Source organism: Eptatretus burgeri, chromosome 6 (genome assembly GCF_056783735.1).
Source record: "Eptatretus burgeri isolate ZD-2024b chromosome 6, Ebu_testis_v1, whole genome shotgun sequence".
NCBI classification, from domain to species: Eukaryota; Metazoa; Chordata; class Myxini; order Myxiniformes; family Myxinidae; genus Eptatretus; species Eptatretus burgeri.
This window is the reverse complement of record NC_140966.1, coordinates 63,546,445-63,618,533: the sequence shown is the minus strand read 5'-3', so window position 1 is coordinate 63,618,533 and position 72,089 is coordinate 63,546,445. Positions and strand designations below refer to the sequence as shown.

Below are 72,089 nucleotides of genomic sequence, written 5' to 3'. Positions count from 1 at the left end.
ACTCTTCACTCCCACTCATTGGCCATATATAAGGTATTTATTGCTGCTTGTTGTTTATTTCTTCCCCTCACATGTAAAAGTTTAAAATGAAAGAATCAACATGCGCAGTCCTTGTAACTTACCACATTCCACCCTTCCCCTCAACTCAGCAACTCACTGTCTTTCTTCTGGCTTCTTCTCAACCACCTTGTACTCTCTCAAGTGTTTAACATATTTGACTGTGCTTGTGAAATCAAATATCATGCAAACTACTTTTCACAAAGATATTTCATCAAACATGTGCCAGCTCAGGGCACAAGCAACTAATTGTGCGATGACATTTAAAGGTCTCTTTTCAGTGATGATTTCAAAAGTTTTGCAAAAAACAAACAGATATGGTTCATGATGTTTATTTATTTTAGCCTGACGTATGCATAAAAAAATGTATAACAAGGACACAGGCAAGGTCTACAAGCAGCAAATTTGATTGATGTAAAATGCCGTAAAAATGTAAAATGCCATCCAAGTAATGCTAAAAGGAAGGTTTTTGAAAGTGCCAAAAAGGCGATTTGTGTTTCAGTGTTCAAGTGTATAATTTCATTGAAATAAAGAAGATTTTAAAGGTCGGAGAAAAAAAAAACATTTGAACGTTTACTGCCCATTGATGCAGTCTTTTACACCACGCCATCTATCACATTACACTATTTATTCGTGCCTGATGTTTGTGTCCTTGATAATGTCCTTAAAAAAAAAGTTTCCTGTTTGGAATTATTTCAATTTTGTATGACTGCCAAGCAGGTGGAATAAAAAAAGATTAAAATAAATAAAGAATCACTCCTGTGTCTGAAGGAACCAGTTCAGTTTGGCATTTTTAATATGAAATATGCAAAGCCACGAAAACAAACGAAACCCATTAGAAAGGTTCTTATTCTTCATATTTTGAGGGATGGATGGATGGAAGGACATACCAAATATTGAAGTGGCTTCACCACTTAAAAACTAGCTCCTCTGTGAATATGTGCAATATTCAGAACCAAAGTACTGCTAAAAACTACAACTTTGTTTTCCGATTTGTGTTCAAAATACAACTTTCAATTGAGGTTAAGTTGTTCCTCGATCATAAACTAACATTTGTAGAAATACAGACAAACAGACAAATGAGCCAGATGTGAACCAATTGCTTAACCCCGCTTTTTGCTTCGCGTGCATGGGATAATTAGCAAAATTTGCAGGAAGTCAGGCAAGTCGAAGAATTCGTGCACGTTAAGTATGGGAGATTCAGAAAGTTTAACCCTCTGAAAAGCAATTAAGATAGTTATCAATTTCAGTGATTTTTATTTTAATGTTGGGCATCTGCAAGGAGAACACCCACAATAATTTATATGTCATTAGTTCTTGCGATGGTTATGTAATTAAAGAAAACAGTGCGTTACATATGGAACCACAAGAAAAACGATTTTTCAAAGACATATTGTTGCGGGCTGGGTATCGGCGACGAGCACGACCGCAAGATGGAGCCGAAGAGTCGACTCCGCCAATCACCCGGGATTTAGATTGTACTTCTTCGGAAAACTCCGAAGAGTACGGGTCCCTTATCGGACCGTGAAGCGTCAATATTTCTACCACGTGGTACGGGGTTATTTGCCAATTTTCAAAATACCTAGATATCCACGTGGCGATTTACCGAGTCTCCACACCCTCGACAGCACCTGTACGGAACGAGCCACTAGCGTACTCGAACCGTGTGTGACCAGAGCGGATGGTCACCGCCGAGATCCGTCGGTTCAAAGGTCCCCTTACGGTGGCACAACGACCTTGCTAAGTTTCCAACACGCAGCACGCTAAGCCAATGGAGGAAAGGACATGAACGAGTTGATACATTTCACAAATGGGGGTATTTATTAAACAATAGGGAAATGAGGGGAGAACGTAAGGGCAGAGTTATCCGACTATAAGAAATGCAGTCAATGTACAAGCAAAAAGCACTTAACAGTTGCTACTTATAAACGGGCACACACACACACACACACACACACACACACACACACACACACACACACACACACACACACACACACACACACACACACACACACACACACACACACACACACACACACACACACACACACACACACACACACACCCCATTGGTCTTTATTGAAGTCTTCCAGCTCGAGGAAAGGGAGCTGGAGACCAGAGCCTGCGCTTGGACCTGTCCACCTCGACGGGACTCGAACCCACAACACGATGCTACTCCAAGCACCAGGGACGGAGGAAAAGCGTCGGACGCCAGGTGGATGAGACGAGAGACGACCCGAGCACTGCCAAGCCGACCAGACCAGACGAGTCAATCTCCGGCACCTCAAACCCAATCGCTGCCAAGCCGACCAGACCAGACGAGTCGATCTCCGGCACCTCAAACCCAATCGCTGCCAAGCTGACCAGACCAGACGAGTCGATCTCCGGCACCTCAAACCCAATCGCTGCCAAGCCGACCAGACGAGACGATCTCCGGCACCTCAAACCCGATCGCTGCTAAGCCGACCAGACCAGACGAGTCGATCTCCGGCACCTCAAACCCGATCGCCCAACCCTGACGCTCTTTCCAAGGCCCTAGCGTTTCTTCGATTGCATTTCTCCTGCGGGCTGGGGTGTCGTGGGAAGGATCGCCGTCTGAGATGTCTCGTCTCTCATTGGTCGAGAGGCTGTGGGAAAGTTCGCCGTCTGAGATGTCTCGCCTCCCATTGGTCCGGGGTTCGTGGGAAAGTCGATGTCTGAGACGTCTCGCCTCTCATTGGTCGCGGGGAACATTCCATCTCTCTGGGGCGGAGTCGGAGCTCTGGTGGCCGAGGAAACTCCGCCCACGTACGTGATCGAAAGCACGTAGACAATGGCGTCGGTGTGAGGAAGCGAGGTGAAGGCATGTTGTTGTAAACGAATCTCCACAGCGCACACATAATTTCCGTTAGACACAGGTAGGGGGCCCTAACTATAAACACACACTTACCGATATAACTGTTCTATAGGGACCCTGGCTGTTGTGTCAATGGGTTCCAGATTCGTCACAATATGTTCAAATTCAAAGTTCTCTGAAAGTATTTTATCATTCAACAGAATTTTCAGTGTGGAGAAAGTTGAAACACTTGTGTAACTCATCACAAATTCTCTTACAGAAAAAAATATACACAGTAATCAAGAGAGATTAATTAGTGTTAACAAAGGACACGTTATGTATGGGACAAAATTATTCATCGGCTTCACATGCAATGATATACATTGTTGGTGTAAATTGCCTTTCATAACACAATCAACAGGCTCGAGCATATTTTAACACAAAGATCCAACATTTAATGATAAGAAACTCAGCAGTTCATGTAGTAGGATATGAAACAAAGTGATCATCTGATTATTAAGTGTTATAAATGCAGAATGATTATAAATTAGAATCATTAACCAGGGTTTGCAAGTACTTCTGAAGAAAATTAAATGCACAACTTTATTGTGCACATACACAAAAATATACTTTAGAGCATGATTAAACATGCACAGGACACAGGACAGATCTGTGTTAGTGTGTGTACAAAGAATGAAAATAAACAAAATACTTTGCATTGAGTAATTTGTTGGTAATTAATTTGTTTATAAATGGTCATATCGATTTTTGTTTTGATTCGTCTCAGGACCTCAGGGCTTTTGTACATTCAATGGAAGTAATTATATGTCGATGTAAACATTTATCAACTAGACTGAAAATATCAAATCTAGCAACGTAGTTATAATATGGATAACTTGCACTTGCCCAAGGGAATAGCAGACGGTATTAATTTTGTGTAAAAGGGAAATACATATTCCAGTATGTTTCATAGAAAAACCAGAAACTTAGAGGTGCCTGAAATAATGATAAACAAAAACTCATCCCTTCTTCAAAAGGAGGTTACACCCTCCTTAAAATAGAATGATCCCATACTGTTTAGTATGCCTTAAACTGGGCCATGTGTGGAGGACAGATCTCATGAGAATACATGAATGACCAAAATATCTACCGGCCAAAGTAGTGGTCAAATGTTGGCGATGTTGAAGTAGTCTTTCCCACAGTACTGGTCAAAGTAGTGGTCAAATGTTGATACTGTTGAAGGAGTCTTTCCCACAGCCTTTGTGAGGAACGTCCCATACGTAACCATATTGTCCCATACGTAACTTAAAAAATTACTCGTGAAGTAATTATCTACTTATATTTTAATCGAGAAATACAGGATATATGACCAATACATGATGGATTAGAACTTCTGAAAATGGCATCAAAACATTTTTGGAGTGTTTAGTGTAATCTTAAAAAATCTGTGTAAAATCGTTACGTAATAGGACATCGCTTATGAAGAACAGGCCTAATTTGCATAATTAATGAAGTGAACAATTTTTTTTTGTGTATAAAAAGGGCATGGTGGAATATTCATGTCCATTTTAAAAAATGGTAAAGCTTGGTTTAATTTACGACATCACGATTTCAAATTGTCCCATACGTAACATAATTTGCATATATGTAAATTAGTTTAGTGATTTCACACCTTCAACCCATGCCTTTGCCATTTTCTTTCAAAGATTAATAAAATTTCACATTCAGACAAGAAAATCTCATTGAAATTAGAGCTGTGGCATGAATATGAAATGCTTCTATCTGAAGGGACCTTCGCTTGGATTTGCCCACGACACAAGCCAGGTCAAACTGATTTAAGTGAAAGTTTGAAGAAGAAAATAAAAAGCAAAATGTTCACGCTGTGCAGGTATCTGACCTTACATTTATATAATCAGAAATAAGCCAGAATCCTTCTGAGAACATCCAGGATCCCAGAGCATATAGGGACCTGGGCAGTCCTTGGCCCATTGGTGAAAGACTTACGATGCTTCGCAACGTCTATTTTTACAAATAAAGACTACTCAAAATTCCTGGATCTAACCCCAACCCACAATCTTTGTTTCTCAGAATCCTTCAAGCAACAAAACCCTTTGTGTTTATTTACAAATGTGATGACGTTTTCATTCCAGTGCTTCATGCCCGATTACCTATTGACACGTGTGGTGCACATGTGCATTGGATTCATCTCTGTACGATGATAATACAGGTACACTGGTCGTCGTCTTCCACGGATCCTCGCACTGATGGACAGCTGAATGAGTTGTCAGGGCATTGGAACGATGGACCGACCATTTTTCCAATTATTTTCTTCCTCAACCAGTGGACAACATCGTTTAGCATGATCAGTTCTTGCCTTAACGCTCACACATCTTACCTTCTCTTGTATCATTCACCCCATGCATCCTCCCTTTCCCCTCATTGTTCCTCACATTCTTCATTCTCTCCATTTTGTCTCTAATCGCTGCTGTTAGTGCGTTTACCCCCCTCGTTCTACTGTCCCTTTTGTTCTGCCAAGTCCGATCAGTTCTATAATCGAGACTAAAGGCCCAGTCACACCTTGACGTTTTAGCCAGCAATGGCAACGTATCAAAATGTATGTAAAACGCTGGCTTACGCTGAACTTTTTTTCTTTTTTTTTGTAAAGATTCGGACGTATTCATAACGAGTTGGTCGTATGCATAACATATTAGTAACGGACACAGAACGTTTTGTTGTCTTATAGACAACTTATACCAACGAATGCTTAGCCTGTTGTCGGCATTCACAACCTATGCCCAACGATAGTCTAACTTATGCATAGCGCGCTGCACGTATCGCCGACGATCACGTGGCGTAGCCTATTAAAAGGCTGCCGCACAATGATTCAAATCATAACTGCCAGAGAAATGGAAGTGTCAACATCGCAGTCACACCTTGGCAATCTTGCCAGCGTATGCCGACCTCTGAAAAATGCGTCTAAAATGCTGGCGCACGTCGAATACGGTATGAGTAAGTTTGGTATACGAGAATAGAATGCAAAGTACGCTATCATACGTCGTAGTAAGTGGAGTACGTCTTGAAATTTTAAATGTGTGAAACATTTTATGATGTACTTGCCGTATGCCTCACACGTTCCGCATGCGTTGGGAACAAGTTGTACGCATGATATGCGATCGTTGGCACACGTCGACAAAAGTTACTTGTAAGTTACTCATAAGTCGAAACACGTCGAGGTAATGGTTCGCGTCAGTGTTCCAGACGCCCTGGTTTTTTTTTCTTCAGTATGACGGTGATGTTGACACTTCGATTTCTAGTGCGGTTATAATATAATATAATTAATAGGCTGCCGCTCAACGATTTAAATCATAACCACAATAGAAATCGAAGTGTCAACATCACAGTCATACCGAAGAAACAAACAACAACAACAACAAAAAAACGCTAACCATTACATTGACGTGTTTCGACTTATGAGTAACTTACAAGTAACGTGTGTGGACGTGTCAACGATCGCGTAACGTGCCTACAACACGTTATCCATAGGTTAGAAATAAGTTTCGGGTACGCTAAACATTACCTCGACGTGTTTCGACTTATGATTAACTTACAAGTCTCGTGTGTCGACGTGTGTCAACGATCGCATAACGTGCCGACAACTTATGCCCAGCGTAGCGGAACTTGTGAGTCATACGCTGGGATAAGTCGTAAAATTTCAAGCATGCTAAAATTTGAGGACAACCGCAAAGTAAAACGATGAAAGTCAGCGTACTACGACGTATGGCAGTGTTTTTCAACGTGCTCTCAATGTTTCCAAAACTTACCTATAACGTATTCAACGTGTGCCAGCGTTTTAGACAAATTTTTCAAAAATCGGCATAAGCTGGCTAAAACGTCAAGGTGTGACTGGGCCTATAGCACCTCCACAATCCTCGACTTTTTATATAAAAATAAATAAAAGTGAAGTGGGTATATGTAAAGTTAGTGATGTGGGAGTGAGAAGATATTTTATCGTAATAGCAATAAATGTAACATTTTATGAAACGTTTTGAAATAGTATTTTGTTTTGAAATAAACGTATTATATCGAAATCATAACATAACTGTTATATTGAAATAAAATCAAAACAATGAAAACTAGAAGGGCACTCGGTGGAGCGTAATGTAATGCCTGATCACGTAATAATGTAATGCCACGTAATGCCTGATCCACAAGAACATATCGGGCCCAATAGATTTTTGAAATGTTCTGTACAGTACTATATAGTTTTTCGCCCTGATCTCTCAATGGTGAAGAATCACTTTAGAAATCAAATAATTCTCGTATCCAGATCCGGATTCGGATCTTCACCAAAATCGAATCAATTCGTCATGGTCACACACCAAACCCGTCCACCAAGTTTCATCCGAATCCGTCCCCAACTTTTTTGAGATATCGTGCTCTACATCCTTTTTGGCCCGATCCCCCAATGGTGAAGAATCACTTTTTAAAATTCCAGTAGTCGGATCTGGATCCGGATCTTCAACAAAATCTAATCAGTTCGTCCTTGTCACTCACACACACTCACACACACACACACACACACACACACACACACACACACACACACACACACACACACACACACACACACACACACACACACACACACACACACACACACACACACACACAACGTGTCCAAAAAAATTTCATCCAGATTCGTGCGCAACTTTTTTCAGTGGCGGAGGTAACAACTTCAGATGCTTTCGGTTGACCAACTCACCAAGGCATCTTCTGCCTCACACTTGATGTACTTGCGCACAAACTGGATGATCCCCTGCACGGTCTTGTGCGGATCCACAGACCACTTCTTCTGCTTCATAATGGGTGCGTCACCCACAGCCTTCAGCAAAATATCCACTGAAAAGGTGCAAGAGGGGGGAACGTTGGATCATCCTCGATGTGGCACCTCCAAGGCTCTTAGCCCCCACTACACTGGATAACAACCTCAAATGGGGAAGGGTCGAAACCTACAACGAATGTCCAGCAACACCTTTCACAAAACAATGCACATTGTCCACTCACCCTTCTTACGTGGAACATTCGGTCCGCCGTGCTTTCTATCGTCTGCACCGACAACAGGGAGGAAAACTGCAGAATCGTCTTCTACTTTCCCGCCAACTTGTCCCACTGCTCCTCCGTTTCCCTTCCCCTTTTCCGCCAGACCGCCTCCTCTTCCTCCTCCTGATGCTTCTTCTTCTTCTTCTTCTTCACCCGTCCCCTTGACTCTAGATTCGCTTACTCCACCTCCAGCAGCTTCTTCTTCTTCTTCTTCTTCTCCTTTGACATCTCCCTCTCCGACTTCTTTTTCTTTCTTGTCATCTCCTGCATTCTCTTCGTCGGTACCTCCGTTCTCAACATCTCCTCCACCCTCCTTTAGACCCTGCTCACACTTGTTTTCTCCAACACAACCTTCCTCGTTCGGAATGGCGTCCTTTTCACGTTTTTCAGGAAACACCTCACCAGCAAGAACCCGATCAACTTCTGACGCCGAATGGTCTGCCATCGTGACGGGCCGCATGCACTTCCGCTTCCGCTTATAGGTTTTGTCTTTTTTCGCATCACACGGAATCAAACACAAAGTAGGGAATGTTCGTCATTGCGGAAAAAATGTTTGAGGAAAAAAAAATGAGAAAAACGGTCGCGGACAGAATCGTTTAAAAAAAAAAAAAATTAATAAATAAACAAACAAATAAATAAGGTGAAGGGTCACGTGGTACATTTTTCGATGACAATCATTGGATTCGGTACGATTAATTTATTCATAATTTTTATTCTCACAGCCTATCTGTTTTATTTTACATAAAAAACTTACACAATGTTAATTCTTGAAAATCGAACAAACTTTGGCAGCACCGTTAATATAAAATAAAATTAAAAAAAAATTACATTTAAAATAGTTCGTGTGAAGCAGACAAATACCAACGGAAACCGCCAGTTTATCAGCGAGCTGGAAGAACAACGGTGAATTAAATCCCCACACTAGAGAACATTGTACTTTACGGTAATTCTACATATCGACGGTTCCCTGTGCCAGTGCGCATGCGCAGCCTGACCCGGAGCCAGGGATGTTGTGGGTGTTTCAACCTGTTCAATACTTGTTTGATTATTGTCGTTCCACGCTAATAAAGTGGTCGAACAAATTGAACTCTGTTCTTATTTATAATCAAACAACTTGATGCAGTCGAGTAAAGATCGTCGGTGCTGAGGAGGACGCGACTGGGTGAAAACGGACCACGAGAACGTCGACAGTGAGTTTGGATTTCTCGGGTTCTGTACCCAATCTTCGCCCCCAGGACACTGTACACACGTGTGCATCACCGAACATAGAACGTTTACTCCAGAATAACTGTTCCTATGGCGCCGGTGGAAGCAGAGTGCCCGATCGAGGGTTGTGACTATATGGCTACACACGCAGAGGCGGCAGTGGTGGCCGCCATGTTGAGTATACACGCCACTGTGCGCACGTCGCCGCCCCAGGGCGGCGAGTTTGAATGCCAAGATGGAGAAACTCAAGCGTCCCTCCATAGCACTGGCCGGAACGGGCGAGGCCTGGTCGTACTTCATAACCCGCTGGGGCGAATACAAAACAGGTACTAAGCTTGTCGGACCCGACATAGTCGCGCAGCTACTGGAGTGCTGTGAGGAGGAGCTGAGAAAGGACCTCACTCGCGCGGCGGGTAGGAGCCTCGTGGGCAGCGATGAAGAAGACGTCCTCGCCGCCATGAAGGCGCTCGCCGTCCGGACGGAGAACACGATGGTAGCTCGAGTGGCCCTGTCTAACATGCGGCAGGGACACGAGGAGCCCGTCCGGTCGTTCCACGCCCGCATCAAGGGGCAGGCGGACACGTGCAAGTATGAAATGAAGTGCACCAAGGCGGGGTGCGATCAGGTCAACGACTTCACGGAAGAGATATTGCGCAACGTGGTTGCCCGTGGCATCGCGGACCAAGCAATACAACTTGACCTACTCGGTGAGAAGAACCAGGACATGCCATTAAAGGACATGATAGAGTATATCGAGGCCAAAGAGTCTGGAAAACGCCGGCATCGCGCCTGCTTGACACTCAGAGCACGGACGCGATCAGTAGTTCGTATCGGCGGGGGAAAGCGACAGGACGTCCACGCCAGAGTAGGAGCCAGGCCGGAAAAACGGAAGGCCAAGCCCGAAGGAGTATGCATCTACTGCGGCGAGGTGGGCCACGGCAAAACGCCTCAATGGCGCGCCAGACGCGCCGAGTGCCCCGGATACGGTAAAAAGTGCCGGAAGTGTGACCGCCAGAATCACCTCGACAAGGCGTGCCTGGGCGGCCGATCGGCAAGACCCCCATCTAAGGAGACCGACGGGATGTACGACGAGCAGACGGCAGCCTTCGTCGAGCTATGCACGGTCACCATGGCCAGCACAGAGGACGAAATGCGCACGCTCCCCCTCGCTCACCACCTGTACGATGATATGTGCGATAAGTGGATGAAACGCATATCCGACCCGCAGCCATACGTCAACCTCACTCTCACCAACAAGCGCGAGGATTACAAAGCGCTGGGTTTTAACCTCCTGAAACACACCCGCGCGGTAACCCTACCCGCTATGGCAGACACGGGTGCCAGAGCTGCCTGATCGGCATTAAAGTCGTCCAACAAATGGGCCTGAGTACCGAGGACCTCATACCTGTATCCATGACCATGAAGGCCGCAAACAACAGAGGAATTCGTATCCTCGGAGCCGTGGTAGTCAGATTCGCCGGTAACAGTGACGACGCTCGGAGATTGGAGACGCGCCAAATCGCGTATGTGACGGACTCTTCAGACCGCATATTCCTCTCCCGCGCGGCCTGCATGGACCTGGGAATGATCTCGGACAGATTCCCGACACTCGGAGAGGTGAATCTGACGACCTCGGAATTGTGCGACTGCCCGCGACGCGCGGGAGCCGCCGACCAAGCCGACCGCACTCCCCATGCCAGCGACCGAGGCCAACAGAGAGGCACTACAGTCACATTTACTCAGGATGTATGCTCAGAGCACATTCAACACGTGCCCACACCAGCCACTACCGAGAATGACCGGCCCGCCACTACGTCTTATGCTCAGTGAGAACGCGACACCGGTTGCCCATCACACTCCCCATCTCCGTGGCCATACATTGGCAAGATGAGGTAAAAGCAGGCCTCGACCAGGACGTTCGGCTCGGCGTGTTGGAGGAAGTACCCGTCGGCACGCCGGTGACATGGTGTCACCGCATGGTAATTTGCGCGAAAAAGAATGGCAAGCCGCGACGCACCGTCGACTTTCAGGCCTTGAACAAGCATGCGTTCCGCGAGCCCCACCACACCCAATCCCCGTTCCACCCAGGCGAGACGCGTACCTAACGGGAAGCGCAAGACAGTATTCGACGCATGGAACGGTTACCATAGCGTCCGCCTACACGAGGACGACCGCCACAAGACGACCTTCATCACTCCATGGGGGCGCTACCGGTACCTATCTGCCCCACAAGGGTATATGGCATCGGGGGACGGTTACTCACGACAATACGATGAGATCGTCGCGGACATTGGTAACAAGACCAAGTGCGTAGATGACACGCTCCTATGGTCAGACACGATTGAGGGGAGCTACTTCCAGGCGGTCCAATGGCTGGATATATGCGGCCGGAATGGAATCATCCTCAACCCGGAGAAGTTTGTCTTCAGCGCACCCACGGTGGACTTCGCGGGCTTCACCATCACCATGACCGACGTGCGACGTGCAGCCGCTACCTGGAAGCAATCCACTTCCATTTCCCACAACCGCGTAACATCACCGGCGTCAGATCGTGGTTCGGGCTTGTCAACCAGGTGGCATACGCCTTTAGTATGGCCGAACGAATGCAGCCATTCGGAAGCTCCTGAAAAGTGGAGAACGCTTCCAGTGGTCCATGGAGTTAGAGGACATATTCCGCGAGTCGAAAGACGTGATCGTACAAGAAATCGAACACGGTGTCCGCATATTTGACAAAACTAAGCCAACATGCATCGCCACGGACTGGTCGAAGGAGGGAATCGGATTCTGGTTGCTTCAAAAGCACTGCCGATGCGTGCCAGTTAGACCATTCTGCTGCACTGATGGATGGAAAATAACCCTGGTCGGCAGCAGATTTACACACGCGGCAGAATCCAGATACGCGCCCATAGAGGGCGAGGCTCTCGCAGTCGCGGACGCCTTGGACAAAGCGCGCTACTGTGACTGGGCTGCGAGAACCTGATCGCGGTAGACCACAAACCACTGCTGAAACTCCTTTCGGACAGAGCACTTGACGACATACCCAACCCCCCGCCTCAGGAACCTCAAGGAGAAGACCCTGCGTTATCGCTTCCGCATCATACATATCCCGGGAATGAAGAACAAGGCGGCAGATGCCATGTCGCGCAGGCCAGTTGGCACCACGCGACCTCCACTCATGAACCTTCCAGATGACAATGCCACCATAGCGACCCACCTCCAACCAAGCACGCACACCGACGTCCTGTCCCTCCTACGCCAAACTGAGCCGGAGTATGACGACGACGTCGAGGACAACCTGGCATGGTGTGCCGCGGGCCTCGAATCATTGCGATCAGTAACATGGGATCACACAGGGAAGCCAGCAGCAGCGATGGCGATATGCACACATTGGAGGGAATGACAATGAACGGCATCCCCGACTCACAAATCGAGATGCCAGAGACAATTCGCGACTATCACCAGTACCGCGAGAACATTACATCGACAGATGGAGTGATCCCATACAAGGACCGAGTAGTCATACCACCCTCACTCCGCGGCGATGTGCTGAGCGCCCTACACGCTGCCCACCAGGGCGTATCAATGATGACCGCCCGCGCAGAATCCTCTGTATTCTGGCCAGGCATGTCGGCCGACATCAGCGCCACTCGGAAAAACTGCGAACACTGCCACCGGATGGCACCATCACAGCCTGGAGCGCCACCAACTCCACCTATTCCGGTCGTTTACCCCTTTCAGGCAGTGTGCTCGGACTTCTTTGTACACAGGGGTGCACACTACCTTGTGACAGTGGACAGATACTCGAACTGGCCGATCATCTCAAAGTCGACGGGTGGCGCCGCCGGACTCATAAACCACTTACGTCGCGCCTTCGTGACGTACGGGACACCAGAAGAGCTCGCGTCGGATGGGGGACCGGAGTTCACCTCCACCGAGACCAGGTCATTCCTGCACAGATGGGGCGTACACCACCGCTTGTCATCGGTGGCCTTCCCTCACAGCAACTGTCGCGCGGAGATTGGAGTTAAGACAATGAAACGACTTATCACGGACAACACCAGCCCGCAGGGAGAACTTGACACTGACGCTGTGCAGAGAGCGATACTACAATATCGTAACACGCCTGACCCTGACACGAAGATCTCCCCGGCAATGTGTGTCTTCGGCCGCCCGATACGCGATTTCATCCCAATTATCCCCGGGAAGTACAGACCGCACGACACTTGGCATGAGACCCTGAAAGCGAGGGAGGAGGCCCTCCGCAAACGTCATATCCGCACAGCCGACACCTGGGCAGAACACACCAAACGCCTTCTGCCACTTGCTGTAGGGGACCAAGTCCGCGTACAGAATCAGACAGGATTCCACCCAAAAAAAATGGGACAAGACAGGCAGTATCGTGGAGGTACGCCAACACGACCAATACGTGATCAAGATCGATGGCTCGGGCAGAGTCACACTTCGGAACAGGAAATTCCTGCGCAAGTTTAGCCCAGTTCGCAATGACCAGCTGCCACCCCGGTCTATCTATGATGATCTAGCAACCCGAATCACTGTACCTGCACCCGTTGTAACACCGCAACTGCCTGACCTCGACAGCGAACCCGTGACATCTGCGACGCCAACGGGGCCCACGCCGGCACTGACGTCAGTATGCACACCCCGGCGCAAGACGACACCCGTTTTAGACACGCCAGCAGCACCAGGACGAGGCACACCGAGGCGCGCGATCCTTCAGACGCCACCATCGGCCCCTGAAACCCCGAGAGCCCCATCCCCACTGGGGCCCGATGTGACACCACCAGCACCAGCGATAGGTCAACGCCGATCCACCAGAGCGACCAGCGTGCCTGCCTGGCACAAGGACTACTCCATGGAATAGTCACACGATGGGCGATATAAACTTTTGTTCATTCATTAAACTTAATATTTTCTCAGCCTTTATCTATTAACATAATAAAGACTCGGAGGGAGATAGAGAACATTGTACTTTACGGTAATTCTACATATCGACGGTTCCCTGTGCCAGTGCGCATGCGCAGCCTGACCCGGAGCCAGGGATGTTGTGGGTGTTTCAACCTGTTCAATACTTGTTTGATTATTGTCGTTCCACGCTAATAAAGTGGTCGAACAAATTGAACTCTGTTCTTATTTACACACGACCCTGAGGAGGCTAAAACGTGAAACCTCATTGAGGTGGCGAGTGGTAACTCGAGCGGCGTCATCGTAACTCACACATAACAATTTAAATTGAATATAAAGTTCTGCATTATGTAATACAACCAACGCACGGAGAACTCAATTTAAATCCATCATGTTTTTATTATCAATTTTAACGGTCTTGGTTTTCTTTTAATCGAATACGGAGTGATGAACCTGACAAACGACCAACAACAACAACAACAACAACAACAACAACAACAACAACAACAACAACAACAACAACAACAACAACAACAACAACAACAACAACAACAACACAAATGAAAAATAACACAAGAAAACAAAAGAACAACAATAAAAAATATCAACTTAAAGCAGCAGCTGCCAGTAGGGATCGTCGGAGAGAAGGAGGAGAAGGTGGTGGAGGAGGAGGAGGAGGAGGAGGAGGAGGAGGAGGAGGAGGAGGAGGAGGAGGAGGAGGAGGAGGAGGAGTAAGAGGATAAGGATAAGGATCTCAGCACTCCAACGAATAATGTTAGTTATTAATCTCGTGACATGCAAAAGGTTCAGCTGCCCATCAGTTTGAGTTTGTTAAGTTTATCAGTAATCTTACAACAATATAATCTGCATACAAGAAACCTGGGATAAATGTCACACTCAATTTAAGATCCCTGGTTATACGTAGAGACAGAGCAAGTGTGAATGGAGATGGATGTGGGGTGTTTGTCAAGCTTGGTGTTCCTTTAATGGAACTCTGAATTTAACTTGCTTAACTAAAATGAACAGACATTCTATCAAAATCTCTTGCCAAGGAAAACTGTAAAACAAGGAAATCTAATGGAGGTGGAGGCCATTCAGCCCATCATGACTGCACAAAAACCATCATAATTTATCGACACAAGATATAAAGAAGAAAATGCAATTTAAATGTTGTTTTTTTTAAACCTATATATTTTAAGTTTTTGTAGTTTTTGTATTTTTTTCTTTTCTTCTTTCGCTCAGGGGAGGGGGCATGTGCTTGGTTAAAAACACACACATCAACCACACAACACCCCTTGACGAGACCCCCACCAACAGCACTCCGTGCACATGCACACAGTCACCCATCAATGTTCAAACTACCGAAAAGTCTTATCAACATCCCCATACCCCTCTATTTCCATAACTTCCAGGTACCTCTCTAATTGTAGTTTAAAATTATCTCATGTTTCTGCTGCCATGACCTTTCCAGGGAGGCCATTCCATGCATGAACTACTCTCTGAGTAAAAGTCCCCTGCCTAATGACCGTCTTAACTCTCCTCTTCTTAACTTTCAGACAATGGTCCCTGATCCCATCACTGTCTACTCTGTTGAATAATTCATCTTCACTTATTTTATCTATACCTTTCATTATCTTAAACATCTCTATCATATCTCCTCGTAACCGCCTCCTTTCTAGTGTACTGTATAATGCCTTGTCTCCTTCAGCCACTCCTCATAGCTGAGTTGGAATCGATCGAGAAGCCCTAAGCTGAACCCTTTCGATGGTATCTATGTCCTTCCAGAACTGTGGTGACCAAAACTGTACGCAATATTCTAGATGTGGCCTCACTAAATTCCTGTACAATGTAAACACCACCTCTTTTGATTTATAATTGACCCCCTTCCTGATACAACCTAAAACCCCATTTGCTTTACCTATAGCTGCCTGACACTGTGCTGCCTGCTTACCTCCCATATCTATTACCAGCCCCAAATCCTTCTCCTGTGTGACACACTCCAAAATTACCCCTTGCATCCTGTAATCTCTATTTTCATTGTTCTTTCCCATTCCCAACACCTTACACTTGCTCAGGTTAAATTCCATCTGCCAATCTTTTTCCCAATCTATGCAAGTATCAATACTTTAATGAATGTGATCACCACCCCCTCTGCTCTCCACCTTACCTCCAAGCTTTGTGTCATCTGCAAGTTTGGAAAGTTTACTCTTTTACCCCATTATCTAAATCATTGATGTAAATAATGAATAGTAATGGTCCGAGGACTGATCTCTGAAGTACTCTGCTACTTGCATCCTTCCAGCAAGACATCCTCCCACTCACAGCCACTCTTTGCTTCCTATCACTAAGCCAGTTTGTAATCTAATTGGCTACCTGACCAGCCACTCCACAAGCCCTCACTTTGGCTAACAACCTCCGATGTGGTACCTTATCAAATGCCTTCTTAAAGTCTAGATATACTATGTTCACTGCCTTTCCCTCATCCACCCAATCGGACACTGCTTCACAGAACTCTAAAAGATTTATTAAACATGAACCATCTTTAATTAGTTCGTATTTGTTTAAATGGTTTCGCATCTGGTCCTTAATTAATGTCTCCAACACCTTCCCCACAACTGAAGTCAAACTAACAGGTCTATAGTTTCCCAATTCGTCTCTGGATCCTTTCTTTAATAATGGTGTTACATTTGCTGCCCTCCAATCCTCTGGTACCTGTCCTGACTCCAATGAACTATTGAAAATACCCGTTAACATCTCGCTTACCTGCTCAGCCCTCTCCATCAATACTCTCCAGTGCATAGTATCTGGACCCGGAGCCTTATCTACTCTTAGATTACCAAGCTGTTCCTTTACTTCCTCCACTCCAACCTAGATCTTCTGTAAAAGCCCTTCCTCACCTCCTCGATAGATACTCTCAGCTATTGGCAATTCTCCTGACTGTTCTTCTGTAAAAGTTGAATAAAAATACCTGTTTAATAAGCCTGCCATCTCACTTTGATCACGAATCACTCTCCAGGTGCTGTTCCTCAATGGGCCCACATTGGTTCTAACCTGTTCTTTTCCCCTGATATACTAAAAGAAAGCCTTGCTATTCTATTTAATATTCTTAGCCAGGTCCTTCTCATACTCTCTTTTGGCTTGCCGAGTTATTTTCTTCACTTGCCTCTGTTTACTCCAATAGTGATATAAATCTAACTCCAGTCCTGTTATTTTAAACCTAATAAATGCCTTTTGCTTCTCCTTAATGGCGTTCCTTATCTCATTTCTCAACCACCCTGGTCTCTTTCTGCTTCTAGTTTTACACCTCATTGGAATGTACTTACTCTGCACTCGACACATTTGGTCCTTGAAGGTTTTCCATTTTTTTGACACTGATTGACCTGTTGTTAGAGTCTCCCAATCTCCATCACCCAATTCTCTCCTCATACCCTCAAAGTTTGCCTTCCTGAAATCTAATAGCCTTACCCTACTATCCTGAACTCCAACCCTCAACAGAATCTTTGCACACACAATGTTATGGTCACTTGCTCGGAAATGCTCCTCGACGTCCACCTCTTCCACCATATTGGGATCGTTACTTCAATCTATCCCTGGCAAGTTAAAATCCCCCATAATCAATACTCTTCCCTCACCACATGTCCTTTTGAATTCTTCAGGTACTCCTCCTTCCTCCTCTTCTTTCACACCAGGAGCCCGATAAAAGCATCCTACCAGTATCTCACTGTTTTTACAATCTCTAATCTCTACCCACACGAAATCCTCAACATTTATTCCTTCTTTAATGCCACCCCTTTCTCTTGATGCAATGCTGTCCTTCACCCAGATTGCTACTCCTCCTCCTATTCTCTCCTTGCCATCACACCGAAACACCTTGTAGCCTTCTAATCCTGTCCTCCAGTTACTCTCCTCCTCCTTAAACCATGTCTCACTCACTGCAACGATATCGCACTCCTCGCGATCTGCTTTGCCTTCAAGCTCTTCCATCTTATTATTTAAACTCCTAGCATTGATATGGAATATGTTTATATTTTCCCTTCCTGAAATTCTATTTTCCTGCCTGGCTTTACTCATCACAATTACTTCATTTGTTCCTTCCTTTATAGCTTCCCCACCCTCCACTGACCTAAAAAAAAAGCCTCAATTCCTTCCTCAATTCCCACTGCAAATCTTGCTACCCCCTTTCTATTTAACAAATGGCCATTATTCTGGAAACACTTCCTTCGTCCCCTAAATGATTCCCACTGCTCCTTAAATGTAAAACCTTCCTCCCTACACCATTCTTCCAGCCATTGGTTGATGTCTATTGCTGTGCTCATAATTTCTCTATTGTTTCCTAATCTTTGAAGAATCCCAGAAAACATGACCTCACAACCCTTTGCTTTCAGCTGATTACCCAATATCCTGTATCTATTTTTCAAAACCTCTGAGTAAACTTTCCCTACATCATTCGCTCATAGGTGTACCACAACCAACTTCTTCTTTCCATGACCCGATACAACATCGTTTACCCTTCCTTCAAAGTCCCTAACTCCTGCTCCTTCAAAACTACACAGAATTCTATGTCAACAATCCTTCCTACAGAATGAAGAATCCACATATTTAATTGTCTCATCACCCACAAAAACTATCTCCCAAACCTCATTTCTACCAATTTATATTGCTGCATTGAAACCACTGCCTCCACCCAATACACCTCCACCACTTCCTGCATCCGCTGCACCTCCACAACTGCTTGCACCTGCTGCACCATCACCATGGCCTGCCTCCACTGCACCGTCACCACCACATTCTCCCGCTGCACCTCTACCACCTCCTGCCCTCGCTGTACTGTCACCTCCTCCTGCTCCCGCTGCACTGTCACCACCACCTGCCCCCACTGCACCATCACCACTGCCTGCCCCCGCTGCACCTCCACCACCTCCTGCTCCCGCTGCACCGTCACCACCTCCTGCCCCCACTGCACCATCACCATGGCCTGCCCCCACTGCACCTCCACCACTGCCTGCCCCTGCTGCACCATCACCACGGCCTGCCCCCACTGCACCGTCACCACTGCCTGCCCCCGCTGCACCGTCACCACTTCCCATATCCTCAGAAACCTCACTCCACAACCGTAACCAACTATTATCTCCACATTTCTCACATTCTGGTACTTGCTGCAAATTATCGATGCGTTCCTTCAACCTTGTAATAACCATCCTCAAGTGGGCAATTCCTCACATTTCCGACAACAATAAAAACCCTCTGCTTCCCCTATTGTTGACTTGGCCCACATTGAGCAACTATTACATTTTACGAACTCCTCTTCCTTTCTCCTTCAGTCTCTATTTATAACCTTTTTTATCCCCATACTCCCAAGGCCCCAACTGACTTCACGCTAAACTGCTTCTTTCAATAAACTAACTCAAATACCCGCTAAAACTCTTATGAACACTAACAAAATATGTACAGTTCCACAGGCCCTGACACAAATCACAATAACAAAATATGCAAAAAGCTTTAGGAGGACTGGAAACTTCGCTTTCGGAAGACTGGAAGGAGAGCTCGCCACCCAGCCGTCCTCGTGCGCCGATCCCCAAACACAAACGCTGTTACCATCATAAATTTATATAATCCAAGCCAATGTTGATATACAACATGCTCTAAGAGGTCATAAGCAAGTGAGATGGGGGTGATTATTTGGTGTGGTGACTTCAGCAGCCACAATATTTTATGGAGCTCCAAACTAACTGATAAAAATGGTGAAAGCATCAAAAATATAATTGACTAATTTGACTTGGTGATTTTAAATGATGGTGATGGGACCTTTATCAATCCATCTCCTGAACAGTCTTCCCCACTCAACCTCACCTTTGTCTCCTCATCTTTAGCAGTGATGTGTGGATGGAGGGTTTACAACAACAGTTTGGGTAGTGACCACTTCCCTGTGATCAGGAATCTCAAATTGGAAAGCACCTCGACAACTTAGTCACATTCCCCTCTTGGAATCTTTCCAATGCAAATTGAGCCAGCTTTTCTCGCCACTGCTCCGAGGAATTGAGGGAGGAACTTGCGAACGGAAACGTTGACGATTGTATTAGTAATATCGTCAAAACTATATGTTTCAGTTTCCAGGACTCAATCCCTATTTGTAAAAGCTCAGTTGATCGGAAAACCAAAGTTCCTTGGTGGAGCGGAGAGTGCAAGCAGGCTATCCAGGCAAGGAGAGCTGCTCTCAAAAGAGGACGGAAATCTCTTTTGATCCAAGACACCATATTGAATATAAATGGCAAAGAGCTCAAGCTAAGCGAGTAATCAAACGAACGAAGACTGCTTCTGGTGCTCATTTTGTTCATCGATCAACCCAGACATCTCTCTTCAAGGCATCTGGAGAAGAGTGAAATATATTAATGGAAGCAAAGATAGAGGGAGAAACATCACCATGCTCGTCTGCCATAAAGAAACCCTGTCTGAAAAAAGGAAAAGGCTTCAACTCTGGGAAAACATTTTTCTAACCTTGTTCAAGATGTCAAAAATGACTCGGAGTTCATATTGCAAATGACCTTCAATTTGCCAACCAACACAAAGCCATCATCAATGACTCCTGTCCTGTAAGCTCCACGCTCAAGCTGAAGTTCTCACTTGGGGAAGTCAAGCAAGCTATTCTGAAGTCCAAGAATAGTGCTCCTGGTATAGACTATTTAACCTACTCAGTGTTCAATCATATGGATTATCGGGTGTTGGAAGTGTTCCTTGAACTATTCAACAAGGTCTGGTCTTCAGGAATTTTTCCATGTGGCTGGAAACACTTCATTGTCATTCCTATTCCTAAAGTTGGCAAAGATCCCTCAAACCCATCCTCCTATCCGCTGATTGCTCTCATTTCTGTTGTTACACTAAAACAATGGAAAAGATGGTTAATGAACGTCTGGTTTTCTTCCTGGAAAAGAATAACCCGCTGTACAAATACCACAGTTGGTTTAGAAAGGGACGTTCTGCCATTGGCCATATTGCCTCACTTGCTAATGACATCAGGAAATCCTTAAACAGGAGCGTCACTATTCAGAATTTTTCTCGATATCCACAAAGCCGAATGACATAGTCTGGGAAGAAGGCCTTCATTATTTGATAATGTACATCAATTAGGAATCAATGGCAGAATGTTCTGCTGGATCCAAAACTGTTTGTCCAAGAGATCCTTTCAGGTGAGAGTTGGCCAAGTCCTGTCCCCCATATTCCACATGGATAATGGTATCCCTCAGGGTAGCTGTCTAAATCGATTTAATATTATGATTAATGATGCAGCCTCTCTCCTCTCTCTCTCTCTCTCTCTCTCTCTCTCTCTCTCTCTCTCTCTCTCTCTCTCTCTCTCTCTCTCTCTCTCTCTCTCTCTCTCTCTCTCTCTCTCTCTCTCTCTCTCTCTCTCTCTCCTCGTCTCACACTAAGATATATCTGTTTGCGAACAACATTGCGATGTGGACCCAGAGTAGAAACCGACATTTTAAGGCCCAAAAACTTCAGGCTGATGTTAGTGGGATCGACCAATGGGCCCCCAAAATGGGGATTTACGATTTCTGGCCCCAAGTCCAAATTCATTATTTTCACCTGCAAAAGGAAGGTCAAGGACATACCATTAATATTTAACGGCACTTCGCTCAAAGCTTCGTCGGATGTGTCCTTTTTAAGAATTACCTTTGATATAAGGGCCTAATTTGAAACTCCAGTACTTTGGCTCCGAATTTGTCCTGATCGTAAATGTGCAGAGAGCAGTGAGATAAAAAAATTTTTTTTAACTATGTCTGCTTGTCTGGCAGTGAAGCAAAATTGAAAATCATTCAACACAGAAAACTTACTGTTTTTAAGAACGTCATAAAGGACATAATAAGCACGAAGAACTAATGTACGAGTAATGTGCTAGACAAGGTGGTGGGAAAGACTCTGCACCAACGGCAGTAAATTTTCAGAATTATTTCTCGACAACATTAAAGAATTATATTTTATTATGGAATGTCCCTTCTTTTCTTTGGTTTGCCACATGGCACATACCATATAAAGAGGCTTTTTCTATGAACCCTGGCATTTCCCCGAGAATGGAACAATTTCTCTATATTATATACGACACTCCATGTTTCAGCCAGTTGTCTTCTAGAATGAGAGCACCTGAAAAACCGATAATTTTTCCAAAGTCCACTTTTACGGTGTCCCAAATTTTTTTCTATGTCCCTAATTATGCGGCTGCATGTAACTTTGAAGTCTCAACAAGTTTCTCTCTCTTCATCTTCTATCTATAATTCCAGCAATCTCTCTCTCTCTCTCTCTCTCTCTCTCTCTCTCTCTCTCTCTCTCTCTCTCTCTCTCTCTCTCTCTCTCTCTCTCTCTCTCTCTCTCTCTCTCTCTCTCTCTCTGTCTCTCTCTGTCTGTCTCTCTCTGTCTCTCTGTCTCTCTCACACTCTCTCTCTCTCTCTCTCTCTCTCTCTCTCTCTCTCTCTCTCTCTCTCTCTCTCTCTCTCTCTCTCTCTCTCTCTCTCTCTCCCTGTGTGTGTGTGTGTGTGTGTCTTCGACCGCTGTTTCTGGGCAACTAGTCCAATCTCATTGAAACTTGCCAGGTATATTTCTGGGGACCTGAGGATGTGCCTTTTCAAGGTTTGATATTAATCGGACAAGTGGTTCCCAAGTTATGGCCATTTATTTACCAACCAATGACAGGACACGGTGCTATGACGTCACGATTGACGTCACAATTCGTCTTCTTTATTTTTTTATTTTTTTATTTTGCACATACGGCCACGCACGTACAGGCATGCACGTACGGGCCCACACGTACGAGCCCGCACTAGTATTCAAAGTTTCACGAAGTTTCATTCAAGAGTTCATAAGTTATGAGCCCTCGCGTTTGACTATTTTATGACCGGAGTCAAAATTTTTGTACCTCCAGGGGTTTGGGGTTTGTCCCTATGAGCGAAAATAGAGGCAATACCCCTGGGTGCTCACCTTGTAGAATAATGTTACTGAGAAGGAAGTCAATGTGGTATGGAATCAGCAAAATGTACCAACAAACCAATGTTACAGCAAATACCTATTTTTAGGGGGCAAGCCGGCAAGCCCTCCCCCCCCCAGTCCCCAATCCGATATTTTAAATCGCGTAAGCAAATTTTGGGAGATCATGGGTGATGAAGGTTGTGGTGAAGTTTCATCAAAATTGTGTGGCAGTTTCGGAGAACAAAGAAAATTTCTATTTTGGTGGGCAACCACTCCTCCCCCCATAAACCCTCCAGACCCTGACTTTTTAAAACAGCATGCACAAATACTGGAACGATGAAGGTTGTGGTGAAGTTTCATTGAAATTGTATGCGTAGTTTCTGTTGAAAGCAAATACCACTTTTTGGGGGAAACCAAAAATTATGTCAAAATTCGAAATTTTCTAAGTTCATGACCTTGTGACCTTGACCTTGTGACCTTGACCTTGTGACCTTGACCTTGGGACTAAAATGAAAAATCGAGCTCTGTGGGGCTATGCAGGTGCCATTGGGCTAACCAAATACCGAAACCCCTGCCAGATTTGACAAACCCCTTAGGAGAAGATGGATTTTTATGTCAAAATCACAATTTTCTAAGTTCGTGACCTTGTGACCTTGACCTTGGGATGAAAATGAAAAATCGAGTTCCGTGGGGCTATGCAGGTGCCATTGGGCTAACCAAATACCGAAACCCCTGTCAGACTCGACAACCCCCTGAGGAGAAGATGCATATTGAAACCGGCTACCCCCTAAAAACACGTTTTTTGGGCGTGGCTTCACCCACAATGGGCGCACCACGCCCATTTTCAGGAAAACACAACTAGATCATAATATAAATCTCCCACCAAAATTTCATCAGGATCGGATCAAAACCCACGGAGCTATGCTCGGGACAGACAGACAGACAGACAGACAGACAGACAGACAGACAGACAGACAGACAGACAGACATACAGATAGACATACAGACAGACAGACAACAATAACGAATATAGTGGTCACTTATATTTTTCGTGAAAATATTTTTTCGTGAACCAAAAAGAAACGGGTCAACTGCCGGAAGTTGTTGGTTTCCTTCCGAAGTGTTCAGTTTGGTGGCATATCTAGAGCCTCACGTCTCTGAAAACGTCATTGAAACTCGAGGACACATAACAAGAAGAAGAAAAAGAAGAAAATGAGGAAGAGGAATAAGAGCTTGGTGGCATATCTAGAGCCTCACGTCCCTGAAAACGTCATTGAAACTCGAGGCCACAAGAAGAAGAAGAAGAAGAAGAGGAAGAAGAAGAAGAATACCGAGGAATAAAAAGAAGAGGAGGAAGAGGAAGTACAGGAGGAAGGGATATTCAGTGCAATCCACGGAATGATAAAATAGTGTTCGGGTGCGCCATAAATAATTATTACACATTCGATTCGCCCGATAGTTGTGAGGGAAGACGTGGGTGCCGCGGTCATCGTCTGGCAGTGCGTGACTCGTGATGCTGATAAGGATTTGTTTACCTTTGATATCGCTCTGTGTGTGTTTTACAATTCCCTGTGACGTTCATTCTCCCGAGGGAGTAAAGGTTTGAATGTTTCATTAACTATCAATTTGAATGTAACGGTTCCGTTCATGGTCGGTAATCTTTTTTTTTTATGAGATCGTTCTTGTCGCTGATTTATTTATTTATTTTAATTAAAAAAAATTTTTTTTAAATAAAATTATTTAAAGTTATATCATTGAATGTTATTATTATTATTATTATTATTATTATTATTATTATTATTATTATTATTATTATTATTTAACCATTTTTACCTTGTGTGCCGGCTTATTGTGATTAATAATACGGTTCCAATTACCCTCACCTTCTTGAAGGGTCCGCCACAGGAGATTGGACTGCCATAAGTCTTTCACGAATCGGCTGGCCAGGCTTTCCGTTCGATTGGGCTGGAGTTTGGAATTTGCTCGAGGGTGCCGGGAAGAACTCGCTCGCTCTTCGTGAAAGACGCCATGAGATCTTTGACGTCCACCTGCAAATGCCAGTCGATGAGACGTCCGGCTTAACATCATTCGGAGAGACGGCACGGTTTGTGATGCGACGCCCTGCTCGCGAATCGACAATCCGGCAGATCGGAGTTGGGTTGAGAATCTACTAGTAACTCGACAGCTCGGCTCGGAGGTAAGAGCACAACCCTGTCGGATCAACACAAACCTCACAAACACAGCAATTGTTCCACACAAAAATCCCAGAGAATAGCACAACAACAATTGTGAAACTATGGACTACTCCAAGTGATGACGGGTAAATGAAGATTAATCAGTTCTCAACATTACAATAACTTTATCTTGGGTGCAATCTATATATATATATATATATATATATATATATATATATATATATATATATATATATATATATATATATATATATATATGTGTCATCGTGGATATTGTGTGACATAAAACTCATCACAACGCGCGGCGCACGTATTGTTGCAGAAATGGCTCCTCGGGGTTAATAATGCTTGGAATAGAGCAGATATTTCCTTGAATGAATGTACCGTATAGCATAAGCGAAAAGTAATTCGTTGTGATATTAGTTATGCGTCGCCTTTTTATGTCCATTTCCACAACAGTACGTGTGTGTGTACGTATTTATCATCAATTTGGTTCCAGACCAGGTCACTCTACCCTGGATATGCTGCTTCTGCTCTCCCAACAATGGATGGAGGAACTCGATGCGGGACATTAAATCAGAGCCGTATCCCTCGACATCTTGTGTGCCTTTGACACGGTCTGGCACCCTGCCCTGCTCACCAAACTCTCTTCTTATCGTATCCAAGGCCATCTCCACTTATGGCTTGCAGATATTCTCTCCTGAAGCAGCCAACGTGTGGCCCTAAATGGAGTTCTCTCATCCCCTCTTCCTGTCAAGGCTGGAGTTCCTCATGTCAATGTTCTGGGTCCTGTTATTTTTCTGGTTTTCATCAATGATCTCTCTGGAGAATCCTATATATCTCTTTGCTGATGACTCCACCCTCTGCCGTACCATGTGTCATCTTTCAGACCGGCAAGCAGCAGCTTCTTAGCTCTCTGCAGATCTGGGTACAATCACAAAAAAACTGGTCCAACACGTGGAACATGTCTTTCAATCCTGACAAATCTCACACTCTCACTATGTCTTTCTGAAAGGACCATTTGGAACCCCCCCCCCCCCAATCTACTTTCTCAACAACTCCCAGGAAAAAGTCCTTTCATTCAAGCTTCTGGGTCTCACTATCTGCTATGATCTTTCCTGGGAAAGCCAGATTTCCAACCTGGCCTCCAAAGCCAGTCGCCGAATGGGAATCCTCCATCGTGCAAAGTCCTTCCTCAGCCCACCTGAGCTCCTGCCCACTTACAAAGCTTTCGTCTCAGCCTGATGGAATACTGCTCTCCCTTCTGGGCTGGTGCTCCTGCATCGCACCTTTCTCGGCTTCACGCTGTGGAAACCAAGGCATTTAGGATCATTGGTATCTCCCACGGTGAGGCTGAGTCTTTGGGACTCTCAATCTCTCACCACAGGCAGGTCGGTGGTCTTTCTGTCTTCTACCATCTCCTCTCCGGTCTTGCCTCCCCTGATCTGTCTGCGATACGTACACCCCCCTCCCCCCCCCCCATATTTCCACAGGGCGCACAAGGTCCGCCAGAAACCCTCTTGTGGTAAAACGACCAAAATCATGAATCACTGCTCACCTTCACTCTTTCAATCCTCTTTTTTTTTTTTTCCCCACCTTTGGAAAAAAACTCCCACACTCTCTTCAATTCCATTCTTCCTTCCAGGCCTTTAAAACAGCTGTTCACCACCACCTCTTATCTTCTCCCATCAAAAACCACAATCTTTTCTCCCCCTGTTAATTCACCCCAAACCCACCTCCTTCAAATTCCATGCCTTCCTTCCTGAAAGTCCCTGTAATGTCCATCTTGTATACCCCGTGTTCCTCGCTCCATCCCTCTCCCTTCCACAGATCTCCAAATGTCTCTGTTCCCCACTGTTTTGTCCTTCCCTCTCCCACCACTCTGGTCTCCTGCCCCCCTTGTTATGAGTTTTGTGTTTTCTCTCATACAAGCCTCGACAAGGTATACAAAAAACAAACAAACAAAAAGTTAAATGGCGTATACCTTTCCCAATTTCTTTGTTTAAAATTACCAAACTCAATCTCCACTCGTGTCTCATGCACTTCCTCTCCTGTCGCAGCCAACGTGTGGCCCTCAATGGACTTCTCTCATCACCTCTTCCTGTCCAAGCTGGAGTTCCTCAAGGCAGTGTTCTAGGCCCTGTGCTTTTTCTGGTTTTCATCAGTGGTCTCTCTGACTCTGGAAAATCCTTTTATCCCTTCACTCATGACTCCACCCTCTGCCGTTCCATCTCTCATCCCTCTGATTGGCAGGCATCAGCCTCTTCATTCTCTGCAGACCTGGATAAAATCACAAGATGGTCAAACACTTGGAAGATGTCTTTCAATCCGCATTATATCTCTCTCTGAAAGGACCGTCTAGAACGCCCTCCCCCCATCTACTTTCTCAACAATCCTCTTGAATAAGTCCTTGCATTCAAGCTTTTGGGCCTCACTGTTTGCCACAATCTTTCCTGGGAAAGCCACATCTCCAAGCTGGCTACAAAGCCTGTTGCTGACTGCACATCCTACCTTTGCAAAGTCCTTCCTTGGCACACCTGAGCTTCTAACCATTCATAAAGCTTTCATCCACAGCGTGTTGAAGTGCTGCTCTCCCCTTTAGAGTGGTGCTTCTGCCTCACACTTAACTCAGCTTCATGTTTTGGAAACCAAGGCTTTTAGGATCATTGGTATCTCCCGTGATGAAGCTGAGTCTTTTGGTCTCTCACTCTCTCACTGCAGGCAGGTCAGTGGTCTTTCTGTCTTCTACCATCTCCTCTCTAGCCTTGCCCTCTCACCTCCCCCCCCCCCCATCTGTGCTCTCTCCCCCCTATATTTCCACAGGATGTTCAAGGTCTGCCAAAAATCTCCTCTAGTGAAACTGCAAAAATCAAGAATCACTGCTCACCTTCACCCTTTCATTCCTCTTTTTTTTTTTTCCCCCACCTCTGGAACAAACTCTCACAGTCTCTTCAATCCCATTCTTCCCCCCAGTTCTTCAAAACAGCTGTTCACCACCATGTCTTATCTTCCCCTATCCAAAATCTTGACCTTTTCTACCCCCATTAATCAGGTTAAATTCCATCTGCTAATCTTTTGCCCAATCCATACAAGTATCAATACTTTCCTGAATCTGATCACCACCCCCTCTGCTATCTGCCTTACCTCCAAGCTTAGTGTCATCTGCAAATTTGGAAGGCTTGCTCTTCACCCCATGATCCAAATCGTTGATGTAAATATTGAATAGTAATGGTCCGAGTACTGATCCCTGAGGTACCCCACTACTTACATCCTCCCAGCAAGACATCCTCCCATTCACAGCCACCGTTTGCTCCCTACCACTCAGCCAGTTTGCAATCCAATTGGCGACCTGACCAGCCACTCCACAAGCCCTCACTTTGGCTAACAACCTCCGATGTGGTACCTTATCAAATGCCTTCTTAAAGTCTAGATATACTATGTCCACTGCGTTTCCCTCATCCACCCAATCGGACACTGCTTCATACAACAACAAACGATTTGTTAAACAGGAACTACCTTTGGTGAACCCATCCTGACTACATTTTAATTAGTTCGTATTTATTTAAATGGCTCCTCATCCGGTCCTTCGTTAATGTCTCCAACACCTTCCCCACAATTGAAGTCAAACTAACGGGTCGATAGTTTCCCAATTCTTCTCTGGATCCTTTCATAAATAATGGTGTTACATTTCCTACACCCAATCCTCCGGTACCTGTCCTGACTCCAGTGAACTATTGAAAATATCCGTTAACATCTCGCTTACCTGCTCAGCCGCCTCCATCAATATTCGCGGGTGCATATTATCTGGAAACCACTCATAAAGCTTTACCTATAGCTGCCTGGCATTAAGACTGAAGCCACCCCTCTGTCTCTCTCCATCGGCATGAGAGATCGCCCAGCCTCCTGCTGGGCTGCATGGCACCTAATTGTTCTACCAGGCTTTGCATGGTTTACCCAAACTCTCTATTGTCCTGTCATTCCTGCTTTGTGTTTCTATCGTGGGGTGTCTGAAACCTAAAGAAAATACTTATTTAAGGATTTCCCATTCGTTCATTCGGAATTGTGGATGCATATCTCTTCGCGGGTAAAAAGAGGGTTTCATTATTTTATTATTACATTCATGCTTTGCTTCGTTCTGTTGCTCTCACCATGACCCATGATCTTGCATTATTAAATATACCTTGTCTCGGAGGTGAATTCTGACTGTGGTGGCCACTTTATTTGGTGGTTATAAAAGACCTGTTGAGGGATTAATTAGTGGCCGTTCTCCATACCGAATAGAAGACAGTGTCACATGTCTTAGGTTGCTTGGCCTAATTAGATCCAGACACGTGGCACCTATTTGCGTAATGCTCACCCGATTCGGACTCTATCTGCACAGTAGCGCCTTATTAGGGCGTAATGCTCACCTGATTGGGACTCTCCAATCTGCACAGTAGTGCCTTATCACAGTAGAGATCTGGCCGGGGGTGGGGAGTTGTCTAAACGGTTGACCATTGTGGTCGCTTTGATGCAACTCGTCAGGCTCGGACCAGGCAACTGGGACACGTACACAAATCTATAATCTAAAATCACCAAAATGTGGAATACACAAACAAGAGCTTACTCTGTAAGTTTAACAAGCTTCTTTTTCTATCTTTGCCATCAAGGTTGAAGGAGGTTGTGTTTTCACCCCTTTCTGTCTGTTTGTCTGTGTGCAGGATGTCTCAAAAAGTTGTGGATCGGTTGGGTGTGAGACCATGACGAATTGATTTGATTTTGGTGAAGATCTGGATCCAGATCTGGATCTGATAATTTTTTAATTGATTCTTCACCATTGAGAGATCGGGCCAAAAATGATATAGAGCACGATATCTCAAAGTTGTGGACAGATTTGGATGAAACTTGGTGGACAGGTTGGGGTGTGGCAAGGAAGAATTGATTTGATTTTGGTGAAGATCCGAATCCGGATCTGGATCTGGATATGAGATTTATTTAATTTTTAAAGTGATTCTTCACCATTGAGAGATAGGGCTTAAAAACAAGACAATAAACTGGATAGCATGATATTTGAAAAATGTATTGGGCCCGATATGTTCTCGTGGATCAGGAGTTGCGCGGCGGAGGTATGTACGCTCTACCGAGTGCCCTTCTAGTTTAATACTGTTTTGAATCTTTGTGAAACTGAATGACTCAATCCATACTTGTTTTCATCCCCAGTCAATCAGCGATTGTCTGCCATGGAGGATGAACTGCTGGGTGACTTTGCTCGGTTTGTTAACTGGAATCTCATGCCTCATGGCATTTCTCGGCCTTCACCGGAAAACGTTTCTCACCTCACCACGGAGATCCGACAACTAAAGCAGCAAGCCAGGTATGACTGCATTTTTGTCTGTCAATATGACTCAAAACAATATAATTGGCTACTTGAGTGACTGATTGATTGATTAGAGGGTTAGTTGTGATTATAGATCTCGTGCGTATGCTACAACCTGTTTTTACCCTGCGCACGCAAAGTGAAAAGCGCTGTTATGCAATTGGTTTGTGTCCGTCCGTCCATCTTATCAGTTTATTATCGTCATTTTATGATTAAGGAACAACTTGTTTCAATCAAATATTATATTTTGAACATGAATCGGAAAATCGACCTGTATTATTACTGTACTTTGGCTCTGAATTCGTCCCGACCGCACAGGCGCAGAGAGAAGTGAAATAGTATTTTTATTCCGTCTGCCTGTGTGCCAATTAAACAAAATTGAAATTATTCCAAACAGGAAACTTGCTGTTTTTAAAGATGTTACGAAGGACACAAAGCACAGGTACGAATAACAAATGTGATATTTCAGATTGGGTGATAGTGCCAAGAGAAAGTCTACACCCCATTTCAAAATTTTCACCTGTATAATTTTCACATGGTAATTCACAACTTTCAAATGAAAAACAAATTTCAGAATTTAATTTAAATTACAAAACTAGAATTTCTTGGTTGTATAAGTGTCCACACCCTCAGTTAACACTTGTTGGAAGCAGCTTTGACAGCAGCTGTGAGTGTTGGGATAGGTCTCCACCAACTTTGCACACCTTGATTCAGTAATATTTGCCCATTCTTCTGATAAAAACTGTTCAAGCTGTCAAGTTGTGTGGGGACCGTTGATGGATTGCAATCTTCATGTCTTGCCAAAGATTTTTGATTGGATTTAGTTTGGGGCTCTGACTAGGCTACTCGAGGACAATTATCTTTTTCTTGTTTAGCCACTCCAGTGTAGCTTTGGCTGTGTGCTTTGAGTCGTTGTCGTACTGAAAGCTGATCTTCCGTCCCAATTTCAGCTTTCTTGCAGAGGGCAGCAGGTTTTCCTTGAGCATTTTTCTGTATTTTACTCCATCCATTTTTGCTTCTATCCTGACAAGTGCCCCAGTCCCTGCTGATGAGAAACATCCCCATAACATGATGCTGCCACGACCATGGATCACAGTCGGGATGGTGTTCCTTTGGTGATGTGCTGTGTTGGGTTTGTGCCAAATGAAACTTTTTGCATTTAGGTCAAAAAGTTCCATCTTGGTTTCGTCAGACCAAAAAACTTTCACCACATAGTTTCAGAATCTCTGGAGTTTTTTTGCACACTTCAAATGGGACTCAAGGTAGGCTTTCTTGAGTAAGGCTTACTTATTGCCGTCCTACCAGACAGGCCAGACTTGTAGAGTGCTTGGGATATTGTTGTCACGTGCACACAATGACCAGTCTTTGTCATAAAGGCATGTAGCTCTTTCAAAGTTGCTATTGGCCTCTTGGTGGCCTCTCTGATAAGTTTCCTCCTTGCTTGGTCATCCAGTTTGGAGAGACTGTCTGGTCTCGGCAGGGTCTTGGTGGTACCATCCGCCTTCCACTTTTTAATGATTGTCTTGACTGTGCTCCATGGGATGTTCAAGACCTTTGAAATATTTTTATACCCATCCCCTGATCTGTGCCTTTCCACAACTTTATCTCAGCGGTCTTTTTGAAGCTCCTTGGTGCTCATGATTGAGTCTTTGCTATGAAATGCACTACCCAGCAGAGGAAACCTACAGGAGCTGCTGATTTTATGCTGAAATAATCAATCGCAACAGTTTAACACAGAGAAGAAGAACTTTATTTCACCAAGTGCAATTTAAATACAAGGAATGTGTCTTGGTGTTGGTCACATACAATCACGATAAATCATACATCAGGCGATAAAACTGAATTCAAAATAAACTTGAGCTCCACCAACACCAAAACTATCACTCAATATACAATGTTAGAAGCACAACAAAATGTCGAAAATTGACAAAATTAGAACGATACAATACCTTGTGTTCACCCTCCCCCCCCCCCACCAAAAAAATAGCAGGAACAAAAGACCACTGTTTATGTGGGAATGGAGTTGGACAGGGCAATAACTGCCTCAGGGGGAAAATAACGATTCCTAAAGCGATATGCCTGACACCCAAATGACCTATATCACATTCCAGATGGACACTTGTCCAACCATGATATTCAAGTTTTATATTTTAAAATTAATTTTCCGAAATTTGTCGAATTTGTTTTTCATTTGGAAGTTGTGGGTTCCGACGTATAAATAAAGATGGAAAAAAAATTGATTTTAATGTATTTTAATTCCAGGCTATAAGGCAACAAAGGGTGTAGACTTTCTATAGGTACTGTAATAAGACACTGGATAAAACTGTGGTAAAACCTGGAATTAATTGATTTATACACCTTTAAACCTCTATTTAAATTGAATTGTATACTTGAACACTGCAGAACACGAATCACCTGTTGTAATACTGTTGTGGGGCCGGGTCTCGGTGGCGAGCACGACCGCTAGAGGGAACAGAAGAGTCGGTTCCACCGGACACCCGGAATTTAGGTCGTACCTCAGATAAATCCAGAAGGTCATGGGTCCCTTATCGGACCGAAGATCGCCACTAGGTCGACCACGTGGGATAGGGTCAATTGCCAATTTCAATGTACCTAAATACCCACGTCGTCCAAACTACCAGGGAAATTCACCCTCGGCAGGATCTGCGCGATCCAGGCCGTTAGAGCCGGATCTGAATCGTACCCTGAGCGGAGAGTACCAGAACCCTGCCGGCCAATTGCATGATTTCGGCAACAATGAGGCCTCCTAATTCCCATTCGCAGTGCGGCAAACCAATGGTGGAAAGGACAAGGACGAGCTGGGACATTCAACAAGAGGGGATTTATTTACAATGGGGGGGAAGGGAAGCACACAAAGAGCAGAGTTATCCGAATTAGCAGTGACAAATAATGTACAACAAAAATCACTTCACAATTCTACTTATCGACGTGGCCCACGGACACACACGCACGCACAAATACCCAAAGAATTGGACCCAGTCGGGTCTTTATTGAAGGTTTCCAGCTCGAGGAAAGGTGAGCTGGAGACCAGAGCGAGCTTGGACCTTCCCGCCTCGTGCGGCCCTTGACGATCTGGCTAGGCGGGACTTGAACCCGCAACTCGATGCCGCTGCAAGCACTGGGTACGGAGGGCAGCGTCGGGCTCCAGCACGCTCCTCCGGCACGCGACGAGACCATAGCCAGCGACAAGACGAGACCAGCCACGAGATGACCGCGCCGTCCCGTCTATTTCTTCTCTTGTGGGGTCGAGGGGGGGTGGGCGAATGTGTCTCACATCACCGCACCCCTCATTTGCCGGGGGAAATCGGTCGTCTCCCTGTGATTGGTCGGGGGGTGTGTCGGAGCGTCTCGATCCCCCGCCTCCCGAAGAGACTCTGCTTCTCTTGGAGCTCGCTCTGCGCCCATTGGCTGAAAGGCGGCAAACGCACTCTCACCCTTCCGATTGGCCGAAGCGTGGAGTCAGAACTTCGGTGACCGAGGGAACTCCGCCCACATGCATGTTCGACACGCCATCGTGCGGGGAATGGTCTATAGTGTTGTTGTTATTTTGGGATGTAAAAATCCTAACTATAAAATAATCCCCAGCGCACGTACAATTAATCACCCATTAAACATAGAACGGGACCCCACCTAGAAACACATACTTACCGATATAACTGATCTATCGGACCTGGCTGTTGTGTGCAGTAAGCTTCCAAATTCATAACAATACGTCCAAGAATCTCCAGTTTTGCAGTACTTGGACATGTTAAATAAGGTGGTGCATAAGACTGCTTCAATCATGCTAAACCTCTGGATTTTTTAATTTTTCTTTTTACAATCTTTGAAATCATTACTTTTATTAAAATTGAGGTATGTAGTTGAACACTGCGTGGGCCATCATGTGCTATCAACTCTCTAGTTCTATGTGTTGTCTATAGCAGTGGTTCCCAACCTGAGGTCTGTGGACCATGCAGACCCAAATGTTCAAATATTGTATCATAACTGCAACTATTTGTGGGAATGTCATGGTTCATCCTGCTTGTGTTTTAATTTTTTCACTGATGTCACTATGGCACTGATATCATGCCACTATGATGATCGTACATCGTGATCTGCAAAATATTCGGCAGTTTGGAAGGTGTCTGCACACCAACAAAGGTTAAACTACTAATATATAGGATACAGTGTGATATCTCGACATGTGGATATTTACTGGTCACAAGTCTGACCTTGCATTTCATGATTGTTTTCTTATTTTGTTAATCTTATTTCGTTATTTTTATTTTATACATATGGCTCATTCCGTGTCAAATCAGCTGGGGGTTGCGGTGACCTCAGATTTTTCTGAAAAAATTCTCAAAGCTACCTTAACATATATGAGGAAGGTTTGCCAAGTTATAGCTCAAAATTCCAAGTAGTGTCTGAGATATGGCCCTACAAACACCCTAGGGGTGTTTCAATTCTGGCAATCACGAGTTGCAGATTTGTATCTGAAGAATTTTTGGAGGGCTCTAAGTTCCAGAGTTTTACAGAGTTCTGAAAATTCACACAAATGGTGTCTATTAGTGAGGCTTTCAGAATCTGACATAAAAAAAATGTTCTACTTAAAATACTTAAGATAAGTACTCTCAAAAGTAGTGATTTGTAACATGCAGTCAAAAAAATGTAAGTTTTCAAATTGCTGCCAACAGTCAGTTTTTTTTCATCTTGAAGAATTTTGTTGCCTGATTTACATAATCTAGTGACTGGATTATTTACACAAGAAAACAAACCTTTTGGAGCAAAATCTTGGGTGCTATAGGTGTCTGAACTTTGCTCCAGACTCAACAACACTGAAATTTACCCCGGGTTTACCCCAATTGTTCACCATGTTGACAGTTACACAGCTCTTTTAAATTTTTGTCACTTAAAGACACATACATAGGCAAACTGTGGTAGAAAATTCAAGAGTTGTTCTCAATCCCTTCTATTTTTAAAAAGGCCCACTATTTAAAAACAAGGACAAATGTGTCCAAGAGCCGCATCCTAAAGGTTTTGTCTTCACCAGAAGAGGAAGAAGAATTAATTAAAAAAAAAACAACTTCCCATATTTCGTCACGTCCGTCATGGACGATCTTCGTTCATGCCGAGAAAATAGTGTATTTATGAAATTACAATATATTAAATGGAATAATCTTTAAATAGGAACGTAACTTTTCAAAACCAAAAAGCAAATGTCCGAATATATTTAAAAGTTCATGATAGACGCTCTCAAAAGGCACCGTCAATGCGAGGATGTGTACAGGTGTTTAGTATTTAAGGGGATCCGGATCCTGTATATAAAAGAGCCGAGTCAGAAAGGTTTTGTCTTCACCAGAAGAAGGAGAAGAACAACGCCAAGCTCTCTTAGAGCAGAGTTCGCTACGCGAGACGCTGCTAAAAACATGTTCGATGAAAGATGTAGAATAAAAGCAATAGGTGTGCTTTTGAAGTGGAAGCAATGCCAAACATTCATAAGTTGGCACCACAATGATCAAATTGTTGTTTTTTGGTCAGAACAAGTATGTGGTTACTTTAATTTGGCTCACATTTTTTGAAAAGGATATTTTAGTTTCAGGCCGCAGCCAATCTCAACTACAAATTAAGACACATAATGTGATCATAATAATCACCATTATAAATATTCATTTGCACATCTAATTGTTTATATTGTTACGAATCTCCGCCTGCCGACGTGCGGACGACCGCGTCTAACCAATAGCGGTCGCTTCGCCCACCGAACAGACAATTCAGTCGCGACTTTCCGGAACAACGCCGAAAACCAGTCACGGGTGTGCTCCAAGCGCACACCACGGCCTAGTCAATATTCTACCCACGCGTGACAGGGTCAATTGTCGATATACCTAATTATTCGTGCGGGCAGCCGACTGAGAGACCGTACCTCAGCGAGGTCTGCTCGGACACGAACCGCTGAAGCGGTTCGTTCCATTCTGGGATAACCGAGCGGGGTATTATTGTGAGACCTCGCTGGACCCGATTCTTTTATCGGCTATCAAAAAGCCCGCGACCATTCCGAAATGCAATATGGCGTTTCAACGGGGAAAATGACACGACGAACAGGTTCACATTCAAATAAGCACATTTATTATTTCCCACACGTTTGCAGTCATTCAGGTATGGAATCAATACAAAACGCACACATACAATTATACAGCCAAACACAATGCAAAGGAAAGAGCTAATACCGTCTATTATGTACAGTCACTTATACAGTTCTACTTGTGGACATGGCGCCACAACATTCATTCGAAAGCAAAGAAAAGCGCCAGGACAGACGAGGGGCAGACTGGACCTCTTTGGGTCTTTATTGCACGGAGCCGTGTAGACCGCAGAGGCTCCGCGAGGCCGCGCAGGTTACCTTCCTCGCTGGGGCGACCCACGATGCTCCTTCCCCACGGCAGCTAGCGTAACCGCGGCTCTCCGCGGCCTGGTGATTCGGGCCCCAGCCGGCAACGCCTGAGAGGAACGAACGGGTCTTTGCTCTTTTTGAGTTGATGCTCTCTTTTAAGAACCTGTTCGTCCCTCAGCGGACCGTTCAGAGCTGGTTGGCGAGTTCTCTCTGGCTCGCACACGAACACGCAGCTCCGTGTGGCGCAGCAGGCTTAGCCACGCTCCCTGTTCGCGCCTCCTCCGTTCTCCTCAGCTTCTCCAGCTACTGCAGGCTTCAGGCTTCCGACTTCCACGCGGCTCCTCGTCCTCTCCAGACTGACTGAACTGGCGCTCTGCACGCCGTTTTATAGGGTTCGTGAGGCGAGATTTTGACTTCCACTCTCCGACCCCCCCGCTGACTCCGCCCCTTTCACTCTCTTGATCCGAATTCCGAGGCGAAGCTTCCACAGAGCGACGTGCGCGAGATCACCAAACTTGCTCGGCGAGCAACCCCCCCCCCCCCCGCGTGTGCCTGCAGCGATGCCGTTCGATGCGGACTCGCCGCGGCTGGTGCAAAGATGGCGTCGCTTCGGGGATCAAGGTGAGGCGATGTTATTCGTGTTGTTGGGTATCGGGGGAGATGCGGTTTGGGAGATGGTGAGGAGATGTCATCGTTGTGGAGAAGGTGGTTGGTGGTTGGCATGGTGGAGTTGGTGGTTGGTGTGGGGAAGGTGGTGGTTGGTTGGCGTGGTGGAGAAGGTGGTTGGTGTTTGGCGTGATGGTTGGTCCAAAATAACGATAGCAAAAGAAAAACGGCTAACTCAAAGATCACAGCCCTGGTGACACGAATAAATCCCATTAAACAACGGTGGGGAAATCTAACTGAACACGGACTTATCGGCATAACTGATCTAAGGACCTTTTTTGGTGTTCTGCGAATTTCCACAGCCGTAACACTACCCCTCCCCTTTTTACAGACTCTTCCCGAGTCGTCGAATTTTCGTCTGCCATCATGTGTAAGTTTCCCCTCGTACGATTTACCTTTGGATCCCTGAGTGCGACATTAGGTGTATTTGTGTCCCAAAAGTAAATAACCTACGGGCTGAGTAACTAACTAAACAAATCCACTAATGCTGATGACTTGAATACATTGCCGGCGCTAAGACAAACATGCAGGGGGCGCAAAAGTCATGTACAATTTGCCTTAACTTGTACTGTTCATTGTACACTAAACCATGGCCCAGGACTGATGGACTCTGTGGGAAAAGAAGCAGGGAGCCAGGCTGCTCACACACAGTCTCTGGCTCATGAAACAAATGCAGGTGACGGGGAATGTGGCCGGCTGTACCAATGCAGTCCTTGGCCTCCCCCTTGAAATGAGCGCAAGCAAACAAAATGAGCGGTCGGTGCACGGGCTGCTCAATGCAGTCCCGTGGTGCAGATGGTGGGATGGACAACACGGTGCACGGGCCGCCAATGCAGTCCCGTGATTCGGCTGCCTACAGGGCAGTCCCTGCAGAACGCGTGATGATCCTGGTGCACATGATGATGGATGATGGGGAAAATGCAAGGAAGGGCTAGCAGGCATGGGGTCAAGGCAAAGGCAGGCAGACAAGGCAAGACAAGGCCGTTGTAGCAAAACAGCCGGCAGATGAACTGACCGGCACAGGCCTTGTAGCAAAACGGCCGGCAGATGAAGCTGGCCGGCCTCTTGTCTTGTACTGGAGGTTCGTGGAGGGAGTGCGGTGGCGCTGGCCACTCCGAAGGCAGGCTCGGACCTACCCTACTGTCTCCCTCTCAACCTATCGCCTTTGCCTGTCTCTGTTCATACCCACCCCCTTAGTTTGCATAACACAAATTTAGCCCCAACTTTTTTTTTGTTTTATTATCTTGCCAAAACAAAGTTTTTGCAAGATATGTTAGTCAGCTTGTATTTTTTTTATTTTATTTTATTTTTTTTTGTCTGTAATCACGTATAAAAAATTCTGCAGAGCACAGTTATCATTGGAAATTTTTGTAACTTCGCATATCAGAGGCCTATAGAGGATCCCTTTCAGCACACAAAATTTTGAAGGTCAAGGTCAAAGGGCAAGGTCACTTTGTTGCAAATCAGGGGAGTCGACGAAACCCTTATTTTTTTGAGTAATTTTGATCAGATCGTCTTCAAACTTCATGGGAATATAGTTCATGGTCTGGTGCTTAGCTGATTAATTTTTGGTGGCGATTGGCCTTGACCTTCATGTGTTTTTTTTTTTTTTTGTCTGTAATCACGTATAAATCACTTTGCAGAGCACAGTTATCATTGGAAATTTTTGTAACTTCGTATATCAGAGGCCTATAGAGGTCCCTTTCAGCGCATAAAATTTTGAAGGTCAAGGTCAAAGGTCAAGGTCACTTTGTCGCAAATCAGGGGAGTTGACGAAACCCTTATTTTTTGAGTAATTTTAATCTAATCGTCTCCAAACTTTATGGGAATGTAGTATATGGTCTGGCGCTCAGCTGATTAGTTTTTGGTGGCGATTGGCCTTGACCTTCATGGTTAGCGCCTGAGGTCAAACATATTTGACCCCAAGGTCAAATTTTCAAGTTTTAGGAACCATATCGTGTAGTGCCTCAAATTGAACACCTCTGAGTGCTTTCTAGATATGTCAAGCTTGAGACATTATGACGTCATTTGGTGACGTTATGAGGCAAAAGCATATTTTTCATGGTTACTCTGTAGAACGATTCTCATCGGAATCTCTCGTAGGCAGATATTCCTCAAGGAGTCGCTCCTGGTGGATAGCAGCTCTGTTCACCTCAGTGTGACCTTAAAGAAGTCACACGTGGTCACCTTTTGGCAAGATACGGGTCACCCTGCAGGTGACATTGGTTTATTTTATTTTTTTCCCCTATAAATTCGTTTCCCTAACCCCCTTTATCGTCTCTGTCCGGCTAACCTATCCTGTTACCGAGCCTACTCCCAACCCCTATGTTCCCTTCCTGGAGGGGAATAAGGGAGAGCTAGCTTCCTGTGTCGAAGCCTCAGAATGGCCTCAGATTTCAGCGATCTACTTTACCACGGTGAGTCCAGCAGCCCACAATGAGCGAAGGGATGGATGGTGTGGAGGGGTACATCTCCTAACTACCCTAACATTTATTAACCTTAAACTACCCCGGGGCTTTCCAAAAGCGCTTCTAGCTTAAACTGCTGGTTCTACAAACCAAGATTCCCGTCGCCTGTGTTTGTGTCCTCACAATTTGGGCCATGCCCTCCAATTTTCGCTTCGTGCCCTTACACGGTCTCATGGCTGGGACGCGTGGCTCCCTTGGCAGGAACTACCCTCTGCTGATTCTCCTACTATGGCACCCCCGGGCCCTGCAACTGCCTCCGAGCCTACCAGCTCCCAAAACACTGGAGAGGGCCCTCCATGTGTACTCCCCTGAAATGCTCACATGGCAGGCTGGCGCCCTGGGCCCCTTCCCTGGGTGCCCGTGCCCAATGCACTGCCCACGCAGCCAATGGCGCCCCGGCCCCACATCATGCGGGCCCACCCGTGCCCACTACACCATCCCAGCCCCCCATGGACCCTTGGCCTACTTTGGCCGACTAGCCCGGTCCCTGGGGTACCCACTAAGCAATACTCACTGTTCGCAGCCACGCTCCCAGCCCGTCAACAGGGCTCCTGCACCCCTCCAAATGGATTTCGAGCCTACGTTCCCACCAACAGCAAAACGACCTCCATTTTGTCAATTTGGCTAACCCACTAACTCACTTTACACCGACCCTGGGGTCACTTGGGTGGTAATCACTCTTCCCCCCAAGCACTCATCGCACCATGCATTCCACATTCGCTCCATACACTCGGGCCCGCTGGCCTCACTCACTCATGAAGTACTTTTTTCCACTTCATTTCACTCCATCGCTGAACACTGCCATTCTTCTCACTGCATCCCCTAACTACCTCGTGCTCCCTCGTCATCCCTTACAATATGGCACGTTCCTTTTACTCTACGTAGCTAAGCTATGTCCCCTCTACACACTCGCAGTCTGTCTCTGTCCTCATATAATTTCCCATTTCCCATCCTAAATCTGAACTGACATCCCTCTAACTAATTCATTCCACGGGCTCCATGAGGACTTATCCCTGCCCCATGGAGCCGGTCTAACTAAGCTAACCCTTCCCCCTAACCAGTGGTATCCTGTGCCCGGGCCAGGGGGTCTTTCACCTCTGCCCAGGGAATCCTGTTCACCCGAAGCGAGGCTTGCTTTTTTTTTTCATGCGCAGACCAGCGCGGCAACTCGCAACCTGCGCTCCTTCCCCGTGACGTCATGGCAGCTGTTCGTGCTTGGTGCCCCTCGTACCATCCGGCAGGGATTTCCTCCCTCCTGCCGGATTCCAACCATGCAGCCACGACGTCACCCTGCGCATTTAAAGCAAACCACGCGAACACATGTGCTCTGCTCATGGGAGCTTTACACGCGCACGTGGAGAACCCATCTGGTCCAAATCCATATCCAGCCTACCTTCAGTCCGTCCGCGGGATCGGCTAATCCGCCGCGTGCTTTTACGGACCGGGTTTCACTCCCGCAAGCGAGCACGTGGCGGCCTCGTGCTTTGCACAGCACGGACCTCGTGCTCGCTGCTGGGTGAACCCGGCGCGGTGCTCAAAATAGCTACGGTCGCTATCCGGCTTTTGTCCTTCTGTCGCTGTGGTCGTCGCCATTCAATGCACGCACACCTGCGTGTTACAACGGTCACTCTCCATTCCATCACACTCACCCCGGGAGACGCAGCTGCATATTCACACATGCCCACCGTCATCTCCCTCACATACCGCTCTCTTACACACACTGTCCCTCTCACACTCGCACACGCGGTGACACTCACACGCGGTGCCTCATCCACACACGGCGTGCTGGGAAGCACGCACCTCGGCACACTTGCCACCACACCACTCACACACGGGGTCGCTTCCACACACGGGGGCGCACTCACACCTTGCATCACACACACCGGGACAACCACACTGGGGATCAGTGCCACCGCAAGGGGTTCCGGGGTCTCTATACCCCCCAAGCTCTCCATGCACCCGTCCGCAGCACTCATCCCCTCGACCTCGCTCGACATGACCGAACTTACCTGGTCGTGAGTCGCCTCAAGGGGGCATACTCCCTCCCCTCGTTCCTGGAGGAGGCTATCCAGCTGCTCGCACCGGGTCCCCCTCATGGTCCTCCACTACCTCAATGTGTGTGTGTTCGTCACTACCCCCGTCCAATTCACCCTCTATCTCCCGTGTCTCTGTACATTTTCTCTCCTTGGTTCTTTTTTTTTTTTGTTTCTTCCTGGCGTCTTTCCCTTATCTTTACGTAGGTCAACCTTGCTTTCTCCTTAAGTCGCTCCCGTCCTTCCCTCTGTTTCACTCCTTGCTCTTTCACGATCTCCGCGTACCTCATCCTTGCTTTCCATCTTAATTGTTCTTTTCTCTCCCTCCCAATTCCTTTCACCTCGTGTCTTATCTCCCTCATGCACGTCTCCGTCACCCTAATTAGTTTTTCCCTCTCGGTCACCCTCACTATTGCTCTCTCCGTCACCTTTACAAGTCTCGTCCAACACGTCTCCCGTATTAATTCGCCCTCACCCGCCTCCATTGCGGGCCTGGCAGCCGTTGCACTCCCTCCCAGCTTGTTCGATCCCACACGTGGCGTTGCCATTTTGAGCTCCCCTGTTATTGCCAACATTCTCGCCGTGGCCGCCTGCAGGCTTCGGCCTATCTGCTGCATCTCACCCCGCATTTTTTCCATTTCCTCTTTCATTTTGAGTGCGTTTCCATCCATTTTCGCATTCATTTCGTTTTCCATTCCGCTCATTTGTTGCGTATTTCCATCCATTTTTGCCAGCAAAACCATTAATAGCTGGCCCATGTTAGGTGGGTCTGTGGCAGTCGCTTCGCCATCATTAGGCGTGGATTCGCCGGGGACCGGGGAGGACCTTGACGGAGGAGGGGAGGGGGGGTCTCGAAAGCCACGGCCGCCGCGCCCATTTCGAGCTCTGGGTCCGGTTGGGGGGGAAGTTGTTCCTGAATCACAAACATTTCCTGCTCGGGGTTTCTGTCCTGGACCATGGATTCTACACATTCTACATCCATCTCTAATACCCCTGGCTCCCGCTCGCCTTGAGACTCCATCTTATTTCTCGTAAGGGGTGAATTTTAATTGCTCGTAATTTGGAAGGAATCGAGGGTCGCTCCTCTCACCCCTGAACCGATTCCCCGTGAATTTAGCTTGGAGGCGGGGCGGATTCGAATCCCACGACTTGACGCCAGTGTTGCGAATTCGCGCCCGCCGGCGTGCGGACGTCCACGTAACTCCAATCGCGGCACATCGCCCACCGGACGGACTATTCAGTCATGACCCTCTCGGAACAACGCCGGGAGCTAGTCATGGGTGGGGGTTTAACCTCACCACGATCGTGCCAGTTGCCCACCCGCGCAGGCTAGGGTTGCTCGCCAAATTCGATCTACCTAAGTCCCTGCGCGAATGGTCGACCGGGCGATCGTACCATGCCACAGGCCGACTCCGGACATGAACCGCTTAAGCGGTCCGTTCCGTGCTACAGAGATAACCGAGCGGTGTTATCGTCAGCCTTGACGGTTCAGATTAATTACCGGGATGTTGCACCCACTACGAACCCCTTTCCGTGATGCAAGATGGAGGGTCAATAAAAAAGGAAAATAGACGAAGCAGAGCGGGAACAGTTCAATAAGCAAGCATTTTTATACACACGCACACGCACACGCACACGCACACACACGCACTTATATACAGCCATACATTCAAAAATGCACATATAACAGTTAAAACAATTATGCACAAAAAGCAAAAGAAACGATGCAGAGCTACAACCAAATACACGTACATACGGCAACACTTAAAACAATACTACTTGAGCCAGACTGGCGCCACCCACGGACATTCACACAAAAACCCCAAAGAAAAGAAAGAAAGAAAGAAGTCGCGACTTCCCTTTTGTGTCTGGTGAGTCCCTCTCCCGCGACCGTCAGCGTGGTCGCGCCTGGCCCCGACCTCTCTCGCGGCCGGCGAACCCTCTCCAGCACTCCCCGTCCGGACGCACAGGTCCACCTCGCAACGGGCGCTGCCGCATCTCCCGTCCGTACCTTCGTGACGGGGCCGCTCGCCAAGGCGCGGGCGCAGGACCTCTTCCCGAAGACCAACCAGACCACCACCCAAGACGAAAAGGAAGAAGAAGCGCTGCTAGAGGAAGAGGAAGAGACCAGCTCCAGAACGAAGAGGAAGAAGAAGCAGAGGAAGCGCTCGCGTGCCCGCCCGTGTCCGTCTTTTATAGCGCGGGGCTCCGCCCTTCGCATCGCCCCGTTCTCGGCTCCACCTTCCTTCGAGAGCGTTCCCGAAAAGGGCGTTCCCTCACGCTTTCCCTCCACCCCGCCCCGTGTGGGGGCCGGGGGAGTCAGTTTTTGGCTCGGGGCCAGATAATTATTCCCCCAAAAAGAGGCGCCTCCTTTACCTGACCTCTGACCTTTGACCTGCATCACCCCTCCTCCACTCCAAAGCGCGGGGAAGTCAAACGGAAGGAACAGGCGGGGAGACCTACGCTTCCTCGCCGTTCCCTCCTTTGCGCCTTTGTTTGCCGTTCGGAAGCGGACGTAGTGGCGAAGATGTAGTAGCGTAGATGGTGGAGGTGGCGTGGTTGCAGTTTGGTCGGCGCTGTGATGGGGATGGCGTGGTTGTTGAAATGTTGTGTGTTTTAAATAAAAGATAGAACAGAAAAATGGCTAACTCAAAGGATCGCAGCCTGAATGGATCACAAAAATTCCCTCTCTACAACGGGTTTGGGCTAACTACACATGTACCTATGAAGATATCTCACCTGAGGGTCCTATATGGTGTAATGCGAATTTCCACAGCCGTAACAATATTTTCAAGTGTTTGTGTTTTTTTGTTTGTGCATTTGTGCGTTATTCTTTCCCGGCCAAACCAAAGTACCTCGAGGTCCCAAATATTGGGTATCGGTACTTCAGGATCTGGGCAAGGTTTGAAGCTAACCCCCCCCAACCCTTAAGAAAATTATCTGTACATAAATGTGTTTGTGTAGTTCTGAAAATCATCGGAAACGGCTGGGCCAATCGCCAATTGATTGTACCGAGGTTCGAGTCAAGGGCACCAAAAAAATCCCCCGCCGCAATGTGCTGCATGGGGGAAAAAAATACGTGGAGGTTCTGGCACACGTCTAATGAAAAACGTTGAAATCTTATAAATAATTGGGTGTTTTTTGTTTTTTGTGCGTTTGTTTGATACTCATTCATAGCCAAAATCACTGCTATGAAAAACTCACACCAAGCCAGGCTGCACCCCCATAACTCTCCTCCCTTCCCCCACCCCACAGGCAGCGCCAGGTAGCCCCTGCTAGTTACTGAATAAAAATTAAAATATAATGTCGGCTCCTGCACGAACGCTGGCCATTTTATCTTCAGACTTCCGTATTGTCCTCGTGATTGATTCATCCATACCATATTGCCTGATTAAAGATGAGGCAGAAACTGATGATAATTTATTCAGGAGATCAAGTTTGACCTCTGTGGTCATTGTTTTCCTCCTCCTCTTCTTCTCTAGTTGGTTTGAATCTCGTCCTTTGGGAGTCATGATCGATGTATTGGAATAATCAAGATTAAAAGGTCACTTGTGCAACAGCCAAGTTGACCAACGACTGCATTCCTCCATCACCGATTAGCTTGCGGGTGCACGACTCGCAAGTGTACGAAGTGTACAGTGCAGTACTGTAATTTTATATTGTACTGCAAAGGTATAATAAGTTCATTTAATTATATGGCATATAATAACATTCATAGAATGCAATAGAAAACGAAATGATGTAAAATTTATTGCTTCGCTTTATCGATTATGTATGCTTTGCTGCCACAAAACTCACTCTCACGTTGGGAAGGTTTTGTTGCGTTGATCCAGCGCATAAATGCAAAATCGTGGTCGGAGAAGCCGTGTTGGAAGAAGTTTTGACTGTATGTACATGCATATACTGTTGATTTGTCCTTGTAATTGCTGTATAAGTACACTGGTGTCTCTTGATATCCTTATCCTGCATGTGATGTACTGTATATACAAGCTCCTCCATGAGCCTGACATTAGTTTGTTTTTATTTATTTCTATGCAACAACTTCTCTTTCTGTTTCCCCATCACTGTGTCCTTTTCATTTTCAGGCAGGGCCGGTGGACAAAAAATCACAAACTCCGTGCTGTCGCATATCACTCTATCATCAAAGCTCTGCCCTGTCGCGTGGTCACCCCAGATGCTGATGTCTACCGGGATTGGGCAGCACAACGTGGAGCAAAAAGTGCACGAGATGCATTTCCCAAGCGCTTGCCAGTTTTTGCAGAGGGTGTTAATCCACCAGTTTACTGCCTGACACCTGAGGGTCATGCGGCAACCTGGCATGTGTTGTCAGCCATCGAGGTGCACTTTCCAGACGTGACTTATTGTCCTGCGTTGCCTGGAGTTATTGCTCTGCTGGCGCACTTCTTTCCCGGAGAGCCGGAGCTTTTTGAGGCAGTCTCGAGACTCCTGGCCTGCACCGATGCATCTCTTCACCTTCTGGACCAGACATATCATGCCAATGAGGCATCTTGTATGACGTTTGCAGACCTTGTGAATAAATACAGCACGGGTGCTCATCGTGTTGTAGCAGCTCGTTGTAGCTCTGTACTTGAGGTGTGTAAGTAATGTCGATTTTTATTTTTTTTTTAAAGCAATTTTATTGAGTAGCACCCTCTATTAGGTCATTTATGTGATGAACCAAACTGTGGCATAATGATTAGAGTGTCCACTCTGAGTTGAGGTTGGTGGTTCAAACCCCAGCCAAGTCGCACCAAAGACTTACAATATTGTATGTGCTGCTTCCTTGCTTGATATTCAGCATTTACAGGATAGAGCATGGAAAAAATAAACCCATAGGTTAGCATTCATGGAAGGGAGAAAACTCCTCGTTGGTTGCCCCGCTGAGTGCGAAGAGAAAAGTGATGTCATACAGATTGTTGCTGGTACCCAGAATTCTCTGGGAAGTGACATCACTTTCCCCAACCTCAGTAGCTGTGTTTGTTTGTCAAGTCCAGTCTGGTGTTGTCGCATGTATCTGTCTGTGTGCGTGATTTGTGTCGCAGCTTTTCCACGAGCCTTAGAGCCGGAAAAAAAGAAAAAGAAAAGACAAACAAACTAAAAAACATAACTGTAGCATATTGTTGAAATGATTGTCAGATTTTTCCAAACTTCTGCCAATTCGTGGATTTCCGAATTTTATTTTATTGTTGTATTTTTGAAATTGGTTGATATTTTAATTAAAACAGAAGGTTTGTAAAACTTTAATTGTTTGACAGTATTGTTGTGTGCATGGGGAAGGGTGGTGGTTCCAAGTGTCTATAATGGAAAGCATCATGAGGTTCATGCTCTTCACTTCACTTTGGTGGAGAGGGGTTTGTGTCTGTGCATGTGTGGTCATTTTGAAGTCCAAGATGATGAAGTCTTGTTAGTTTGACTTTACCCATATAACACCCAACCCCCACAACACCCCCCACCCCAACTTTTTATGATTATGATCCCCTAATTCACAACTCTCTAAAAAAATCCCACCATTTCATTAAGCTTTGCCCATCAGCATTGAATGATCTGGTGTTGTAATGGCATGGGGAGCGAGCTGGATGATGAGTTGAGGGCAAATGCTGCAGTGGAGAGTTTGAGTGAGTTGGAAGAGGTTTGATAGTGGTCATCACAAGAGACAGAGTTGGCAGGTTGGATTGAGGGTTGGAGTGGAGAACTGGCTGGGCACTAAAGAGAGTGGAAGCTGCCTCAATCATCTGGTGTGAGTCATTGCTGACCAGTTTTCTGTCAACAGCAATCTCGTTTCAGCCCACTGCATCTGTCAACTCTTACCCATGAGGAGAGACACCATCCCTCTCCAATATGGAGACTTTCAAAACGTTTCGGAAATGTCCATCTACGCCTTTCGCACACGCGCTGTTCATTCGCTTCCATTGACTTACTGTACTTCTGCTGATCAGAGCATGTTGAATCTGTCGTTGCCAGGGCAAAATCAAATCGTCTTCAACACAATTTGCCGCATTAAAATGAAAAAGTCAAACTGAGGGCAATTCCAAAGCGGTTAACCATAATCGTTGTGTTCCTGGATGCAAATCGGACTCGTGAGAATACGAGAAATAGCCATGGATGAGAGATGTCGCATTCCTTCCATTTCCCGTTAATACCAATGAGTGGCTGCAGTGGATAAGGAGCGTGCAATGGCCCGATGACTGGCAGCCTTCGCACAACTCCCGGATGTGCACTCATCACTTTGTTGCACGAGACATGGACGGAACTGGGAACAAAACTCCATCTTGAAAAACTGAAATGCTGAACTCTTCCCGTGGAATGAATGGAGTCTTCATAAATGTAAACGTACTCCTAATAAACTTCAAGCCAGTAAAGAAATAGTGCAACTATCTAGTCAACTTGCTGAATAACTAGTGAACTTTCACAATGGTTCACTACTGGCTGAGTTGATCAACGCTAATGGTGGAATCGCTCTCCTGCTACGGTGATGGGGATGGATCGTCGTCGTATTTCCATGACGTGCCAGGGGCTGGAGAAGAAGTTCATTTGGAGTCTCCTACAAATCTTCAGAGGGTTAGAGGTTACAAAATTTGCCATATTCCTTAATATTGTATATGGTAACTTTCCTTTCTATAATTAATATTGGCTGGTTTTTATTTATCTATTATTTATTATTAGGGGATGGGGGGGGGGTGGAAGGAGGTGTTGTCATTCCATGTTTTATTGCCACAATTCCACAATTTCAAATTTTGCCAATCACCTTTTGACAATCCTCGGGTCACTCCCCATGTGTACAGGATGTCGTGAGTCAAAGGTTATTGCACCCTCTGTCTGCTTGTGTAGTTTTTAGATGATTGTTGATTGAAATATTTTTATTCCCATGTTTTTTTGAAAAAAATGAAAGGGGGGGGGAGTATATCTGACATTGTAATCTCGTCTGTCTCCGTGCGTCCGTCATGCTATCTCTTAAACGGTTGTGCAGGAAATCACCAATCTTGGTAGTTATGATCACAACATGAAGGTACAAGAGTAGTGCCATATTTACCCCTGCCCCCCTGGGTGGGATCAAAAGGTCAAATCACAAAAATGCAATTACTGGACATTTTAAAACATATTTTTAAATGAAACTTTGCATATGCAAACAGCATTGGGGGATGCATGAAATATGAAACTATTTTGGGGTGATTTGACCCCCCTGCTTTATTCCTTGGGGTGGGGACTTGGGGTCACAGTGGTCAAAACGGATTCTTTTTTTAACTCAGAATTTGATATGGGGTCATTCCTGGTGGAACTTTTTGCCATCTTTCAACTTTGCCTTGGGTGGGAGGTGTGGGGATTTGTGATGTGTCATCGACTTCGCTCGAGTGAATTTCTAGTTTCATTGATTGATTTTGCAGATTTAGAACATGTATATATTATATACATGTGTATATATATTTTGCTTTCTGCTTGTTTTCACTTCATTCTTAACTGGTTTACCTGGATGGTTGTTAGCCATTCATATCGGTAAATGTTCATTCACTTTTGGCTGCTGAGGTCGTATGAAAGTTACACAATGGTTCTTTATGTATACCTTTCGACAGCTAAAATTGGAGACTGAAAGTATAACAAGCTCCTCCATGGGCCTTGAATCGCTGCATAAAAGGATTAATACCATGGGAAAGGTTAAAAAAAATTTTTTTACAACTCCTGAACAAATGCATTTTATTTTTGACATGTTGCTGCTGTCCTCTCTGCTCAGTTCTAAGCTCCTCTACTTCGCACACCTTGCAATCAGGTTTACTCCGATTGGCTGACCTGGTTATTTGAAGACCTTCCATTTGAGTACACCGCATGTGTTTTCGATTCTTTCCTGCTGGAGGGTCATAAGGTGCTGTATCGTGCTGGTCTCGCCTTGCTCAAGTTCTACAAGACCAGTGTGAAGGCCAAAACACTTGCACATCTGGATGCTGGAAATGGTAAGTGTCAACATTTATTGATTCATTGTGGGTGATTTAATCTGCCAGCATTGTTTGTGAGGTGGAGCTTTTGTAAAATTGCATGTACATGGGGAAAAGTGAGAAAATTTTAAATCGAGGGGGGGGGGATGGTATCGAGGGAAGGGGGAGAGAAATGTATAAAACAAGGTGTGGAGAAGCGAGGCACGGGGATGGGGGTGGGGGCAAAATTTCTCCCTTTTTGTGTGTTATACCCCCCCCCCCCTTCAATGAGATTTCCTTTTCTGCTTTGGTAACTGCATGACATTATCATTGTCCTAGGGGCTTTCATGTACCTTTGTTGCTTGGTTGGTAGGGGGTCAAGTTGGGTTTTCTGTAACTACAACTACTATTGCAGGATCAGATCACAAAGTTTGCATTGAATGATGTTAAAAGAAAGAGCATCGCAGATGATTGCAGGGTTTTGTTTTTTTTTATTCAAATTTTTGACAGGATAGACTTGTGGAAGAGCAGAAAAACAGGGGACAACAAGAAGCGAATACTTCGATATCGCGCGGCTGGGGGCAGTAAAAGTCAAGGTTAAGAATGATGAAACAATTTTGCAGTTATAAAATTTAAATGTCGACACGGTGAATTAGCATGCATGATGGGAAGATTTGTGACGTTGGACAAATTTCTATTTATAGCCCTCAGATCAAAGGGACGTACACGGCCATAAGTGTGACAGAAGACACAGGACAGAATAGCCAATTATATAACAGCGCGATATCGCCGTGCTGTAAAAAGTCAACAGATAGTGGGGAAAATGGAAAACACAAGGACAGTAACGAATGGCTGCACCACAACATAAGGAGAAGAGGTGCAGATGAAAGGGGGACATGATCTCAGCAGGGCTCGGAGGTAAAAATGGGAGGGACAATGAGGTGGTGGTTATTTAAGAAAGGATCCAGAGAAGAATTGGGAAACTATAGACCTGTTAGTTTGACTTCAGTTGTGGGGAAGGTGTTGGAGACATTAATTAAGGACCAGATGAGGAACCATTTAAATAAATACAAACTAATTAAAGGTAGTCAGCATGGGTTTATCAAAGGTAGTTCCTGTCCAATAAATCTTTTGGAGTTCTATGAAGCAGTGTCTGATTGAGTGGATGAGGGAAAGGCAGTGGACATAGTATATCGAGACTTTAAGAAAGCATTTGATAAGGTACCACATCGGAGGTTGTGAGCCAAAGTGAGGGCTTGTGGAGTGGCTGGTCAGGAAGCCAATTGGATTGCAAACTGGCTTCGTGGTAGGAAGCAACGAGTGACTGAGTGGGAAGATGTAAGTAGCGGGGTACCTCAGGGATCAGTACTCGGCACATTACTCTTCATTATTCGCATCAACGATTTGGATAACGGGTTAAAGAGTAAGCTTTCCAAATTTACAGAATGGCACAAAGCTTGGAGTTGAAGTGGATAGCAGAAGGGGTGGTGATCAGATTCAGGAAAGTATTGACACTTGCATAGATTGGGAAAAAAGATTGGCAGATGGAATTTAACCTGAGCAAGTGCAAGGTGTTGGGAGTGGGAAAGAACAATGAAAATAGAGATTACAGGATACAAGGGGTAATTTTGGAGCGTGTCACACAGGAGAAGGATCTGGGGGTGGTAATAGATATGGGAGGTAAGCAGGCAACACAGTGCCAGGCAGCTATAGGTAAAGCAAATGGGGTTTTAGGTTGTATAAGGAGGGGGATCAATTATAAATCAAAAGAGGTGCGGTTAACATTGTACAGGAATTTAGTGATGGTTACATCTGGAATATTGTGTGCCGTTTTGGTCACCACAACTCAGGAAGAACATAGATGCCATTGAGAGGGTTCAGTGCAGGGCTACTAGATCGATTCCGGGCCTAGCTAGACTCAGCTATGAGGAGCGGCTGAAGGAGACAGGGCTTTACACACTAGAAAAGAGGTGGTTATGAGGAGATACGATAGAGATGTTTAAGATAATGAAAGATATCGATAACATAAGTGCAGATGAATTATTCAACAGAGTAGACAGTGATGGGACCAGGGGCCATAGTCTGAGAGTAAAGAAGAGGAGAGTTAAGCTCGTAGAAAGGCAGGGGTCTTTTACTCAGAGTAGTTGATGCATGGAATGGCCTCCCTGGAAAGGTAGTGGCTGCAGAAACAGCAGATATGTTTAAATTGGAATTGAAGAGGTACCTGTAAGTTATGGAGATAGAGGGCTATGGGGATGTTGGCAGGATTTTTCGGTAGTTTGAGCATTGATGGGTGATTGTGTGCATGTGTACGGAGTGCTGTTGATGCAGGTATCGTTAAAGGGTGTTGTGTGGTTGATGTGTGTTTTTAACCAAGCCCATGCCCCTCCCCTGAGGGGAAAAAAAAACAAACAAAAAAAAAACTTCAAAATAACACACTTAAAATAAAAGAATAAAAATTGCTGTTTCTTCTTTGGATCATGTGTGGATAAATTATTGTGTTGTTATGGCACAGGCATGATGGGCTGAATGGCCTCCACCTGTGTCTATTTCCTTGCATTGTCGTGGGTAGCAGACTTGTGCTGGAGGAAAGAACAAAGCCGATCGCATAACGTGCCTACAACTTATGGCCAGCGTATGCGGAACATGTGCGTCATACGCTGGCATACGTCGAAAAATTTTGAGCATGCTTAAAATTTGTCGACGTGCTCGGCGTACTACGACGTATGCCAGCGTGCTTCAGTGTGCTCTTAACATATACAAAACTTACCCATAACTTATTCGACGTGTGCCAGCATATTCGGCAAATTTTTCATACGTCGGCATATGCTGGCTAAAACGACAAGGTGTGACAGGGCCTTGACACTTTGATGTCTCGTGCAGTTATGATTTGAATCGTCGAGCGGCAGCCTTTTAATAGGCTATGCCACGTGATCGTCGGCGATACGCTGCCGCGCTATGCATATGTTAGACCAGTGTTTCTCATCCGGGGTTCCCCGGAACCCGAGGGTTTCGCAAGAGGTCGCTAGGGGTTCCGCGAGAAAGTAATAAATAGGCTAATGTATTTTTGAGTAGTTTTTGTTTGATTTAATATTCGTAATTTTACTATACACGTACGGCATATTGTTCGAAACTCCTTGGTTATTATAATAGAGGCTTCAACCTCTTATATTATTTACAATTATAACAACCATAGGGAATGTTATCTTGTAACAACCACGAAGCGCGATGGATGCCCGGAATAACGACTCGTCATTGAACACGGCACACGGCCTGTACGTGATGACGTCACCCACTCGAAGCACGATGGACGCCCAGAATAACGACTCGTCATTGCACACGGCCTGTATGTGATGATGTCACCACTGATGACGTGGTCTGTCTGTCATTGCCAATAAATTTGACAAAAAGGGGGTCATTTTTTTTTCCTTAAACCAGGTATCCGAAAAAAAAAATTATATTTTATTTACCACGTGAACTACGATAAAAATATAAAAGAGCTAGATATTAATAATGGTACATAATAATTTTTATGCAGGGGTTCCCTGAGACATGAAAACTATTTCAAGGGTTCCACAAGGGTAAAAAGGTTGAGAAACGCTGCGTTAGACTATCGTTGGGCATAGGTTGTGAACGCCAACAACACGCGAAGCATTCGTTGGTATAAGTTATCTATATATTATCGAAACGTTCTGTGTACGTTACCAATACGTTATGCATACGTCCAACTCGTTATGAATATGCCCAAAACTGGAAAAAAAAACATCAATAGTTCAGCGTACGCCAGCGTTTTACATACATTTTGATACGTTGCCATACGCTGGCTAAAACGCCAAGGTGTGACAGCGGCTTAAGGAAAGGATTTCTGGTAGGGTCTATGCGACCAGAATAGAGCTGGTTAAAATTCGATACTGCAAGACCACCAACATGCATGGGGTGAGCAAGATGCATACCGCAAAACCTGGCCTCTGTCATGAGATGCCAAATATACATGTGGGATCTTGGACTCTATGGCCTCAATGTGGGGCAAGATGGGAAGCGCAAGTTCCCACGTCCCTCCATGATAAGGTCCCTAAATAAGAGGGATGTATTCCAGAGATACATTTTTACTCCGCACATGCAAAGCAAAAATCGTGGTTAAGCAATTGGTTCACTTTATCAGTCTGTCTTCAAATGGCAGTTTTATAATCGAGAAACAATCTTATTTCGATTGAATGTTATAAGTTGAACATGAATTTGAAAACAAACCTGTAGTTCAGCAATACTTTGGTTCTGAATTCATCCCAATCACACTTGCACAGAGTGTGACAATTTTTTTTTACTCTGTTCAACAAAATTGAAAATCATTCCAAAGAGGAAACCTACTGTTTTTGAGGATGCCATAAAGGACACAAACAGCAGGCAGGAATAACTAATGCAATGTGTGAAACATACTAATGCAATGTGTGAAACAAGGTGGTGTAAAAGATGCTGCATCAATGGTTGTAAACTTCAGAATTTTTTTTTCTACAACCTTTAAAATCGATATTTTATTTAAATTTAATTTACATACTTGAACACGAAAGAACACCGTCTTTTTGGAACTTTCAAAACCCTTCTGTTTAGTAGTACTTGCACAAAATGTTACGGCATTTTACGTCATCACGACTAATCAAATTTGCCGCTCGCAGACTGCGTTTGGGGTAAGGTGTTCTTGTAACTCTCGCGTTAATTATATTTCAGATATAGGTTGTTTATCTTTATAAGCTACAAGACAAAGGATTTGGCCCTGCTGAAAACTCCAAGGCAGTCACAGGCTTTGTAGGCCAGCTTGTAGATATGATATTCCTAAGAAAGTTTGGAGAGACTGTATACCATTTCCAGAGGCTGAGCACAGAAATGAATTGGGGAATTTGTCAGCTGGTCCTTATGGAAGGGGAAAGTGGAGTTTGGTTCTTTCCTGCATCCAAAGACATGTTCCAGGTGGTTCAGCAGTTGCTTATTTTCTCAAGAACAGTGGGGCTTGGTGGGGGGTACCTGCCACAGCTTGCCTTTTAGAGCGGTCAGGAGCAATACTGCACAAAGTGGAGGAATCTGTAGTGATGGATATTCTCATGATAAAGACCAGTCTCAATGGCAAGTTCTGCAGAGACTACAGGTTCATATCGGTGGTTGATTTCCAAGTCGAAAAGGCAAGCTCACTGCATAAACCATACCTGGGATGAGATGTTAGAAAGGATGGCTGATGATGTGAAGGTATCAACTGATGAAGGAGAGGAAGATGTTTTAACCAGACTCGGTGGCATATAATGGTTGGACTGTCCACTCTGAGTCTGGGAGGATAGCAGTTCAACCCTGACCCCAGCCGAGTCATACCAGAGACTTCAAAAATTGTATGTTCTGCTTCCTTGTTTGATGCTCAGCATTTAAAAAAAAAAGGATACAGCATGGCAAACAGCCATAGGTTGGCAACCATTATACAGGCTTGATGGGCCTAAAGGCTTCCTCCTGCATTGAGGCTCATTTTAACGGAACTGTTAGTGCATGGGACATTTCTTAATATCTGTAGCCAGAGATAAATAACATAGTTGGTGGAAGAAATGGTGGATCAGGCCAGACCAGTTTGCCAGAGATGGTGGTGCCTTGTTGGTTCCTTAAAGACTGCCAGATCGGTGGACACTTTCAAGAAGGCATGATTTGAAGAGTCAAGAGAAACTGAGGAAGAATAGGAAAGTTTGGAGATGATAAAGTATAGCAGAGAATGTGAGCAATTCGAGGAAATATCAGTTGGGAATCCACCAAAAGGGTATGACCTGCAGTGCAACAAAAGGTATTTGCTGCAATAACATGGAGAGTGCAGGTGTGAGGATTGATGCCAAGTATGGAGTGATGGCTGAAGTCACCACAAATTAGGAAAATAGTTACAGTGGGAGGCAAAGAGAGGAAGATGAGGAAATGAGAGAGCTTCTTCTGCAGATTCTTCACTGTTGTAAGGTTAGTAAACTATGCACAAAAACGAGACTTTTCTGTGAAGGTGGACATATTCCAGAGGATGGAAAAGGGAGGGGGGGGCAACACAGGACACATTTAGTTTATACTGTCATGAGGTGAGTCACCAATAAGCATTGAAACCACACATATGACAGATGAATGCTTGTGTAGCTTTGGAGCTTCTCGTCTATCTGCCATCATTGATTTATAAAATATAGAGAAACTGACAAAGTTTGTAAACAGCCAGACGTGTTTATAATTATGGCTGTACAAGCTTGTGTATGAAACAAAATAAATCATTTGTATCGGTTGTTCCATAAATAATATTGCATCACTCATCTACTCATATATGTTGATAGTGGAGGCTGATGATTCTCCAGATGCTTCAATTTGTTGATCGACGAGCATTTACCATCCCTTGCAGACTTGCGTGCAGAGGTTCGGGGCTTTGTGCGTAACGCAGCTTGGCACATGATGCCCGATGGGCTCATGGAACGTGCTTTTGGAGTCCGGCTCCTTTCCCGCAAAGAGATCTCACTGCTGCGACTTGCCAATGAGCGTGTCCTCTTGGCAAGGGGGGTCACACACAGACACAGTCGGTATGTACGCTATGCACTGGCTTTGTGTGATGCTCGGAGACATCGATTTATTGGCGGTGTTCTTGGTTGTAAAGCAGAGATGGGGGATTCGGTCTTGTGCCCTGGTCTCTCTCGGTAACACCATGGCTCCAGATGAGCATTTGGCTGGAATGTGACGGAATAAATTGAAATTTGAGCTCGTGGTGATAGCAGCAGATTGTTGAATCTACAAACTGAATTTGAGTGAATAATTTCCAATATGTTTGCATAGCAGCTCTAACTTGTGATCAAAATGCAAGTAAAGTCAGATCGGGAAAGGTGCACATATATCTTCCAAATAATACCGCACTTGGTTTAAGGATTATGTTTGTGATGGTATTGGAGAGGTCCTCCGTACGTATCGTCTTTATGGATGGGTATTAAGGCTCAGGGATTATCTCGATAAGAAAAAATTCAGGGTGAAAAATGTCTGACTGGGTGATGCAGAGGTGTCAAGCTTGGGTTTGATTTCCGGCCTGATTATAAAATGTCCGATTGGTGCTTCGCAGGTCCGATGTTTCATCACATGGTGTACCATCCCTCAGATGGATGTTAAGCTGAGGAACTGTCTGTGAGCATTAGTTGGTGAACATTAAAGATCCCATTTTATCTTTTGCGAATAATAGGTGAGTTACCACTGGAACCCTGGCCAAGTTCCAAATTTTGGCTCTGACTACCACTGGGATTACAAAAGTAAACCACCCAGCGTAATCTTTTTCATGAGACTGTTTTGGCAGCATTGTGCCTGCCATTGGATAGCATAGCAGATACTGACGGGTAAAGTGAACACACCGACATTGGAGAAATTAGGAACGCTGACTTGAGATTTAGACAGACAAGCCTGGATCATGTCGAAATTATCAGATAGACAATGGATTAGACACAAGGCAATGTTGAGCCACCTTGCACACCTTGAGGATCTGCAAGTATATGAACAAAAATGTATTGCACTACCACTGGGTATGGAGGGATGGATGGTAGAGCAAGCATTTGATGTAAAATCAGATGAGACCACAGAAAACTGAAAGAATACCATCTATAATAGCAGCAGTTCATGTGCCCTGGTCTTCTGCTGTGAGATGCTATCACCACCCAAAGCCTTATTCTGACATTCTAAAGGTTCAGTTCATAGAAGAAAGCAGGACTTGACACCCAGATGACCCCTGCATTTTGATTTGTATGTGGTCCACTCAAGGTGGTTCACTGCTGATTATAAGATCTGGTAACTCTGAGGAATTTCAGTTAAAGCTTGTTTGTGGAAGTTGGAGAGATTGTGATGTAATTGAACTCGAGAGAGTATGCGACACTTTGGGTTTATATTAGATATTCTGTGCCCGTGGCTTGCAGGCAGCCAATGCACCTTTCTGTGGAGATTCATAAGGTGCTGTCCGATGTCATCGATGAACAGCAGATCCGTGGCCTGTGGCCATGGCTGCCTGAACGCTTTGCTTTGCAGCAGCCGTGGTTGTTGTTTTCGACTAACGAACATGGATGTAGCCTTTCCAGGCATGTGGATGGCATGTGGGGAGGATGGGTGAGGGGTTGATGACCAAGTTGTGGGAGGAGTTTGTTTTCAGCATCTAATCTGCTTTTATTGTTGTTCATATAGGTTTTACATGCACTGTGAGGGACATTCTCCAACGCTGATGCTCATAAAAACGATTAACAAAGAGGTGGGCACATGTTTTTGATGACATTTTGTCAGACTGTTTGTCTTCACAGGTCAAGGTCAAATGGTGGTCTGAAAACAAAACCACATTTTTTTTTTTTTTTTTTTTTTTTTTTTTTTTTTGTATTCGATCGATCAATTTTACCATTGTGGAATCTCAGGCCGTTTGGCCTTTCAAGATGTTCTTGCATCATAATTGTGCACCTTGTATATTTGATTAGTGTTCATGACATACTTTTTTCGGATTCTGACCTATTTAACACTTTTTTTTTTTTCATCGTAAGTTGAATAATTTTCCTCTTATTTTCATGTTGTTGAGTTTTTTGGATCAAATGTAGATGGGGACCCATTTTCTTAATTTACACTTTATTCCTAAATGTTGAAGGTCAAGGTCATATGGTGGTCCGACAAAAATATGGCGGGCACTGGGGGAGGCTTACCCTTGGCAATCGCTTTCTGATCGCAGATATCTAGTTTGATAATTGAGATGACACGAAACTGCCAAAAAAAAGTTTGTCCTCTTATTGCTTCTGGCTGCAAAATATTTCGCAATTTCGGTAGCATCGATGGTGTCGACCTGTTCCTTGTGTATGTCGCCAGTGATGACTTGATTCAACATCTCGTGTGTCAAGGTGTTTCACAGGTATGTCGTTAAATCGGTGGCCTTAAGTCATCATCGATTTGTTTTGGAACCGACCACCTTTGTGGTCACATTGGCTCCTCCAACTGGTGGGTTTTATACTTGCTTCATCGACCACATTTATGCGAGATCAGTCGAACTCTTCATTTCCTCGCTGTCACTCATAAAGCACCTGAGCAAGGGAAGTTGCTTTGTTGGCATACCAAGCAGACGTTTGCTTTGCAATGTACAGGACAACTGTTCCGAAGTGGAGAATAGAAGATGTGCCAACTTCAAACCAAGGAATGTCAAACCTCCAACGACCATAATTGTCTGTGCTGGTGCTGTTCACCTCCTCCAACATTTCTATTAATATTGCGTAATTTTTCAATATGGTCAACCGAGGCGATTCTCATTGTCCAGTGGATTGGGAACAATTTGTGAAGGTTTGGGCTTTTGGGAGATTTTCAAGCTTTATCTGTTTGAAGAGGTTTGACCATTTTGGTGAGAACCTAATGAGGTGTGGAGAATTTCACCAATGTGAGGCAAGGCATTCTAAACAGGTCTTCATTGCTTGGAGATCTCCTCGAGGCAAAGGTTCAGGCAGTGTGCCAGACGATGCACGTATATTGCTGGTGGCTCTTCCTGTAATATTCTCCTTGCAACACCCTTTTTCGTCCCGTGCATGTTACGAACTCCCTCGAAGGCTTGACCATGGCAATCGCTGATTAGACAGTCAAGTTGAATCAGAACATCTTTGAAGGCTAAAAACAATGTTTCCCCAGATGTGTGGGGCACACTTTCCATGCGAACTGCATCCTTGTGAACGAGGAATATCTTCGAACAATGGAATATGAGCATTTCCTATGCACAGCCAATTCTTTTCATGGAACAAATATTTGCGATTCAATTTGATCAGCCAGTTTCTCCTGACCTTGAAGCTTCTTCTGATGTTGTGAGAGCTGTGAAGAGTCTGATTGCTGTTTCTGTGCAGCATTCTTCATGATGGCTTTTTTTGTGACACAGCAACAACTTGTGAATTTTTCAATAGCCTTCTTCCAGTTTCCAAACCCATCAAGTGTAAATGCTGATTCGGCATTCTGAGTAAAACTTCGTGTATGTCTCATGCTTTCAGTTCTGCAGATACAGAAAAATAGTCTGTTTCTAATTTCACATAACGTTAGCCAATGGAATATTTTCCAGATGTGTGTGTATATATGTATATATGTATATATATATATATATATATATATATATATATATATATATATATATATATATATATATATATATATATATATATATATATATATATATATATATATATATATATATATATATATATTTTGAACAATGGAATATTTTCCACCTTTGGTAGTGGAGGTAATAAATATATGGTCCCCTTGGTTTATTTGCATTATGCTGTTTTATCATCACTTACCTGTGTGGCAGGTATGCGGAGCATATTTGTCATCCGACTGGGCCGAGAGGAAGAAGGAATGCAATCGAGGTTTGAAGTTCTTTGGCACTGGAGAATGTTTTGTGTTCCGTGTGAGTTCAATAATTGAACATTTTTATTTATTTTACTTCCTTTCATTTTGGTATTCTCATCTGTTTTATTAAATTTTGAGAACATATATGCTCATCATTGCTTAAATACCAAAGTTGAACAGCGTTTTTGTGGGGTTGGGGTGGAATATTAAGGGGACAATGGGATATTGTCATAGTGTCCTTGCATCTGTTTGTGTTGTGTACACGTTTAAATTTACAAACAATTGTATAGTGTGAATAAGCCATTATTTCAACAACTATGCAAGCTCCAGCAAACCCTCCCAAGCCCCCACCCCAACAAGGATAGTGATAGTAAAGCCTTCAGACTGTGCGCCAAGGTAAGAGGTGCGCCCGTGCTGGCAACTATCCATACCCGTTTGAAATGGCTCATAACCGCAGACTTGGGGAAAAGCTTTGATAGGTTGAACAGGAGCCAATGAGCAAGGTAGTGAAAAGCCAAGGGACGGACAGAACGAGCAGTTCAGTCAGTGAGTACAGAGAGAGTTTAACGAGAGTCCAGCAGTTTGGCACTGCAGAATGGGCAGTTGAGTTGAGACCCACAGAGCCAAGCAAGTTGGATGCAGCAGACACCAGGAGAGAACCAACAACGCCATACAAGAATGCGTGGCAGAGCTATGTGGTCGGGATACGCCGCTGCCAGACGTGTCTCTTGCTTGCAAGAACGCTGTCTCTCACCACCAGTCCCCACCAACCCCACGCAAGTCTCCTGACCTATTCCTGTCGGACTCTTTGGTGTGGATAAGGGATCGGGTAAGCCGTCTCAGTTTGTGGGTGCGAGGAGATATATTGTTTCAAAACCCATACATCTGTGCATTCCTTGTTCTCCCTTTTTTGCTTTTATTTTTTTTTAAACAGTTTTTTTCACCACTGGTGTGTCGGCCCGGATGTGCAGATCGGATTTAGTTTACGAGTTTATAACTGGAGAAATGATAACTAGTTTACAAGTGTATAACCAGCTTATAATTAAAAACGCATGGCCATTGGAAGTTTGGTGCCAAACATCTGGGGGTTTTAAAACTGCAGCGGTTCATCCTGGGTACATCGCTTGGCACCCATACTTTCAGATGGATGGATCGGCTGGAAGCGACTGATATCGTTAGTTCCTGCATGTTGCAAACCAAAGAAAATATCTGTTCCGCTTTCCCAGCAGATGACGTATGGGTCTCTGTGCCTTGACTGAGCCATGCTGTTGTTACATTGGTGATCTGTGTGGAAGATTTCACCTCATGTCTACCCCAATGTCCACCATGACAATATTGTGTGTGTGTGTGTGTGTGTGTGTGTGTGTGTGTGTGTGTGTGTGTGTGTGTGTGTGTGTGTGTGTGTGTGTGTGTGTGTGTGTGTGTGTGTGTGTGTATTCGACTCCTCCCATGCTCTTCCAGCCAAAGAAGCTGCATAAAGCCTACCAAGGTAAGCCCTTTGCTGGTTCAAACCCTTCCCAGAGTTCCTTCATAGCTGTAAAGGCATTCACAAATTGTACACACATGAGAATCCCAATGCTACACACACCGCCTCAGCTGCCGGCCTGATTTCATCACTTATTGGCGAATGGTCAGCAACAGCGCAGACAGCAACACATACCAATGAGGCTCCCAAGTACTGTATGTACCACGTGCAAATGTCGAAAGCAGTCAATATATAGGGTGTCCCAAAAAATGTACTCACGTTTTGGCTCCTCATAACTCATTGAATTTTTCATTTATTTTCAGATCAAATTGACCCTAATAATGGCAGAAGTACGACGAGGTTTTGAAGAAAGAAAATTTATCATAAAGTGCTACTGGAGGCACGAAAACATCATGGAAGTTCAAAGACAATTTAGAAGACATTTTCACAAAGATCCACCAACGCGACGCACCATTGCTCACATCCGAGATAAGTTTGAAACAGATGGAACTGTGCGTGTCGTCCATATGGAGCGTTCAGGAAGACCACGGTCATCAACCACCCCCCGCAAAGGAAAATCAATTGCTGGAAACCTCCGATCCCCACGGAAATCTGTACGACAAATGGCTCGTGAGACAGGAATCCCAAAATCAAGCGCCCATCGCATTTTGAAGCAAATTAATTGGAAAAGTTACATTCCAAAATTAATCCATGCTCTAGATGAAGACGATCCTGACCGGAGAGCTGAATTTTGAGAGTGGTACCTGGGCAAATGCGAAGAAGATGCAGCATTTCCATCCAAAATTGTTTGGAGCGATGAGGCCAGCTTCAAGTTAAATGGCTCAATTAACAAACACAATTGCACCAACTGGGCTCCTGAAAATCCGCATGTTACTATGGAACACCATTTAAACTTACCAGAGGTTACTGCGTGGTGTGAGATATCAGCATTGGGCATCCTCGGGCCATTCTTTTTTGACCAAACTGTCACAGGGGATGTTTACTTAAACTTGCTGCAGGAATCTGTCGGTCCACTTGTCGAAGAGATATTTGGTGACAAAGAGATTTACTTTCAGCAAGATGGAGCACCTCTCTACTACCACCGTGATGTAAGGGCCTATCTCAAAGCAACTTTTCCGAACAGATGGATTGGGCGAAGAGGTAGTGTTAAATTCCCTGCGCGTTCCCCAGACCTCACTCCAATGGACTTCTTTTTATGGGGATATCTCAAAGATAAGATTTACGGCTCAAAACCAGCAACAGTCGATGAGCTGAAAGAGGAAATTGAAAGACAATGTCTTGCAGTTCCAAATGAAATTATTCGTAACGCTGTTGAATCCATTGGTCCGCGTTATCGGCTGTGTTTGGAATGTGATGGCCGTCAGTTTGAACATTTGTAAACATGCATTTATCCATTTATACATTGAACCATTAATCTTGTTTATAAGTCAATAAACAACGCATTTATTATCATCTAAAGAGTGAGTACATTTTTTGGGACACCATATATATATATATATATATATATATATATATATATATATATATATATATATATATATATATATATATATATATATATATATATATATATATATATATATATATATATATATATATATATATATATATATATATATATATTAGAAAGAAAGACCCACCCACATCTCTCACCTGTGAATGGAGGGAATAACCAATCAGCTCTCACCGAATCAATTACACCCAAGTGGCTTGGATTATTGAAATAAATAGACTCCTCCCATGCTCGTCGAGCCACAAAAGCTGCATAAAGTAACCAAGAAAGCATGTATATATATATGTATTTGTATATATATATATATATATATATATATATATATATACTGTATATGTATTTATGTAAATTGTTGCGGGAATGCCTTCGAGGGGATAATACGCATGTATTGCTGGTCTATTGTGTAGCATAATGATAGTTACTTCCAGAGTGTATGTTTAGCATAAGAGTGAGGTAAAATGACAGCATACCTGCCAACCTTTTTTGAAGGAAAAGCGGTAGGCTGGCGTCGCATGCGTCCCTAGGGGGGATCCGGGGGCATGCCCCCCCTGGAAATTTTTCAAAAAAATGAAGCAAAATGGTGCAATCTCCTGCATTTTGAGACCACAGTTAGCTGAAATATATCAACATATTTTTAGAGTGAAAAAGAGAAAACTTAACATGGTTGATCTACTCACCAATCTTTATTTTTCTAAGACATCATGATCATCAGTCACGTTTCCATAAATTACTGACTGTCCAAGCTCCACATGTATGTGCCCATACGTGTACACAAGAGTTTACATAAACTCACTGATGCATCTTTATGAATGAAATGACTGGCCACTCTGATTTTATAACATATTTACAGTTTACCTTACGCGAAGCCTTAATACACTTGAACTCTGTTGTCCAACTTGGCTTAAACTTGTTGACCCAGCGTGGGGGTGCTTTTTTCTTTTCTGGTGTTTGCATTGTTGTTGTGCACTGAAGCGATGAGTACTCTCTGTAAACTGCAGTCTTTGATCATGAATGGAAAATGCCAATGGCGCGTTGTCTGGAAATGAATGCCCGCTGTTTCCCGTCGTCCCATTTGATTGGTCAAGCTTAGTTTGGAAGCAATAACCAATCGCTGACGAGATAAGAAATCAAGGTCAGGCACGAGTTTTGTAGAATGTAGAAGCAGCCGCGTGTAATATGATCTTGGCAGTGAGAAATGAACGCAAAACTGAAAAAACACAACTATTTTTTTTTCCAATAATAATTTCCAAATGCGGTATGTCTGACTAATAAAATCGGTAGGCGTTGGGAGCTATAGAAAATCGGTAGGGTCGGCAGGTATGTGACAGTACTAGGAAATGTGCCGTTATTTGTATAGAAAGTTGTCGTCTCCTTTCCCTGCATGTTCATGTCTAAAACTGCTTCACCCGAAAACCCCTTTATTGTTTTATCCCTCTGTAATCTGTCTTCGATGTTCTTTTTTGGGGGGAAACCCCAGGCCGTGGGCACAAGTTTTGGTACGAAGGTGTGGATTTGGCGGAAAGGGCACGTCCCTGCCATGTTTGTAGAATTTGCATGAAGTTCAAGGGCAGGGGTGCACCTTAATTGATGGCCAAATCGCCAATCAGTGCAGGGCTGTTGATGCAGAGCGACGTCAGGGAATGACCCAAGCGGATAAAGGTGGGGCAACCATGGACGTAAAGAGTTGGACCTTGGACTATGTCAATACAACAGACAATGTATTGCAGAGTCAATTCAGACAGACTGTCAATTCGTTCATGCATAATCAATACAACAGACATGCCCTGACGCTCAGCGCTCCCTTCACCCTCCTACCCCCCCCTCCCGACTCTACTCGGGCCCCTACAACCCACCATGACCAGCTTGCACTCAGCATCATGGACATTTTGGACTGTACCAGCTGCGGAAGATTTAGCTGTTGCCATTCATTCCTTCCACGGGACCTGATGTGCTCGGTCGGGTGCAGCGAGGTTATTCCATGCCTTGTCTAATTCTTCCTGGTCTTTCTTCTTTGTGGTGTGTCTGAGGCCTTAAGGTTTGATAATTAAGGATTTACCGGTCGTCCGTAATGGTAACCTGTGCAGTGCATTTCTTGCCGTGCAACGGCCTTTCATGTACTTTATCAGGAGAACTAGAACCCCCAAAGTACGTTGTTTTTCGACTTAAGATGACCACTTAAAAGAAAGTGAGCCTCGTCAGTAAACCACACATTACTCAGGAACTTTGGATCCCCACACATTTTTTTCCTCAAACCATTCACACACCATCCCATCAAGTTGCTTGTCGTTGCCTGTTAGTTTTTGCTTCACTGGAATGTGATACGGGTCCATTTTTAGTTCCTGCTTCAGAATTCTTTGTGTACTTGATAAAGATAAGTTCAATTCTTAAGATCAACGATGCAGCGATTTCCTAGGGCTCTTCAAAACTACGTCAAGGACCGCTTCAATGTTTTCTCGTGATCTTGCAGTCCTCGGGCAAGCCTGGTGTTGGCTTGGTGGTTGGGGCAGCTGGCTTAGGATCCTAGGGTCCTGAGTTCGAGCACCGGTGGCTGCTGAATTAACACCAGGTGGGGTTGACTCAGCCTGTCATCCTTCTGAAGTCGGCGAAATGAGTACCAGTGTACTGGTAGAGGAGCACAGAATCAGTGGAACAGTCACACTTGCAAGAAATGATAGCTACCCGGCAGCCAAGCTGCCATACACAAGAACAGAAGAGAACGGTTCTCGGGCGACCAGACTTTGAGCAATTAAGATTTTGTACCATCCCGTGGGACTTAAATCTCCATCAGTCTAAAAAAATAGCAGACTTATCTGGGTCTCGAACTTCTGTCTGAATTGTGTTTGAGTCTGTTTAAATGATTGTGGCAAAGTAAGACTCCACAATGAAGATCCTTTGTTCAATTGTCCATGCCATCTTCAAAATTATCATTTTAACTGATGTTTGCGGTTTTTTTTTCCTCCAAACGATGCTTCATACAAACCTGCGAAAGAAAAAAAAATTGTATTAAAAAAATTAACATTTCACGTAAATTTAATCAGGTTGTGTGTTTTTGATGAAACACCTTGCATCTTAAACAGCAGATATCAAATACTTTACTCACTTTGATCAAAGTTGATTCATTGCCATTTGTCCATAGAAGGAATTTGTAATACAATATGACATCATAGCCTTACGTTCATTGCTGATGACACTAATACTTTTTTTTTCATTCTTTTTTTGTAGCTTGGGTCTTTCCAGAAATACAGTATATCCTGTGACTTCTTTTGCTTGTGCAAGACCTTCAAATAATGTTTGCAGTGATTCAATTTCACTTCCTCGGTTCCCTTTTAGTCATGCTTTCTCAAGACTTTTACGTATATGTTAGAGTGGAACAATCTTGTTGAGTATTTTTCATTTTTGACAATGATTCATAAGGTTTGCTCTTTGAATTGTCATTTTGATGTCTGCCAAACAGAAGGTGCGCTCGATGTCAATATGCTTGGCTCTATTGTTGTTCTAACCATCCTGCAGTTGCATCCTGAGGTGGAGCGTTATGAATGGATCATTATACACCACCCAGAGTTGGCCAAGGCTGAGACCTGGACCCATCCTGCCGAGGATGCAGAACAGATGGCAACGTCTGAAAAATTACTCCAAACCAAGCACGAAAATGCTGCAGACCATGAGCACTCTGATGCTCGACAGATAGGTGGACTTTCGCCCTTCCTGGCAACCAGGCACTTCAATCTCCCATCAAAATCTGCATCCATGTTCATGTTCGGCAACAATGATTTCATCATCATTGGTGGGTCTTTGTATATGATAATTGGCATGTTGTTTGGATGAGTTGCTTGTGGATTATTATATGCAGGTGTACCTGTATAGTGCTGACAAGTAGTCTAGAATTGAAAAGGCCAAACTTTTGGTAAAAGTGAGCATTATTGGATCGTTTGTCTGATAAGCATAATTGTTAAATATTAATATATTCTTACGGTTCTGCAAAACTAGCACTCCCCAAGGCAATGGCACACAACATATAGTGGTCCTGAGACAGTTATTTCATTAGTCATTAGTCTTCCTTTTGGATAGGCTTTTAGTGGGTTTATGTTGTGTCGTGAGTTTATGGGGTCATATGCATTGCGTGCGCCTTAGGCAGGTTATTTTCTGTTCTTTACCCAATTTTCCTTACTTATTTTGCATATGCACACGCAAACCTCTCCTTACTTCACGCAAACATGCACATCAAAGATCATTATGAACAGGTAGTTCATTTGCATATGCGCGCCATAACTGAACAGGCATTTCATTACGATCTTCACCATACTCGAACCGCCAATGGCACAACATTCAAATGACCTCCAAATGCCTTTATTATAAACACCACATGTGATGCCAGAATCTCAATGACCAGCTCCATCACAAATCGCCACACTACACCACCACTGTTATCGCTTAACCACAGTGTCCATCGATGCTCACCACTTCTTTCCCCTCACTATTACATGGCTTTTGTTGGGGGCATGTGGGAGAAGTTCATCATTGTAGTAATTCTTCTTTTTGCAATTTGTATGTTTTTTTTTTCATTCTCTGACAGGTGGTGGAGATGGAGAGGCATTACACATAGATGGAGACCTAGACCATGGGCACAGCAGTCACTGCAACACCTTTGACAATCCTCCTCTGTGCTCTGAGAACTTCCGCATTCAAATACTTGAAGTGTGGGCATTTGGAGATGCTCATCCTTGAACTCTTGGAAAGGGACAAAGACTGTGAGAAACCTAACGATCTGGTTTCCTGATTATGGTATTTGGGATTTTGAGAATCGTGGGGATTTTTGTTAACTCTCGGAGTATGTCAGGAAAGGATTCTTCTGGTCTCACTTCAAACCTCAAATTTAAAAAGTGCAAATAATATTATTGGTTTGAATAGCACCATCATTGTTGTAGAAATAACTCATATGGGTGCACAGGACATAGTAACTCATTCTGTTGCTTCATTTGGGGTAAAAACAAACATACTTGTTTACAACAATCGAAGCATGGGCTTTGTTTTATTTATTTATTCATTTTTATTATATTTCTGCTACTGAGAATGTAGCTTTACTTCGGTTCACTTTTGAACTTGATATTGTTTTAGGCTGGTGTATAAAGTTCTTGGCACTTGCCATTGCTCCTTGCACAACATTTGTCACACGTGCCAAGGATAAATGCAAACCTTGCTCGTATTGTAATGGGAGTCATGCAAGCCTTTTGGCATTAACTTCTTGTCTCTAGTCGTGTCCGTGTTCTAGCACAAATCTGTCGGTGTTTTTAGGCTGGCTGAACAGTTGGATGGATCTCCACTTGACAACGTAGAATACTGTTGTGGTTTACTTCACACTAATATTAACATTTGAGATGTCAAATGAATTAATTGCGCATTGCACAAGGTGTATCCACAATTATTGTGAAATTGTGATGTTTTTGTTGCAAATCTGTATGTTTTTCATTCGTTTGTTGAATGGCATACACCTACTTACGGTCATTTTAATGTTGTTAGTTCTGTACGCACATCACAAGATATTGCTGTATGTCATAAACAGTTTGTAATTTGCTTTATTTTTCTGAGCTCTTGATAGTAATTGTGAGTAGTAGTGAGTTCACACGTCGTTATTTTTTACTTTTTATCATGGCCACTGCATTTGTTTGCATGGTTCACAGCTTGCACCTTGTGTTTGTTTGAAGATTGTTACACTTTAGACAGACGATGAGTTACTTATGAGTATGATGTTTTTCATCAAGAAGCTGGAGTGAAGAGCAAATAAATTTTGGATAAATACAGACTTGGCCTTTTACGACTACTCCGTCTGCCACACATATATGGGTTCATTTACGAATGAACACATATATGGGATCTTTAATGTCCACCGACCAATGCTGGCTAATTTAATGTCCAGTTTAAAATCCATCTGAGGGATAGCACACACGTTGAATCATCCTGTCTGTGAAACACCAGGATGACGGTTTGTAGCTGGGTCAGGTTTCAAACTCCGGCTCGACAGCTTAGAAATGAGTAGACAATTTAAAAGCGAGTGTGTGTGTACCTCTAGGCCATCCTGTTAACCTTGTCTTTTACTTTAGAGATGGTAAAAGAATTGCTAGTCTCAATCCAGCCATTTTTGTATTATTACTTTCCCACCGTGATGCTGTCTACCTGTTCATGATAGTCAAAGGTGGGGGAAAAAAAGAAGAACATTTGTAACAATTGTGTAAGATGATGCTTAATGATTCGGTGGTTTCTACAGATACCAGCGAGAGCTGCAGTTGAGTGAGAAATTGCTAGCACATCTTTCTTGTGTTGTAAACATATTTTAGTGTGGTGGTGATGGAGGTGGTGGTGGTGAAACAGTTGATGTGTTTGTGCTGAGTAAGTTTAATAAAAACAGTTTATCTTTTGTTGGTTTTATTAAAATTTGAAATTTATTTCAATGATGTGGACAGCTTCTGTTTTTTTTTTCATGCTGCAATTATGAGGTTGAGTGGGAAATAAAGTGTGATGTTCGAGTGGGGAATAAATAAATAAATATTAAAACATTAAAAACTCTCACCTTAAGTCTCAGGCGAGGGACGAGTGGTTGTGAATATATTAATATTAGTCACTCTTGATAACTTTACTCGCTATTTGAGTTGTCCAGTCGGTTTGAAGCCTGATGAGATAAAACTCTCATTCTGGTGCAGTGTTGATGAGGGGCACACCATCTTTCGTAAGAAGACTTATATAGCCGGCTGTATTTATTCATTACCTCCCACATCAAAGGGGGAAGTCCGTTATGTTTTCACACCTGTCTGTTTGTCTCTGAGCAGGATATCTCAAAAAGTTATGGTTGGATTCGGACGAAACTCGGTAGACGGGATGGATGTGTGATGAGGACTAAAGGGTTTGATTTTGGTGAAAATCCATATTCAAGTGAGTCTTCACCATTGAGAGATGGAACCAAAAAGATGTATAGCATGATATTTCAAAACGTTGTGGACGAGTTTGGGAGGTGACAAGAACAAGCTGATTCGATTTTGGTTGAGGTCCGGATCCAGATTTGGCCTGTCAGTGGGATATAAAATGTACTGTTCAGTTTGGTGGAGTGTGCGCTCTCCCAAGTGCCATTGTAGTATTAGCTTTGTGTTCTATAGATCTAACCATATAATACAAAAAAGTCCACTGGTGCCACTACCATGATGACACTAGTCCTTAAATTACCCCATGAAGTGCGAAGTGGGGTTAAGCACTTGGTTCACTTCTTCTGCCTGACCGTGTGTCTATAAACGTCTGTGAATGATCAAGAAACAGCTTGCGTTCAATCGGATGTTATATTTTTGAACACGAATCAGAAACGAACTTGTAGTTTCACAGTACTTTGGCTGAAAACATGTGCAGAGAGAAGCAGAGATGAGTGAGATAATATTTCTCCTCTGTCTGCCTGTTTGACAGCCAAACGAAATTAAAAAATCATTCCAAACTGGGCTGTTTTCAGGACGTTATAAAGGACACAAACAACAGGCATGAATAACTAATGTAACGTGTTCAATAAGGTGGTGTGTAAAACTGCATCAGTGGTAGTCAACTTCCAGGAAAAAAAAAATATATGTATATGTATATATATATATGTATATGTATATATGTATATGTATATGTATATGTATATATATATATATATATATATATATATATATATATATATATATATATATATGTAGGGTGAATATACTGATTGTGGCTCACTTTTCCCCATGTAAATGAATGGGGGATTTTCAGCGATTCATATTTTTTTTTCCTAAAAAATAAACCCCCTTTTTATCCCAAGGTATATTTATTTGTCTCCCCTTTTAACCTGGGGACATGTTTTTTTTTCAAATAACCCATGCAATAAGATAAAGATTTGTTCAAGTTGTAAAGTGGTAATGTGATTTGTTAAAGGTGATTCTAAAGAAATATCTGAAACGTCTAAGCCTCGGGACACTCTTTTTCAAATAACCGATGCATATTAGCTCACTCATTGAACCTATAAAGATTTGTTCATTCTCAAATTCCTTCAATAGTTTAATTTTCTTTGCACAATAATCCCCATCTAAAATATTGAAAAACAAAACATTTGAATCTTTATATTTTTTAAGATACCCCTTTTGTGCCATTACGAAATGATAAATTTCTCTTAATGCTCTTGTTTGACCACCTCCTGAGCCACAGGTTATTTTTGTTAAGCCATGCCCACTTTCCTCTAAGCCCCGCCCACTTTTCTCTGAAATTTTTATAAGCCCCGCCCACTTTTGCTAAGCCCCGACCACTTTTTATGAGGTATTTTTGTAAGCCACGCCCACTTTTCCTAAGCCCCACCTACTTTTGCTAAGCCCCGCCTACTCTTACATCATTTCCAGTTCATCTCTGACTCACAAAGAAATCACTAGAAAATTCCAGCATGTTATGGTTTTGAAAAATTTCCCAATGAAGGCTTGCCTAGGCTTGCCCAGGGAATTTCCAAAGGAAACCACACCCACCAGTCTTTCCCTATAAAAGCCTCAAGCCCAGGCTCCATTTTAAACATTTTTTTGCTGGCGATGGTGTGCTGTGTGCTTGCCTGGAACTCTCCGACTTGTATGGAACTAAACCTTCAAGTTGATGAACTGGATTCAAACCT

The 72,089-nt window shown here is 44.4% G+C and overlaps 2 protein-coding genes across 8 annotated transcripts in view; one reads left to right on the top strand and one right to left on the bottom strand.

Annotated features, from left to right (window-relative positions):
• ATG12 (autophagy related 12) overlaps positions 1 to 8,459 on the bottom strand; it is a 24,474-nt gene extending 16,015 nt beyond the window's left edge. For all 3 annotated transcript variants that reach the window (XM_085885381.1, XM_085885379.1, XM_085885380.1), the window contains exons 1-2: positions 7,940 to 8,459; positions 7,638 to 7,774 (exon numbers count right to left, since the gene is read on the bottom strand). In XM_085885381.1, coding sequence (XP_085741507.1) covers positions 7,638 to 7,774; positions 7,940 to 8,435 — 633 coding nt within the window. In that variant the 5' untranslated portion in view covers positions 8,436 to 8,459. The remainder of the gene's footprint in view (positions 1 to 7,637; positions 7,775 to 7,939) is intronic.
• A 15,881-nt stretch (positions 8,460 to 24,340) lies between these two features.
• On the top strand, positions 24,341 to 69,888 carry TBC1D24 (TBC1 domain family member 24). 5 transcript variants are annotated; one of them, XM_085885371.1, is made up of 12 exons: positions 24,341 to 24,479; positions 24,956 to 25,259; positions 30,457 to 30,610; positions 37,563 to 37,625; positions 46,257 to 46,764; positions 49,934 to 50,114; positions 56,470 to 56,644; positions 58,010 to 58,168; positions 58,272 to 58,335; positions 60,403 to 60,501; positions 66,953 to 67,226; positions 68,016 to 69,888. In XM_085885371.1, exons 3-12 carry the CDS (start codon positions 30,477 to 30,479, stop codon positions 68,165 to 68,167), a joined length of 1,809 nt encoding a protein of 602 aa, XP_085741497.1. In that variant the 5' UTR covers positions 24,341 to 24,479; positions 24,956 to 25,259; positions 30,457 to 30,476; the 3' UTR covers positions 68,168 to 69,888. The 5 variants fall into 5 exon arrangements, with proteins under 5 accessions (XP_085741497.1, XP_085741499.1, XP_085741495.1 ...); XM_085885369.1 differs by having other exon boundaries at positions 24,380 to 24,561; XM_085885370.1 differs by having other exon boundaries at positions 24,380 to 24,662.
• The last annotated feature ends 2,201 nt before the right edge of the window (positions 69,889 to 72,089 follow it).

Coding starts and splice junctions, on each gene's coding strand:
- TBC1D24 (XM_085885371.1), top strand. CDS start 30,477: ATGGAGGATGAACTGCTGGGTGACTTTGCTCGGTTTGTTAACTGGAAT. Junction 37,626..46,256: donor GCGTCGCTTCGGGGATCAAG/GTGAGGCGATGT, acceptor TTTCATTTTCAG/GCAGGGCCGGTGGACAAAAA. Junction 60,502..66,952: donor GAGAATGTTTTGTGTTCCGT/GTGAGTTCAATA, acceptor ACCATCCTGCAG/TTGCATCCTGAGGTGGAGCG.